This window comes from Denticeps clupeoides, chromosome 4 (assembly GCF_900700375.1).
Source record: "Denticeps clupeoides chromosome 4, fDenClu1.1, whole genome shotgun sequence".
In the NCBI taxonomy this organism is placed as follows: Eukaryota; Metazoa; Chordata; class Actinopteri; order Clupeiformes; family Denticipitidae; genus Denticeps; species Denticeps clupeoides.
This window is the reverse complement of record NC_041710.1, coordinates 5,675,358-5,743,711: the sequence shown is the minus strand read 5'-3', so window position 1 is coordinate 5,743,711 and position 68,354 is coordinate 5,675,358. Positions and strand designations below refer to the sequence as shown.

General features: G+C 43.7%; 8 protein-coding genes across 11 annotated transcripts; 4 read left to right on the top strand and 4 right to left on the bottom strand.

Moving 5' to 3' along the window:
- Positions 1–10,117: 10,117 nt before the first annotated feature.
- On the top strand, positions 10,118–16,007 carry LOC114788649 (EF-hand calcium-binding domain-containing protein 14-like). Its single transcript, XM_028977419.1, has 10 exons — positions 10,118–10,683; positions 10,777–10,925; positions 11,327–11,472; positions 11,550–11,648; positions 11,803–11,907; positions 12,197–12,283; positions 13,223–13,411; positions 13,570–13,624; positions 13,718–13,846; positions 14,973–16,007. Exons 1-10 carry the CDS (start codon positions 10,508–10,510, stop codon positions 15,140–15,142), a joined length of 1,305 nt encoding a protein of 434 aa, XP_028833252.1. The 5' UTR covers positions 10,118–10,507; the 3' UTR covers positions 15,143–16,007.
- A 2,391-nt stretch (positions 16,008–18,398) lies between these two features.
- LOC114788990 (zinc finger protein 830-like) lies at positions 18,399–19,539 on the bottom strand. Its single transcript, XM_028978015.1, has one exon. The coding sequence runs from the start codon at positions 19,507–19,509 to the stop codon at positions 18,619–18,621; it is 891 nt and encodes a 296-aa protein (XP_028833848.1). The 5' UTR covers positions 19,510–19,539; the 3' UTR covers positions 18,399–18,618.
- A 3,279-nt stretch (positions 19,540–22,818) lies between these two features.
- On the top strand, positions 22,819–36,769 carry LOC114788185 (ankyrin repeat domain-containing protein 13C-like). 2 transcript variants are annotated; one of them, XM_028976480.1, is made up of 13 exons: positions 22,819–23,819; positions 23,968–24,009; positions 25,767–25,871; positions 28,247–28,332; positions 31,039–31,084; positions 31,473–31,539; positions 31,636–31,780; positions 32,581–32,712; positions 33,772–33,933; positions 34,087–34,166; positions 35,170–35,268; positions 35,445–35,545; positions 35,623–36,769. In XM_028976480.1, exons 1-13 carry the CDS (start codon positions 23,471–23,473, stop codon positions 35,751–35,753), a joined length of 1,545 nt encoding a protein of 514 aa, XP_028832313.1. In that variant the 5' UTR covers positions 22,819–23,470; the 3' UTR covers positions 35,754–36,769. The 2 variants fall into 2 exon arrangements, with proteins under 2 accessions (XP_028832313.1, XP_028832315.1); XM_028976482.1 differs by lacking the exon at positions 25,767–25,871 and having other exon boundaries at positions 22,824–23,819.
- Positions 36,770–38,125: 1,356 nt separating this feature from the next.
- On the bottom strand, positions 38,126–44,139 carry LOC114788186 (serine/arginine-rich splicing factor 11-like). Its single transcript, XM_028976483.1, has 12 exons — positions 44,018–44,139; positions 43,348–43,481; positions 41,523–41,632; positions 41,206–41,295; positions 41,075–41,124; positions 40,713–40,843; positions 40,021–40,093; positions 39,821–39,940; positions 39,476–39,562; positions 39,188–39,259; positions 38,924–39,095; positions 38,126–38,844 (listed from the first exon to the last, which is right to left on the bottom strand). The coding sequence occupies exons 1-12, from the start codon at positions 44,137–44,139 to the stop codon at positions 38,650–38,652; spliced, it is 1,356 nt and encodes a 451-aa protein (XP_028832316.1). The 3' UTR covers positions 38,126–38,649.
- A 2,842-nt stretch (positions 44,140–46,981) lies between these two features.
- LOC114788156 (alanine aminotransferase 2-like) lies at positions 46,982–54,752 on the top strand. 2 transcript variants are annotated; one of them, XR_003749517.1, is made up of 12 exons: positions 46,982–47,293; positions 47,411–47,500; positions 47,677–47,785; positions 47,981–48,114; positions 48,449–48,692; positions 48,846–48,925; positions 49,071–49,207; positions 49,637–49,811; positions 50,010–50,165; positions 50,303–50,415; positions 52,537–52,719; positions 54,721–54,752. XR_003749517.1 is itself a non-coding variant. In XM_028976417.1 (11 exons), exons 1-11 carry the CDS (start codon positions 47,189–47,191, stop codon positions 52,628–52,630), a joined length of 1,437 nt encoding a protein of 478 aa, XP_028832250.1. In that variant the 5' UTR covers positions 46,982–47,188; the 3' UTR covers positions 52,631–54,013. The 2 variants fall into 2 exon arrangements, 1 of the variants encoding a protein (XP_028832250.1); XM_028976417.1 differs by lacking the exon at positions 54,721–54,752 and having other exon boundaries at positions 52,537–54,013.
- A 1,842-nt stretch (positions 54,753–56,594) lies between these two features.
- On the bottom strand, positions 56,595–59,313 carry LOC114788382 (pleckstrin homology domain-containing family J member 1). Its single transcript, XM_028976913.1, has 6 exons — positions 58,986–59,313; positions 58,844–58,911; positions 58,092–58,158; positions 57,645–57,735; positions 57,491–57,554; positions 56,595–57,347 (listed from the first exon to the last, which is right to left on the bottom strand). The coding sequence occupies exons 1-6, from the start codon at positions 59,077–59,079 to the stop codon at positions 57,276–57,278; spliced, it is 456 nt and encodes a 151-aa protein (XP_028832746.1). The 5' UTR covers positions 59,080–59,313; the 3' UTR covers positions 56,595–57,275.
- LOC114788380 (splicing factor 3A subunit 2-like) lies at positions 58,906–62,023 on the top strand. 2 transcript variants are annotated; one of them, XM_028976912.1, is made up of 8 exons: positions 58,906–59,411; positions 59,751–60,066; positions 60,601–60,647; positions 60,739–60,848; positions 60,930–60,979; positions 61,127–61,267; positions 61,341–61,409; positions 61,512–62,023. In XM_028976912.1, exons 2-8 carry the CDS (start codon positions 59,869–59,871, stop codon positions 61,803–61,805), a joined length of 909 nt encoding a protein of 302 aa, XP_028832745.1. In that variant the 5' UTR covers positions 58,906–59,411; positions 59,751–59,868; the 3' UTR covers positions 61,806–62,023. The 2 variants fall into 2 exon arrangements, with proteins under 2 accessions (XP_028832745.1, XP_028832744.1); XM_028976911.1 differs by having other exon boundaries at positions 58,908–59,411; positions 59,819–60,066.
- Positions 62,024–62,220: 197 nt separating this feature from the next.
- Positions 62,221–65,600, bottom strand: LOC114788992 (uncharacterized). Its single transcript, XM_028978018.1, has 7 exons — positions 65,478–65,600; positions 64,753–64,856; positions 64,452–64,483; positions 63,842–63,905; positions 63,380–63,514; positions 63,109–63,212; positions 62,221–62,964 (listed from the first exon to the last, which is right to left on the bottom strand). The coding sequence occupies exons 2-7, from the start codon at positions 64,847–64,849 to the stop codon at positions 62,587–62,589; spliced, it is 810 nt and encodes a 269-aa protein (XP_028833851.1). The 5' UTR covers positions 64,850–64,856; positions 65,478–65,600; the 3' UTR covers positions 62,221–62,586.
- Positions 65,601–68,354: the final 2,754 nt, after the last annotated feature.

Genomic DNA, 68,354 nt, shown 5'->3' with positions numbered 1-68,354 from the left:
TGAAATAATGCAGCATTCTGAAATGTGATTAATATTGTTGGGTCATTCTTTTGGATAGTCATGCAATTTAAATGTGTAAAAATGTTTATTTTCTTTCAATAACTATTTTCCAAGATTTCTGTACACTATAGGTTCCTACAATTAAAATTACATATATACTTTTTTTTTAAATGCCAGGTTATTGTAAAAAATATTATTTCTGAAATATTTTCAATGTGATTTATAATCTCTGCAATTCAATTGAAAAAGAAACAATTAAAGGGAAAAATGCAAAAAATTAAATACAATAAACAGGCTGCATATGTGTGCACATATTTAAACTAATAGTTAACTGAAAATACTTTTTTATTTAAATACAGCATTCAGTCCTCTGGATATGAGCATGGCATGCCTTGACTTGCCAATTGTGGCCACTTTTCCTTGTAAAAGCAAGTCTTTCAGATTGTAAGGGCATCTTTTGTGCACAGACCTGTTCAGATCACCCCACAGATGGGTACGATGTTCTGCTTTTTGTGACAAAAATACCTTTTAGAATTGTGACCAAAAAATTTAACCATTGGCTCATCAGGATGTTTTTTGATGTAAGAAAAGACTTGCAACTCTAACCCATAGTCCAGACATATGGAGTATTTGTGAGATTTTTGTCACAAACAGAAACTCCTGCAGCCCATTCCATGTTTGTGTAGGTCTCCTGGCAGCCTCCCTGTCCAGTTTTAGCGTGCATGGTCTTTTCTCCAGTTTTGAGCTGATGTTCTTGGCACCGCTTTTCTACATTTTCTCCACTTTTGAATGACTTTCTTCACTGTGCTCCATGGTATATAAGTGCTGTGGATTTTCTCTGTACCCTTCTCCTAACTGATTCCAACAATGGGATCCCTTTAATGCTTTGTAAGATCTGTAAAAAACCATGGCAACCATTTTGCAGGCAAATTAGTAAATGTCAGGAAAATCGTTCTAAGACAGCTCAACTTTATTTGGGTGTAATTGGGGTCTCTTTAATTAATGGCAGGCGTGTAGACAAAAATACCGAATCAAGGACAAATGTTGCTTCAGTAAAGTATTAGCATAAGGGTGTACATAGTTATGCTATCAATTTTCCACTAACAGATTTTTTTTTTTTAATTATAGGTTATAGATCACAAGGTGAAAAATATTTCTTGTGGTCTCATCACCTGGCAACAACCTGGCATTTTAACAAAAGTGTACACTCTTTTTCTTCTTTATACATGATGTGTATGTGTTACATTGAAAACCTACACACACGAATTATTTTTGTTAAGTATATGTTTAAATATACACATCATTGCATATTGTGCTAGAATAAAAACACATGTTGTTTTATGGAATTCCAACTGATACACGTTTGAAGGGTGGCCTTCTCAGTGAAACTGTAATGCTCAGATTAGATTATGAAAACGTCAAATCTTACTCTGCACAATATTTAGCTGATGTAAACCTTGACCTGATTTTCTCAGTATGGTATGTTTGGTGGAGAGTGGAATTTTATTCTATGCAAAATGGAGGCTGGTAGCCGTCAGAAAAGTGATGGAACACTGACCCCTAGCGTCCGAATTTACAACTTTTCCACAAAGTCCATACATTGAGGGCAGGAGATTTTACTAGGATTTCATTTTGCTGAGAGGATAGGAATCCTGATTTGTTCAAGATGGACACTTTTTAAAGACACACCAAGTGGCTTATTATAAAAACAGTACAGAGAGCAACTCGAACTGGCATTCTGTTCCGACTGACATTTGGACTAAGGTTGCATATTCCAAAACCCTAAAACAGACATAATGCACACACAAAAAAATATATATATTGTAAATAGCCACAGTCTCCCAATTGATTGCATAATGCATTTAATAAATCATTCATGAAAGGGATTGTTAAAGTTTTTTTCATTGAGATACATGATGTGTCCTCTGCATTCAACCCATCATCATAGTGAGCAGTGGGTAGCCATGGAAGTCGCCCAGGGAGCAGTGTGTTGGGACGGTACCTTGATCAAGGGGACCTCAATGGCACCTTGAAGATTTGGGATTTAAACCTGCGTACACAAAGACGCTGAAGTTAGCTCATTATTCACAGCTCCTTATTCGAATTAAATACTTCAGGCTGCAGTACTAGTTATTTTACATTGAACTGTCCATATTCATCATAAATCTACGTGCACATGAGGAAAGCTCCCATGTCAATTTTACAGGTGAAAAATGTTTTGGTCCAGGAAGGTTTTAGTTGATATTTTTACACATACTCTTTTACACTTAACAAGTGAGTTTCAGTGGCCCAAAGCTTTTAAACTGTAGATCATTTTTGTAAATGCCCTGCTGCCCTCCCATGTGCAATTTTCAGTGAAAACAGAGTTGGGCCAGACAGGTAAAACTTGATACCATTTCTAATAGTTCAGGATGTTGAGTGGGCACAGAGATCATCACCATGTACCGATGCGGGTATTGCAGCCCGCTGAGCAGTATTTAAGGTAGAACAGACAATTTGAATAAGGAGCTAACTTCAGTGTCCTGTTTTACTTTTTGAGCTGGTCATTAGATGCCACTCCAGCCAGTCAGAGAATCTCCTGCTGCTACCCGAAGCAGCAGGGGCACCTCGAAAATGAGGGCGCCCTTACTCCCCGAAAACGGGGAATAATGAAACGGTCAGCGCTGCTTTCATGCGTCTTTGTACTTTGATTATTCACTAGCACTGTCTGTGACATTCAGCTACAGTGAATTAAAATTACAACATCCCATTTACACTCCCAGACCATTTCCCAGTGTTTTCCTGTGATTTCTCACTCATATTTCAGTGAGAAAGCTGGATGGTAACTATGGAAAATGTGAAAATTACAGCGAGATTGAAAGAATCACTGAACGAGAGCAGAATCAGTGTGGATGAAGCTAAAAGGAACCCTGCTGAGCAGAACGTGTAAAAACAAGTATTTTAATCTAATCAAATTCACTGACAAAGCCCCCCCACATGTTGCAGAATGGACGAGTCAGGCTGTTAGTGTGTCACCCTCTTATTCTTAACCTAGAATAAAACATATCCGACAATTTAGATGAAACATCTCTGACGCTTTGAACTGAAAAGTCCTGCTGTGGGGCTTTTCCAGGATCCAGAAGCTTTGTGTTGTTTCCCACCCTTCAGAAGCCTTAACTGTCAAAGGCAGCACTTGGGGGATGTGGGTAAGATATTGTTGCCATAGCGCCTTGACATATTTTTGGTGGTTAGCAGATAAAGTTGACTTTTCTAACAGACACATCTGGGCCACAGCCAGGGGCAGGACCCATGGGCAATGGCACATGTCCAGTTCAGGAAAAAGAAAATGTACTCGAATGTTTTTTTCCTCTTTATTTTATTAATGTCTTATTTTTTCGCCCTCTGAGAAAAAGAGACACTCTGGGGTACTTATTGACTAAGCCATGGTGGAATGAGACCATTAAGAGGACACACATAACCACATCTAATTAGACTCAGTGGGGTAAACTATTTTATGTTACTTTCTAAACTGAGAAGGGTGTTTTATAAAAAGCAAACGTTTACTTCTCAGCTGGTAAATAGGACCTTGTGTGTGGCATCCCCATGCTCTATCCGCCTTGTTGTGGGTTTCCTCCGGGTTCTCCGGTTTTCTCCCACATCCCAAGGCATGTACACTAGGTGGATCGAGGACTCTAAATTGCTCTATGGTTCAGTTCTGATGCTCACATCTCCATTGTAGGCACTTTTGTTTTTTGGATATTGGTGAGCATGGGCATCCTGGCTGGACTGGAGCAACAAATGTAAACTGTGTGCTCTTCAATTGGATCCCAGCCATGGCATCATATCATGAGTGGTTTTCCTGTGTGCAGGATGCTCTCCACAGCACCAGTGTAGAAAGTCTTTAGGATGTCTAGTGATGCCTTGAACTTTCTCTGCTGTCTCCGGTGGTACAGGCGCTGTTTTGGGTGGTAATAGCCTAGTGGGTAACACACTCGCCTATGAACCAGAAGACCCGGGTTCGAATCCCGCTTACTACCATTGTGTTCCTGAGCAAGACACTTAACCCTAAATTGCTCCAGGGAGACTGTCCCTGTAACTACTGATTGTAAGTCGCTCTGGATAAGGGCGTCTGATAAATGCCATAAATGTAAATGTAAATGTTTTGCCCTTTTGGTCTGAACGTGGATGTGTTCAGACCACGTCACGTCAGATACTTTTTTAAGTATCGGGTCCTCCACCCTCCACTGCTCACTCTCATGTTGCCGTCTCCTGCTGAAATCATGATGGTGTTTAAGCAGCAAATGACCACACAGTTGTGGGCGGAGAGGGAGTACAGCAAAGGACTAAGTGTGCACCCTTGTGGAGCTCCTGTGTTTTGTTTTGTTTTTTGTGAAGTGATTATCATTGTGAAACACTGCAGCACAGCACACGGTGACACAACAAAATGTGTCCTCTTCTTTTAACCATCATCTTTGGTGAGCAGTCATGACAGACATGACAGGAGCCCTGAGGAGCAGTGTGTGGGGACGGTGCTTTACTCAGTGGCAGGATTCAAACCGGCAACCTTCTGATTACAGGGCCACTTCCTTAACTGCTAGACCACCATCGTGTTAAGTGTGATGCTGCTCCCCAACCCTCACCACCTGTGGTGTTATATTTTTTGTTGTCATGTTCATGGTCTGTGTACAGTATAATGTGTCTGACCATATCTCTGGCTGCTTGACAGTTATACCATTTCTAATAGTTCATATAAAGTCCTCAGCCTGAGCTGGAACCAGATCCTGAAGTGGGTCAGGAGGTGGAGCCTGAAGATCTTGTCAAGTCTTATCAGGTGCACCCGAGTTCCAAGAGACAAGTTGCCAGTACCTGATCAGAGTGACGGTGAGAACGATTGCTCCGCGAATGGCCCCAAGAGGACCAACATGAGTGGGCAAAGGGACAAGAGCCGAAAAGACCCCTCCAGGAGAATCTATGGTTTCCTAAGACTTAAGAATTGAGGAGCATTGACATAAAAAGAAAACAAAAAGCCATATGGTATGCTAGTAACCTCTCTCTGAACTTTCATAGCGCTTTTATGTAATGCAAAGTTACAAAGGGTGGAAGACATTATCGCAATGGGAAAATTAATTCAATAATTAATCTGTTTTTTTATGAGAATGTATTTGCAACCTTCTGTTTCCTTACCCATCTGGGCCAACCTCTGTGGAGAGGAGCTGAAACTTTGCATAAAAAAAAATTCTAGACATGCATAATCAAACTCAGAGTCATACATTAACACAGTGGTTATCAAGTTCAAAAGTGCTTTCCATATTTGGATCCACATACATTTGCGAACGCACATTTTCTGCAATGACGCGTATCAAGTCACATTTCTGTGCGCGTCTTACAGACTACAACTTACAGTCACAACTTCGTTGTAATGTTACTCCTTTTGAGCCGAATTTCACCAAATTGGTCAGCTCCCGACAACTCTCTAATGATAATAATACATCTAATTGTAATAATTTTAGATGCAAAATATCTGGTTATTGAGCGTTGATGACGTCATATGTAAATAATATGCGGCCCGTGAGACTTGAACTTGGACATAGTGCGGCCCACTGCAAAAAAAGGATGAGAATCACTGCATTAACACATACATAATACGGAGGTAGAGCAGACACTCACGTGTCTACCGTGGCATCAGGCGTTCAGCAGGAGATCCAAGATTCGAATCACGAGGAACGTTTCTGAGGTAGAGGAGACAAGAGGAACACATCAGATCCATCTCTGTGTGATTTCTCCATCAGTTGCTTGGCACTGCGAACTGCTCTTTCTGCTAGCCCATTGGACTGTGGGTATTCAGGGCTGCTTGTGATATGAACAAAGTCCCACTGCATGGCAAAGTTCTTAAACTGCTGACTTTTGTATTGCGTGGCATTGTCAGAGAAAAGCATGTGCGGTGTTCCGTGAACTGAAAAATGCCTCTTCAGCTTGGATATTACAGCTGATGTTGTAATATTAGGGAGAAGTTCAATTTCAACCCAGAATATGATGTACTCACAGCGCAAAAAACTTGACGGATGACAGTTTTTTGACCTTTTATAATGATCCCTTGCTCCTCCCATCTGAGCTTATCTCTCTATGGGAAGAATGGGACAACAGCAGAGTGAAGCTGGTGTAAAAAGAGGAGTATCATAAACACTCTCTACGCCAAGCACTGTATTAAAACATTCCAATCTGATGTAACATGGGATGCCACAATAGAGGTTAAAAGAATGAACAGTGGATTACTATTACAGTTACATGTAAATATGGTATGTAAAAAGGTACCAATGTTACAGAAAAACCAAAATAAAAAGGAGAGAAATCCTTGAACCAAGCTTCAGAAAGCTCACCAGATCCAGGAGGAAATTCGAATCACGAGGAAAAGAGAGGTAAAGAGAAAGGCCCAGAAACTGGAGGGAACATCCCCCAGTTCCCGATGGAAAGGAAAAAGAAGTGCCCAGTGTCCACAAGAGAAAATTATTCTATACATTTGACTCCCAGGAAGTTGTCATGGACCAATCAGAATTTGTTGTTTCCGCCCTGTTGCTCTTGCCGTCTCCTGCTTGGGGTGTCGCCTCAGTCCAACAACGATACAAGTGGAGAAACGCGAACGAATGGCTGGCCTTTCAAACCTCTTGCTCGGGGGAAGGTCGTTTGACAAAGATACGGAGAACAAAGAGGCGATGAAGCTCAACGCAAGACATAACTGCAGAACATCATGGACCTGCGACTTCCCATCCTGTTTTGGGCCATCCTCTACTAATGACTCCAGTGAGGGTTCATTGCACTTCGTCATCAGCAGCGTGCCGGCTAAGTTGGACTAGACGAGTTGTGGATATGTAACCCACTGCCATGACTTCATAATCATCGTGAACCGCTATGTACTGAGAGACTTTCCCGTCAGGCGCTCTTGAGGGAGTGCCCGCTAAAAACATTTGCTTGCCCTTCCTGTAAACCAAAGTCAGGTCGTAGTTTTGAAGATATAAAAACATCCTCTGGAGACGGGCAGGTGCGAATGCATTTCACAGTGATGGAGTACACCAAGTCCATTTTTTTTTGTGCAAGCAAACACGACTGATAAAAGCTCACACCGCGTTTCAGTTTCCGTAAAGGCACGAGAAACGAATGCTACTGGTCTGCAGCCATGCAAACATGCTGCACAGGTGAGTGTGACAGGCGCCTTGACATTGTAGTACGCATGTACTGGAGGCTTGGCGGGATTTGAGGTGGTTAAATGCCTCCTGGTGTTGCTGGAACCAGCACCATTCTGTAGCCTTGTGGGTCAGTTTTCTCAGTGGTGTTGCAGCGTCATTAAAGTTTAGAATGTATTTAGCGAGGTAGTTCGCCATGCCAAGAAAACGCTGTAGTGACGGAACTAGAGAAGGCTAAAGTGTTGGAGGGGTCGGCTTTTAGACCTTCACTTGTGAAGACGTGGCCTACACAGGAGGCTTGTTTTAGGCAAAATGTACACTTTTCAGGATTTAATCTGAGATTGACCTCTATGGCTTCGCTAACTGAATTGAGAAATGCATTCTGAGAAATCTGTAGTGCTGAATCCAGACTGGATCTGCCAGAAAGAATTATTGGCATCAAGAACAGAACACACCACTGCTCCTGACATCTGTGCTGCTACTCCTTTAACACATGGGGTGTGCATGGGGTGTTCAGGCCATTTAGGATTGTACACTGTGTGTACACTGTGATTGAGTGTCATGGAATATGTGACTAGAGGTTCTCCAAGACCGTTGCTGAACACATCTTTGTATTGTGTGAAGATTAGTGCATTAAAATCTTTGTTGCGTTCCATCCATCAGGGCTCAAACTGATGATTCCCATAACCACGCATGCACGGAGCCCAAGTAAAAAATTGTGTCACATTGTTCCTTTAAACAGCATTGCAATGTTGCTTTGTTTCAATCTTGGCGCCTCCATAAGCAAAAATGTTCACAGCATTCGTCTCTTGCATGAGCTGTTTGTCCTCAACCAACTGTTTGAAAGTGTCATATGAAAGGGTGGTAGTAGCCTTGTGGGTAACACACTCACCTATGAAGCAGAAGACCCAGGTTCAAACCCCACTTGCTACCATTGTGTCCCTGAGCAAGACACTTAACCCTAAGTTGCTCCAGGGGGGGACAGTCCCTGTAACTGCTGATTGTAAGTCGCTCTGGATAAGGGCGTCTGATAAATGCTGTAAATGTAAATATAGGTACATTCCACTTTGCTCCAGTGTCTACTTTCAGCTCAACAAATTTGTTATGCATAATGTGACAAATCTGTCTTTTCTATTACTGAACTGACACATAAAATGTGTCATTGTCCAGAGCTGTGGACTGATCCACTGTCACTTCATGCACATGCTGTTTGAATGCCTTCTTTTGTGAACATTGCACGCCTTTTGGTTTTGTTTCATTTTCTTGCAACTGTGACACTGCTGCCCATATGCAGGAAACTTGTCTCGTTTCACTGCATGACTGCCCCCGCAGTTGTTGGACTATGTTAAAGTTTTTGTATTGATAAAAATTGTGTTTGTTGCCTGGAACAGGCCTTACTGCGTCAACATATGTGGTTTGCGTGGCCAGAACTGAGATAGCCTTAGCAAGCTCTAGTTCACTGTCCCTCAATAGAAATGTTCTTAAAGAATCACTGCAAATGGCGCACACAATATGGTCGCAAATAAGCTTGTCTGTTAAATCACCAAATTGACAAGTTTTAGCTTCAATCCCTAAGTCACTGATGAAATATTCTGGAGTGAAAGTTGTGTTGTTCCATTATTTTGTTGTCTTGTGGGTTGCACATGTCCATGAATTTCTTTTTCATACAATCCAGGTCCCCTTTGGACCACGCTGGGGTGAGAATTAATACATTTTCCCCAGGTGCATGTACCTCAGGCGCATAAACTAATGAACGCTCCCGTTCTATGGCTTCAGATCTATAAATGTTGAAGACAATGTAAGCCTTCATTTTTGCAGGTTTATCTGAATGAGCGAATGTCAAACTCCCAGGTGAAAACACGACAGTTCTCATAGACATTTTCATCGAAAATGAGAGGTTTGGGTCTGCAAAATACATCCACCATTCAACCCAGTAGAGAGAAAAAAACACTCCATCAGAATTCCTCTTCTGACACCATGTGGTTTTATCTTCTTGTGCCCCTATTCAAGTAACTTCTAGTGTATATGTCTATGGAAGGCCCCATTCAACGCGACATCTAGTGTATATATAAAACTATGGACGCCCCTATTCAACGTGACATCTAGTGTATATATAAAGCACTATGGACGACCCTATTGAACATGTCATCTGGTGTGTATATATATCTATGGGCGCCCCTATTCAACGTGGTGCCACTAAGCAAAGCACCATCCACACACACTGCTCCCCGGGCGCCTGTCATGTCTGCCCACTGCTCACTCAGGGTGATGGGTTAAATGCAGAGGACAAATTTCACTGTGTGCACCATGTGCTGTTCTGCTGTGTATCAATCACATCACTAAATTCAACGCGACATCTAGTGTGTATATATCTATGAACGCCCCATTCAACGCGACATCTAGTGTATATATATCTATGGACGCCTTTGTTCAACGCGACATCTAGTGTATATATATCTATGGACGCCTTTGTTCAACGCGACATCTAGTGTATATATATCTATGGACGCCTTTGTTCAACGCGACATCTAGTGTATATATATCTATGGACGCCTTTGTTCAACGCGACATCTAGTGTATATATATCTATGGGTTCAGGGTAGATGTTGAATTGGTTGTTAATCTGCAGTTTTCTGGCCAAGCTGTTCATGGTGATTTCCCCTTAATAAACTTTATTGAACACAGAAACATAACGAAAAAGCCGAATGTTTTGATATGACAGGATGAGTTCTTATAGCATCGGCTCCAGCCCAGGCAGCTAAATAATCCACTTAGAACAAAAAGAAATAAAGCATATGATAAAGCGAAATTCAGAAAAGGAGAATAAAAATTAGATTTGGTTTATCAAGCACGTTTAGATCCGTAGGGTCCTCTGGGTAAGAAACGGTGCTCTGCAGAGACGCCGGCGCAGCTCCGCGGTGGAGCCCCCTGGCGGCGGGCAGCAGTCCGCGCCGCGAAATGAGGTCAGAGGCGGCGGCGCTCCGCCTGTTGGCCCGTCGGTCGCGGAGCCGAACGGGGAGTTGGGTTCGTGTCTCATCCCTTTATCGTCCCGTCGTGAAATGCACTCGCGAGTCGGTTCGCCCGTGAACCGGTGAATCGCGCCACGGGAAGGGGAGACGCCATCTTTCTTTTTTTTTTTTTTTACCGCTGCGATGCATTTTGTCTGAGCGCCGCCGGTTGGCGTGACGCGCTGGGCTGTAGGTGGTCGGAGAGTCGGCGTTCTGCGCGTCAGATTATCTCCCGTGCGGCGGTTCATGTGCGTCGGCTGAGCCGTGACCGCTCCGGGCAGAAGGCTGGATCTAGTGGGCTTCAACGCGAGTCCGGCCGGGGGGCTGGTCCCTCAGAAGAAGATGAAGAAGAGGAAGGAGCTGAACGCCCTCATCGGACTCGGCGACAGCAAGAGGAAGAAAACGAAGAAGGGCTCCGGCCACCGGCTCCTCCGAACCGAACCCCCGGACTCCGAGTCCGAGTCGAGCTCGGACGACGACGAGTTCGGCCGCCTGGGCGGCGTCGCCGTCCTGGGGAAGTGAGTGTGTGTTCGTGTCGTCCCTCGTGCTTATCACCGTTGTGCTTTATTACGTGTTTTTTTATTATTAATATTAATTTTCCTGCGTAAAAGGAGAGGCTACGCGCAGTGCTGCGGCGTCTGCTACCCGCTGTGCGTCTTCGTCGTGCTGGCGGCCTGCGTCGTGGCCTGCGCCGGGCTCATATGGATGCAGATCGCGCTGAAGGAAGACCTGGACAACCTGAAGGAGAAGCTTCACATAAGTACGATCGTTGTGTGTGTGTGTGTGTGTGTGTGTGTGTGTGTGTGTGTGTTGTGGGACTCAAGGTGAGAGGTCTGGGCCCACTGATCCCTCACATCACCGATATTGGATATGTAATCCCTTAAATTATTAACAATGCGGCTCACGCTTGTGTTACATTTACAGCATTTATCAGACGCCCTTATCCAGGGCGACTTACAATCAGTAGTTACAGGGACAGTCCCCCCCCGGAGACACTCAGGGTTAAGTGTCTTGCTCAGGGACACAATGGTAGTAAGTGGGATTTAAACCTGGGTCTTCTGGCTACTGCCACCGTGTTACGTTCTACTTCTGCGTTTGTTCATCTGTCCTTTCCAGAGGGGTGGTTATTATACTTTTTTTTTTTTTTTTTTTTTACTTCAGTGGAAACCGGTCAGCAAGCGTCATCACACGAGATTCCCAAACTGAGCGAGGACCTCAAGTCCAAGCAGAGGCGACTGGAAGACGTTGAAAGCGGAGAGAGGGGTCTCGGCAGGCTGTGGGCCAATGTCACGGAGATTAACAGGAAGGTACGGCTGACCGACGTGCCGAGGTCCCCTCCCGCTGGATGTGGTTCTGACAGACGTTCTTCTTCACGATCTCGTAGATCAGCTTGCTGGACTCTGCCGTCAGCCAGTTGAAAGCCAACATCAAGTCCGCGGCAGATCTCATCAATCTGCCCAGTACGGTTGAAGAACTGCAAAAGGTAGAATTACATTGTAAATATCATACATATTTGGACATGGAGGCTCACAGTAAGGTCGGTTTGTGAAAGGCGATAAAACCGCTCGGGGATCTTCATCCGTCCTATACGTTTCCTGAGTGATGCGGTAACGGACCGCTTTCCTTTCGCCTCACAGAGCGTTGCCACAATTGGGAGCACGCTGACCAGCGTGCAGCACGATGTCAAGACAATTCAGACCCTTGTGGAGGAACAGCAGAAAGACTCAGTCGGTCAAAAGAAGGTACGTCACCGCGGGGACCCGGCTCCTTTAACGCAGGCATCCGGGAGTCAGGTCTAGCGTGTCAGTATGGAGGCCAGTGCGGCCCTGGCCGGTTCCCCGATCAACTTTGAGGACCTGGCTGGGTAAGATTACGCCTATTCAGGAGATTATTGGTGTGCCGGTGGCACCCCAAAAAGTGACGAATCTGAAACCTTGAAGTTTGTCATGGTTCCGCTTTATCCCAGACAAGCATAATAACTCACATGCTTTCATTTCCCACATTTAATTTCTCTTATTGTTATTTTTTTAGGTAAAGGATGCTGAGGAGTTCACCAGCAAGATGAACTCGCCTGAAGATAAAGGAGCCAATGACAGCTCATGCGCCGCTCTGAAACAGGTGAGCAAACTCGAGCGCCACATATTAAACAACGGAACCGAGGGGAACTGACGGCCACGTAAAGATGGCGCCAAGTTATGGGGCCACTGTGTGTGTGTGTTTTTTTTTTTTTTTTTTTTTTGCACTTCTGGACTTCAGGCCAAAAGTGAATATGGGCGGAGTGACGCTGTAAAATGAAACTTAACGGTTTATTTAACTTATGGCTGTAAATATGTACACACACACACATCTCATGTAATTAAGAAGTCGGATGTTTTGCGGTTGTACGCGTGCCCTGGTTTGCGTTTTCCTCGTGGGATGAACCGCCCCTCTGCTACGTTCCCTCCACTGGCTCCCAGTAGCTGCATGCATCAGCTTCAAAATACTGATGCTGGCCTACAAAGCCAAACATGGAGTAGCACCATCCTACCTCACAGCCCTTATTACACCTCGCACTGCACCTCGTATACTCCGAGCCTCCAGTACTGCTCGCCTGGTCCCTCCATCCCTGAAGGTAAAAGGAAGACGTTCATCTAGACTCTTCTCCATCTTGGCCCCTCGGTGGTGGAATGAACTTCCCCTCGAGGTCAGAACAGCTCAGTCATTGAGTATTTTCAAATGGCAGCTCAAGACCTTCCTCTTTAGAGAATATCTAGATTAACTTGTAACCTTTTTATTGTCTTACTTATGTATAGAAACTACAACAGAGTGAATAAAATTGTATTTATAGTTGGGGGTCCTAGTGAATCAGAATTGATCATCGATGGTAACATGGAAGCACGTTGTAAGTCGCTCTGGATAAGGGCGTCTGCCAAATGCCATAATTGTAAATGTAATTGGAATTATTGATAAATTAGTTAAATCGGGTGTAGTGTCATGAAAGTTTACCAGCAATATTGTGAAGTATGTGAATCAAAACCTTTTATTTGCTACAAATGAAAAGGAATCCTCTGTTTCCAGGACATGACGCACCTACAGGACACCCTGAGTGAGGTTAACGCCTCTCAGGCGCTCCACCAGTCCTGGGCTGGAGTGCAGATCTACAAGCTGAGGTCTTCTCTCTCCAACCTGACCGTCAGGGTGTCCTCCTTAGAGCAGCGCTCTCCCCACATGGAACCAAACCAAGCGGCCCAGCAGACTCCAGATAAGGTTAGAGCTTGGATTTTCATTATTGTAATGAATTGGGTTGCTGCGTTATGCAAGCCCGCCCGCCCACACACACACACACACACACACACACAGACACAGGTTTCCTAGTTTTTAATCTGTGTTTCCAGTATATTAGCTTCAACTGTGTTTGTGTTTAGGACTCTGCATCCGAGGACCAAAGTCAGAATCCTGAAGTGGCCCAGGACACTGCTGGTATGAGGAAGAACACAGTTCAAGGGTATTTTTGAAAGGGCAGCACCTGTACTTCCAGTTAAGTAACCCTCTGTTATCTGTCTGCCCTTGTAGGAAAACCGCCCCAGTCGTCAAGCTCAAACCCGACCAGAAGGCCCAGATTTCTGCTTCAGAGGCATTCAAAGAGGCACGCGTCAGAAACACAGGCGCCCGTGTCATTTCCGGGAATAAACTCTGCACAAGGTTGGTCTCCTTGTGTTCGAGGAATGTTTCTCAAAACAGGTGCAGTTCAGGGGTTTTGCCAGTTAGGTGAAATGGCCCTGACCTCAGCCTGGTCGAGGGTTGTCCCTGCCTTGCAACACATTAGTTCTGGGACAGATTCCAGTGTTTATACCACCATGGAATCACATGGAATTTCTGTCAACTGTGTGCCGAAAAAACGTTACTGTTTTCTATGGCGGTGGTGACACAACGTAATGTGTCCCCTGCTTTTAACCATCACCCTTGGTGAGCAGCGGGCAGCCATGACAGGCGCCCGGAGAGCAGTGCGTGGGGACGGTGCTTTGCTCAGTGGCACCTGGGCAACCTTCTGATTACTTAGCCTGCCCCTGTCTGTGTCCCAGACAAGCCAGGATCCCTGCAACCCCAATTCCTTCCTGCATACACACATTAAAAGAATAAAATGATTAATCACAAACTTTTATTTGCAAAAAATAAATAAATAATAAACAGCATTTGTAGGTTTTTGTTCTTATTCTCCTTGTTTTACACTGCAGGGTATATAGAGTCTATATTAGACCCGAGCCGACTGTTGAACTGTGTGGTGCATTTAAATAAATTACAGTCACATGCCATTTCCATACGGCCTTGACCCTGAGAGCACGTGGAATGTTCAGCTTTTTAAAAACACGTTACGAGTGCTAGCCTAAGGGGAAAGGAAACTAGTGTAGTTCACACTTCACTGCAAAAAGTAAAAACAGATTAAATACACGATGCTGTGATCGGTCTGTCATGTTTTGTCCAAAGTATATCATGCCTTAATCCAAAGTACAGCGCCATCTGTAGGAGTGGAGGCTGTAGTGCACACTGACCTCACAAACGAAAACATTTGTCAGCACCACCCGGTGGACTAACTTTGATGTCCCTGTATCGATACACTATTACCACGTAAAATATCATGGTTATATTGCTGTATCGATATTTTTCTACCACCCCTATTAGACAAGTTACATAATCTGTGACATTTAAATGTTTTTGTTTTTTTCCCCTCCCTGCTGGACCTGATTGCCTGTAAAGACTGTTCAGTCATGTCAGCAGGGAATACCATTCATTCTTCTCTCTCATTCCACACATCTTTTCCTATTTCCAGACCTTGAAGGCCTTTTCCAGGGTGCAGGACTGAGCCGCAGTTCTCCAGGCATGTCCTATGAGGACCTGCGACAGCTGTTTGGGCCGGACGTCCAGAAGCTGGAGCGCTTCGACCGGAACAGAGACCTGCGTTTCTCTCTGGCCGAGCTCGGAGAAGCTTTGGCTTTTTGAAAGGCAGATGAAGACAGAGTACATAGGGCCCTCAGGTGTTGTGTTGGCATGATGCCCTGTGTGATTTTCGCTGCACTCTTCCTCTGTTTTTATGATTATCGCAGCTATTGGCAGCTGGACTGTGGTGCACAGACTGTGGTCAGTGGGCAGACACAAGGTCCTCAACTTTACTGTGTACATTTGATGGCGAATTTGATGTTAGGTTTACAGATTTTACAGACGAACGTTTTAAAATCTCAAGCTAAAATTGCTTCTTTTGTTAATGAAATTTAAGAGTAATTGTTACAATGTAGACATGATTTTTTTTTATGTATTAACGAATGCACTCACAAAGCAGGGTATAAATAGCATTTCCCAACAGTCGTGCTTTGCATCTGTCTTGGTTAATAAATAAGCATATCCTTCGAGCAGTATACTTCCGTCGAGAACCACGCCACCTTTCCTGGGCTTTGCTCCTGCTGTCGGGTTGGCAGGTCGCTGCAATTTGAAGGGCTACAGAATCAAAGCCTCTGAGGCAATAACGGAGTCACCGCCAGCCTGCGCCCGCTGTTGTTGCCGCTGCAGGACCAGATCACGTGTGACGCGCGCTGGCGTGACCGTGCGTCCACACCCGTGCCGCTGTGTGCGCACCTTCACGAAGAGAATGTTTTAACGGCCTGGAGCTGTACTTCACCTCCCACTTCTCCTAAGTGTAAATATGTAGTAGCGATAGGATCAAGTGTTGAAATACTTTTGTGTAACTCAATGAAGTGTTTTTTTTTTTTTTTTTTTGGTTTGGCTCCTACGTAAAAATACTTGTACATTTAACTCATGGAGTTGCACGTTGCTTATAATGTAAGATGAATAAATGTCTAATTTATAATAACTGGAGTGTTTTGAGGTAGACTGACTTATTTTGACAAAACTGCTAATTTTCCCCTCTGACCACAGAAGACGTGGAGTAGCGTGTGGTATATCCAGCCAACTGTATGGTTTTGTGTATCCAAGCAGAGAACAATTTGCAGTTGTGCAGATGTCGGAGGGTAATATACGATGCTCAAAGCAATAAAGGGAACACTTTAAACAGCACGATGTTACTCCACGTCAGTCACGCTCCTGTGAATTCAAACTGTCCGCTTAGGAAGCAAGACAATCAATGGGCAGAAACCCAGCAGCAAGACTTCTACCTCCGCCTGAAGCAAAGTGATTGTCATCGTGAAACACTGCAGAACAGCACACGGTGAAACAAGGAAATGTGTCCCCTGCTTTTTACCATCATCCTTGATGAGCAGTGGGAAGCCATGACATTCTGATTACGGGGCCCTGCCAGATTCCTGCAAAATGACCTCCAGCAGGCCACAAATGTGCATGTGTCTGCTCAAATGGTCAGACAATCCATGAGGGGGGTTTGAGGGCCCGATGTCCACAGGTGGGGGTTGTGCTTACAGCCCAACACTGTGCAGCACGTTTGGCATTTACCAGAGAACACCAAGATTGCCAAATTCCTGGACTACCTCACTAACCGACCACAGTATGTGAGAACTCAGGGCTGTGTGTCAGACTCGGTTGTCTGCAGTACGGGGGCCCCGCAGGGAACGGTTCTGGCGCCATTCCTCTTCACAATCTATACCGCAGACTTCTCACACAACTTCCTGCAGAAGTTCTCTGACGACTCTGCAATAGTCGGCCTCATCACTGATGGGGACGACAGGGAGTACATAGAACTGACAAGGGACTTTGTGGACTGGTGCCAGCAGAACTACCTCCAGATCAACACTGGAAAAACCAATAGAGCTGGTGGTAGACTTCCGCAGGCACAAACATCCTCCACTGCAACCACTGGACATCCAGGGTATGGCCATTGAGGCAGTGGAGAGCTACAAGTACCTTGGTGTTCACCTGAACAATAAACTGGACTGGACTCATAACACTAATGCACTTTATAAAAAAGGGCAGAGCAGGCTGTACCTGCTGCGGAGGCTCAGGTCTTTTGGAGTACAGGGGCCACTCCTAAAGACTTTTTGTAGTGGCATCAGCCATCTTTCACGGTGTGGTCTGCTGGGGTAGCAGCATCTCTGCTGGGGACAGGAAGAGGCTGAACAGCTCTGTTCTAGGATGCCCTCTGGACCCAGTGGAGGTGGTGAGTGACAGGAGAATGGTGGCTAAGCTGTCATCACTGTTGGACAACATCTCTGACAGCACTGAGCAGCTCCTTCAGTGGCAGGCTACTGCACCCACGATGTGGGAAGGAGAGGTTCAGAAGGTCTTTTCTTCCAACCGCTGTCAGACTCTATAACAAAGACCTAACAGCTGACCACACACACACAGACAAACACACACACTTTGGCACATTCTGTTAAATTGTTAACCTGTTTAAATTGTAAATTTGTACATATATACAGATACATATTTATGTTGTTTTTTTGTGATGCTATTACCTCTATTTTTGCTGCTATTACCTTCTGCTTCTGTCCACTTTCTGCCGTGAAAAGTGCAATTTCCCACTTGTGGGACTAATAAAGGTGGGACTAATAAAGGGTCAGTAATGGTGTGGGGTGGCATTTCTTTGGGGGGGCCGCACAGCCCCCCACCCGCTTGCCAGAGGTAGCCTGACTGCCATTAGGTTCCGAGATGAGACCCTCAGACCCTTTGTGAGACCATATGCTGGTGCGGTTGGCCCTGGGTTCCTCCTAATGCCAGACGATGCTAGACCTCAAGTGGCTGAAGGCATTGATGCTATGGACTGGCCCGCCCGTTCTCCAGACCTGAATCCAACTGAGCACGTCTGGGACATCATGTCAAAGTTTGATTGTGCTTTAATCTTGACCGTGACTCTAAATCCAGTCCTCCATGGGTCGATATATTTGATTTCCATCAATAATTTTTGTGATTTTGTTGTCAGCACATTCAACTATGTAAAGAACAAAGTATTAAATAAGAAAATCTTATTAAAATTAATTCAGATCTAGGATGCCTTTCCCCCCCTTTTTTAGCAGTGTACTTTTTAAGGCATTATGAACAGTGTTTCTGGCCTTGAAGTGGACCGACAACAGGAACAGAAACACATCTCAATGTGCCAAGATGCGACAGTCAAATCACAGGATGTTCAATGTAATGCAAATGAAATTGTGCATTTTATTTATAAAAAAAAAAGGGAAATGCCATCCTGCTATTTTTGGTTAAGCAACACGTATTAGTAACGTGATGATCTGGTGGATCGTTCAGTTTAGTCAGGACCTACAGTAAGTTAACCCATGTATTAACAGTCAAAGTCATGTTATATTTATATATTTTATCTGGAAAATTACAAAATCATTTTGAGTTCTTTGTTTTTCATTACACAAGCAAATACTGCAACATACTCTGCACCCAGTCTGGACCTCACGTACATGTCGACAAGATGTAAGATTTAATACCGAACATTTAAATCAAATCTGCACATGAGAAAAAAAAAAAACAATGTAAACGGTGAATGTTTTACAGGAAAGAGACGTTGTTCAGGCCAGAGCTCCTTTCGCTCTCCAGTCCCGGGACAGCAGATGGAGTAATTCCTCTTCCTCCTCCTCGTCCTCCTCGGCGGGGTCCGCCCCAGTCTCCTCCGCGACCCTCGCCGCCGGCCTCGCCCTGGCCTCCCGCTTGTCCCGCAGCGTCTCCACGCGCCTGTAACACTCGATCTGCTGGTCGATCTCGTCGATCTGGCGCTCCAGCCGGCCCTCCTCGTCGTCCTCCGCCACGATCGCGTCCGAGGCGCTGTTCACCTGGCGCATCTCCTTCTGGAACTCCTCCCACTCCTTGTCCATCAGGTCTTTGGGCGTGTCCACGTTGCGCACCTTGGCGTCCCGCACCGGGTCGTCGAAGAAGCCCTCGGGCAGAGCCTCCGCGGTGTTCTCCTTCTTCTGCTCCGGCTCCTGCTCCTCCTCGCCGGCCTTGGACACCGAGCCCGAGTGCGACACGCTGGGGGGGACGCCGCTGTCAAAAAAGTCCGCGGGGAGCGCAGGGGCGGGGCCATCGCCACCGCCGCCATCATCATCGTCGTCATCGTCGTCGTCGTACATGCCACCCAGGACGCCCGCGGCTTTCGCTTTCTTCCTCTCGGGCCCGGCGACGCTCGGGGCCGTCTTCGCGGCCGGCCGCCCCTCGCCCTTCACCTCCGCCACCTTGTCCTTGTGCTGCTTGCCGAGGACGTGCGTCTGCCACAGCAGCTCCGACTTGACGGGCACGCCGCACAGCACGCAGCTCAGCTGCCCGGCGCCGCTGTACTTGGCGAAGGGCGACTCGACGCGCTTCTTGCTGCGCTCCGCGCCCCGCTGCCGCTCCCGCATCAGGCGCCGCAGCTCCTCCTGGTTCACCACCTTCTTACCCTTCGCTTCTTTGCGCTTTGTTGCCATCTTCGACTGCGGCGCCGCTCAGGGCTCTGCGGGCGCAGGAAAATGACGTCACTTCCACGCTGAAGCGTCCTGGCTTTTCTGTGTGCTCTTACTATTCACAATATTCATTTTGGATGTACAAAACACATTTCCCGATATCCATATTGACATTCTGAATGCCCAACATACATCACTATTAAAAAATACCTTTAAGGATATCCGCAATTTGTATTCTGACAAGTATAAACCATATTTCTGGAATCTTCAATTAGTAAATTTGTATTGTAAATTTCCCACTTGTGGGACTAATAAAGGATCGTCTTATTTCTTATATTATTTATAGTTAGACACAATGCAATTGCAGGGATACACAAATATAGTTTAGATATCTAATCACACCGCAATCATATTTTAATATATTTTATAATATTTTATTATATCCATAATAGCGTTTAACCTAGTCAGAATGCCAAAAGAAAGGTAAACCTTTACTCTGACTAGTTATAATTGCATTTTGAACATTCAGGATACAGATAATAATAAATTACATATAAGATATGTTGAAATACAGCAGTTATTTTGAGATTTCCTGGGTAGACTAAAAGTGTATCTGATTATGGTCATGTTTCCCATCCATGTCCATTAGGCTTTCCATTTCAGATATCTAGAATGAGTATTTTACATATCTGCAGAAATGACATTACATTTCCCATTCATGCCTATACATGAAGTGAAGTGATTGTCATTGTGAAACACTGCAGAGGACACATCTAGTTGTGTGCACCGTGTGCTGTGCTACAGTTTTTCACAATGACAATCATTTCACTTTCATATATGTCACCTCTATTCCAGTGAAGTGGCCTCGGTTTCTGCATGAATCCATTCAACTGGGCCCAGCTTCCATGTTGACAGTGTGTTTGAATCGCTCAACTCAGGACCCTGCAGCAGTACTGCATTGCCACACAGTAGCCATTTTGTGTCCTGTGAATTGATCCGTGCCTAGAAATGGTGTGCCAGCTTTTACTATAAACAGTTTTGCTGGCGGGGCAATTTTTTTCCAGATAACCAGAACGAAACGGTTCCTAGGAGAAATGACATTGTGTTTTCCATTCATGTCCATTAGGCTTTCCATTTCAGATATCCAGAATGAATATTCTACATATCTGCAGAAATGACATCATGACAATCAGTGACTGATCCTGTAGGACAGGTATGTGATGAATTATCTCACAAATGTGTCAGTGTCCAATACTTGGTCAGATAACCAAGAGACAGACATTGTGCTGATCATTGTGCCCTATATAGGAAAGGGCAGTGCAGGCTGTACCTGCTGCGGAGGCTCAGGTCTTTCGGGGTGGAGGGTCCAGGAAAGGAAGAGACTGAACAGGCTGATCGTCTGGATCCAGTGGAGGTGTTGAGTGACAGGAGTATGGTGACCAAGCTATCAATCCCCGCTGGACAACATCTCCCACCCCATGCAGGGGACCCTGACAGTACTGAGCAGCTCCTTCAGTGGCAGGCTGCGGCACCCAAAATGTGGGATGGAGAGACTCAGAAGGACTTTCCTACCAACCACTGTCAGGCTTGTCAAAAGATGGCCACACAAACACACACATCCAGTACACCATCTCCACCTCTCTTAAGTGCAATATCTACCCACTCTGTACATACAGTACAGGCCAAACGTTTGGACACACCTTCTCATTCAATGTGTTTTCTTTATTTTACATCAGTAGATTCTCACTGAAGACATCAAAATTATGAATGAACACATGTGGAGTTATGTACTTAACAAAAAGTGGAGACCTGACCTCCACAGTCACCGGACCTGAACCCAATCGAGATGGTTTGGGGTGAGCTGGACCACAGAGTGAAGGCAAAGGGATCAACAAGTGCTGAACACCTCTGGGAACTCCTTCAAGACTGTGGGAGAACCATTTCAGGTGACGACCTCTTGAAGCTCATCGAGAGAATGCCAAGAGTGTGCAAAGCAGTAATCAGAGCAAAGAAACTAGAATATAAAACATGTTTTCAGTTATTTCACCTTTTTTTGTTAAGTACATAACTCCACATGTGTTCATTCATAGTTTTGATGCCTTCAGTGAGAATCTACCAACGTAAATGGTCATGAAAATAAAGAAAACACATTGAATGAGAAGGTGTGTCAAAACCTTTGGCCTGTACTGTATGTAAAATCTTTCAAATATATATTTTATGTGCATACCGACATATTTTTTCACTCTTTTATTTTGCTATTCTAGGACTATTTATTTGCTTATTTGTACAGTGAACTTTTATGTTATACAGTCAACCTAGTGTCTGTGCTATTGTCTTTTGCTGCTCTTATCTTGTACTGTCCACTTCCTGTCGTGACATTGTAAATTTCTCACTTGTGCAACTAATATAAGATAATCTATTATGAGTTTATCAGTTTTTTGGTGATGGCGGTGCATCGAGAGCTCTGACTGCTTGTGGGAAGAAGCTCTTGCCGTGTCTGCCAGTTCCAGTTCTGATTCTGCGGAACCATCTGCCAGGCAGTAGGAGGAGGAACAGGGCATGTGAGGGGTGGTGAGAGTCCTTCATTATATTCAAAACTCGACGGATGTGGTGTTTCTCGTAGAGCTGGGAGATGGGTGGAAGTGATGCGCTCTGCTGTCCTCATTATCCGCTTTTTGCAATTGCTTTTGCTTTTGCTGTTTGCTTTTTGCAATCACTATCAATTTTGCAATTGTCAATTAAATATTCAATCTGAGCATGTAATTTGAAATTACATTTTGCAATTGGCAGTTCAATGTGCAAAGCGCTGATGCAATTCTTAATTAATTTCAAAGTATTTAAAATACAAAACAGAATTACAATTCACTGAATCGCATTTCATAATACAATTTGCAAAGCAAAATGTCAGAGCGCTCATCAAGGCGGGCCTTCAGTAACAACGTCACTTCCTTGTTCACGGCCTCGCCAGAATCCGTTCATCCGCGTTATATGTTTAGTTAGAGCAGTGACAGTGTCACCGGCCGGTCTGGAGGTTGACTTGAGGACTTGTTGACTTGTCGTTGGAAAGTCGCAGGTTCGAATCCACCCGCCGTCGCTGTGGTACAACACACTTGGTGAAATGCAAAGCTGTACTTCACAGTGTGGCAAATGATAATTACGGAACACTCTACCGGTAGACCGACATCTTTTAATACACTTGGCAAATGCTGATGCCGAAGGATATTTGGAGGGAAGTGATGCTGCACAGCGCCTCGGTCGGACGAATTCATGTTTTTTTTTTCCAGATGTTCACCCCACATGCGGCTCATAGATGTTTAACGTCTGTTTCCTGAACCTTCGAAGCGCTGCACATTAGGGATGTGTGGATCGATCACTATCATTTGCAGCATTTACATTTGCAGCAAGCAAGTACACCACGTAGGTATAAGTACAAGTGGGTATAACTATCGACACCAAGTGGGTATAAGTATTGGATCAGTAACAGCACCATTTTACGTGCTAGTAGAAACACTCGGTGACGTCACAGAAAGGGGCGGCCCCAGCCACACCTTACCCGTAAAATGTCATGGCGCGTCAGGACACACTTTTTAGTTTAACTTTCCAATCACATTTAGTTATTGTATAAGGTGTGAGTATCGGATCCGCGTCGCCGACGCCAACACGAGATTTACTTGTTACCGCGCATCAGCGCTGCCAGGTTTCAAACGGGACTTGCTGAGGCGCTGCGCCGTTCTCGCGAGACTTGCGGGCGACAGCAGATGGAGCGCGAACGGGGCGTCGGGTGTAGCCGCCCCGCTGTAGCGGCCGAGGTGCTCGCTGGTTGCGCGTCCTGCGGCGGACGGCGGAAGACGTGGCCGGAGACAGACATGTAGCCTCCGTTCCCGCTCTCTTGACCTGCGGTTGGTCGAGTGCTGTTATCGTCCTGCGACATCCGCTCCGTTTCTAGGTTATCCAGCTGTCCGGCTTCACCGGCCCAGGAGACGCGATGACCGGGGAGAAGATCCGGACGCTGCGCAAGGAGCATAAGGGCAGCAAGAGCGAAAACATCCTGAAAGCGTACCAGGACCGAACCAGTGTCCCCGAGACGGCGACGTCGCCCTCCTCCGTGGACACGGAGAGGACGAACATCGCCAACCGGACCTTCCACAAACCGGAGGAGCATCCGGCGAACGGGAACGCGGCGGCGGTCACCGTCGTCGACGACAACAGCAACCCCGTCGCGCTCGGCCCGGGGGGCTCGCATTTCCCGGTGCACGAGTGCGTGTTCGAGGGCGACGTGCGCCGCTTGTCGTCCCTGATCCGGACCCACAGCATCACGCAGAAAGATGTCCACGGTGGGCGCCCCGACCACGCACGTTGCACTCGTTTATTTCGCTGCGTTTGCCCCAAAGCGTCCAAGATGTCGAACAGGCTTCGTGTGCTCCAGGTTCACACTCGGAGTTCCCGTCTTGACCCCCTTTTTTCTCTCTCCCCTTTCCACAGGGAACACGCCTCTCCATCTTGCTGTGATGCTGGGCCACAAAGGTGAGTGTCTCGCTGGGTAAACAGGGAGCTGGTGAAACCCTTTAATGTTTACGGCGTTTACCAGGCGCCCTTGTCCAGAGCGAGTTACGACCAGTAGTTACAGGGACAGCCCCCATCTCGGGGTTCAGTGTCTTACCCACTAGGCTACTAACACTCTATATATACGGCACCATCTCCACACACTGCTCCCCGGGCGCCTGTCATGGCTGCCCACTGCTCACCAAGGGTGATGGTTAAAAGCAGAGGACACATTTCACTGTGTGCACGTGTGCTGTGCTGCTGTGTATCACAATGACAATCACTTCGCTTGTAAAGTGTAAAAAAAATCACTGTTCATCTAAGCTGCGAAACCCCTAATGCAAACATTGATCAAAAATGTATTTACCTAAAACATCAATCGTAGAAATTCCTTATTTTCTTGGGGGGGAAAAAATGGCATGATGTGTGTATAAAAAGGACTCTGTTCTCCATCTGTAGACTTTTGCTTGCAGGAGATCAGTCGTTGGGAGAGGCCGACGCCCAGTTCAACACCAACATTATTATCACTTTCACTATAATTATTATCGGATTTGTTTAACACTTTTTTTTTTTTTTTTTTAAGTTAGTCGCTCCCCGAGCAATTTCAGAATTACCTGTTGGGAAACATTTAGTTAGTCTCCCTACTGCCTTAAAGACTTGCACAGTATGCAAGCCGTGGACGAAATGACGGCGTGCTCGTAGGATGGTTGAACTGCAGGTAAATGTGAGGCCCGGCGCAGCTGGCGGCTCGGAGGGATTTTTGGCTTAGTCTCCCGTCGCATGGCGTCGCGCTGGAACGCTCCAGCTCGAGCAGTGACCCGGAGTAAACCCCGCGGCCGTCACATCTGCTCACTTGACCGCAAATCCGCCGTTAAACCGCCTTCCGTTCTATAGCCGGTGGGCCGTCGCAGGTTTCCCCAGTGCCTACGGCAAACGCTCTGGGCATTCGATCGAACGGATTTTTCTTTTGCCATTTTTTTCCCCTCCATGTTTAAACATGAATGAAGTCTTGATGAGCAACATGAAAGTCATGTGTTCATCACTTATTCATTACAACATGGGACGTCAGCGCTGTACCGGTACGGAAATAAACCGCTCCAGTTGCAGGCTGAATTCGGGCTAAATCGGGGAAAAAAAAAAAAAAAGATTGTTCTTTGTTTTGGGTCCTCGTGTTGGACCCCATGATTCAAGCTCTTTCCTTTATGCGGCCGTTTGGTTGCGAATGCTCTGCTCCCGCAGGGACAAATCACAACATGGCCTAGATTTTTATTCTTTTTTTCATACCAAACACTCATTTAAAAAAAAAAAAAAAAAAAGAGCAATGAGATCCCCGCTTCTGTAATTGCAGGGTTCATGGAATTCATGGAATTTGAACGTATAATGAAGTACAGATTTTCCCGTAAGACTGGGTGAGAACGCAGTATAATATCTGTCTTAGTATCTAATAGTAGGTCCAAATTCCAGACCTCTGCAGCCGCGTGTCTCCTTTTAAAAGCCACGAACGTTACAGCCGATGAGCTCCGCCGGAACCTGGTTCAGCCCGTCTCACGCGGGCTCGGACCTGCCTGAACTTGGATGAGGAAACATCGATGTTTAAATGAAGCTTTTCGGGGAAGAAATGTCATAGAACGTGTACGGTTCTTTTGTAAATATGTGTAAAAAAACAAAAAAAACCCCTGTAATTTCGTGTGCTGGGTGGTAAAGTTGGGGTACTGACCGCGTCCCTGCTTGCTTGGCAGAGTGTGCCCACCTGCTCCTGGCCCACAGCGCTCCAGTGAAGGTGAAGAACGCCCAGGGATGGAGTCCCCTGGCCGAGGCCATCAGCTACGGCGACAGGCAGATGAGTAAGAGAACAGAGAGCAGACCATTAGTTGCCGGACGAAAAAACTAAACGCACTTCTGAACTGAGATTCCCAGTTTTTACTACGTTCTTTAGGATAGTTCGTAATAGCAATGTTTGTTCTGCATCTCGAAAGATGAACTGTATGAAACCATATGTGTGTAAAATGCAGCATAGGTGTGCATCCTCCTTTTTGATCCCATCCATCCTTGTGGGGGCGGGGATTTAGTCCATGCATGTTGACCAGCTGTGTACGTTGTGTGTGTGTGTGTGTGTGTGTGTGTGTAAGAGAGATAGAGACCAAAGCTTCTTGTTTTAGCACGGCCGCTAATGAATTGTGCTCCAGGTCGGCCCGCTTGTTTCCGTGAGTGATATTGATCGTCCCGTTGCCGAGGTCGTCTTTGGTGAGACGTGAACGGCTGTAAATCGCGGCGAGCGTGATCGTCGGCGTCAAGAGAAGCCATTACGTTTTGTAGCTTAACCACGCTGCGCAGCCTGTTCGAGCTGCACGGAGCCGCATATTAAAACCGCACTTCTGCGCGCGGCGTTTTAATCGCTGCACATATGGGGCCAAGCGATCTCCTCGAGTAATTATGTCATCAGACCTTTAGCTGGAAGGGGAGACGCCATTTGGCCCACGTGGTATTATTATGGGCTGTCTCACTCATTCACAAACTCACAATGACATGGCCTCTGCTTCTTTTTGTACGTGTGTGTGTGTGTGTGTGTGTGTGTGTGTGTGTACAGCCCTACTTTAATTCGCTTGTTTTTTATTAATGTACACCGTGACATCAGTGGTAAGGAAGCGGACTCGTAACCAATGGGTTTGAACCCCGATCCGCCAAGGTGCCGCTGATGTCCCCTTGATCAAGGCACCGTCCCTACACACTGCCCACTGCTCACCAAGGGTGGTGGTTAAATGCAGAGGACACATTTCGTTGTGTCACCGTGTGCTGAGCCGTGGTGTGTATCACAGTGACAAAACATCTGATTTTACCTGATGTTGTCATCCATGCAGACTTCTAAACCTGCACCAGGGTTAATAAATGACATCTGCAGTGAACGCCTGAGTTATTCAAGAAATGGTGTCCTGCAATCCTGTTAATGGTTTGATACGAGCTCTACAGCTTAGCAAGGCACAATTCAACAGTATTCATCAGATGCCCTTATCCAGAGCAACGTACAGTCAGTAGTTGCAGGGACAGTCCCCCTGGAGACGTTCAGGGACACAATAGTAGAAAGTGGGGTTTGAACCTGGGACATTGTGGTCGTCTGGTTCACAGGCGAGTGTCTTACCCACTAGGCTATTTTGTACAGTTGCTAAAAGGGGATATTTTTCTGGTGCTTGGGAGTTTCTCTAATGTGAAGTACACAGATTGGCCCATCAGGATGCTGAAATGACCAATTCTAGCATTTGTCTCGGTAGTTCGTGTGGTCTTATAGAAGAGGGCCTTTGTGATGTGCACCAATGAAACCCAAAATTCAGTGGCATCAGACTGCAGCAAGACAACTGCTCCTAATCTGTGGGCCAGTTCGAGAATAAATTCTGACCTTAATCCAGTAGAAATGTAGTGGAAATACCATAATAATACCACGTGGGCCAAATGGCATCTCCAAGAAGTGCTTCAAAGTTGTCACTATCAAAGCGAGCAGCACAACAAATCATCACTCTGAAATATACAGTTTCGAAAGGGAAGTAAAGTTAATGTTTGAATGTAAAATGAATATTTTAATTGCCACAGTCTGTGTCTTTGCTTTTATATCTGCGTTCATTAATTATCTATTAGGTCAGGGGTTTGAAATTCTTGGCTCTTTCATCCTTACACTGCAGCTCCCTGTGTGTGTGTGTATGTGTGTGTGTTATCCGTTTTTTCTTTTTAATTTTACTTCTCTTTATATAAAAAAAAAAAAATATATATATATATGTGTGTGTGTGTGTGTGTGTGTTATTATCCATGTTTTCTTTTTAATTTTACTTCTCTTTATATATATATATATATATATATATATGTGTGTGTGTGTGTGTATGATGTTCACGATATTATTATTGAGTACCATCATTAGTATCGTGACAAGCCTAGTTTAACTACATAAGTGAAACAAAGCTGTAAATGTGCGCTGTTCTCCCGGCAGCTCTTTGATCCGCACTCTGACAACATCTGTGCAGGACGGGAGAACTGAAGCGCTTATGTAATGTCCATAGTGGTGCTGCTGTGTGTGTGTGTGTGTGTGTGTGTGTGTGTGTGTGTGTGTGTGTGTGTGTGTGTGTGTGTGTGTGTGTGTGTGTGTGTGTGTGTGTGAATTTCAGTGTATGAGTCTATACCTTTGTGTGTGTGTGTGTGTGTGTATGTTGCTGAGTCGTTTCTCTGCACTCCTCAGTCACAGCTCTGCTGAGGAAGCTGAAGCAGCAGTCCAGAGAGAGTGTGGAGGACAAGAGACCACGACTGCTTCGAGCATTGCGGGAGGTGAGCTATGTGCAGATCACAGCTCACTATCTTCTCTCTCTTACACACACACACACACACACAGTTGTCACAGTGACACTGAAGAACAATGATAACGATAATGCTGAATCACTCAGTATGTTGCAGGAAAGATGTCTACCCAGAATAGGAATCAGCAGTAACATGATTTTCATGATATGTAGGGGATTATTTCATATTTAATGTGATTCTTGTATCATGAATCAATAAATATTCAAAAAAAAGTTTTGAAAGTCAATGATCTTCTAGCAGATTCTCTGCTGTGTCAAACAAAACTGTTATTGCTCAGGGATGCAAAATCAATTAAATCATTTAAAAACATTAAATGTATACTTATTTCAGTGTAGTAAAGTTAAGGATGTAAAGTGCTCGTAAAGTGATCGGATGAATTGTAAAGTTCCTCTTTGCCATGAAAATGAACTTTATACACCAAAAAATCATTTCCACTACATTTCAGGATCGGCTAATTTCAGTGATCCTCTTGTTAACACAAGTGAGGGTGATGATGGGCCCAAGGCTGGAGATCATTCTGTCATGCTGATTGATTTAGAACAGCATGGATGCTTTGAATTGAATGCATTAAAAGGAGGGTGATGCTTGAAGTAATCGTTCTTCCTCTGTTAAGCATGGTTGGCTGCAAAGTACCTGCAAAATGAAGTCATCATTGTGTTGCATAAAAATGGGCAGGCAAGGATATCGCTGCTTATAAGATGGCACCTAAATCATCAACCATTTATGCAACCATGCAGAGCCTGCTCAGGAATGGCAGCAGGCAGGTGTGAGTGCATCTGCACGCAGTGAGGCGAAGACTTTTGGAGGATGGCCTGGTGTCAAGAAGGGCAGCAAAAAAGCCACTTCTCTCCAAGAAAAACACAACAGACAGACTGATATTCTGCAAAAAGTACAGGGATCAGACTGTTGAGGACTGGGGTAAAGTCATTTTCTCTGATGAAGCCCATTTCTGATTGTTTGGTGCATCTGAAAAAATGATTGTCCAGAGAAGAAGAGGTGAGCGCCACCATCAGTCCGTTCTTGTGCCAACAGTCATGCATCCTGAGACCATTCATGTGTGGGGCTGCTTCTCATTGTAAAAACAATGAAGACCATGTGGTGTGGAGAGAAGAGAATAGAGTGTGTAGAAAAAACTCTTTCTCCCTCCACACAAAGCACTGTATTCAACCACTCCAATTTGATGTTACCTGGCAGAAAGAGGCATGGCACAATAGAGGTTAAAAATGAACAGTTTCTAATTTATTAACACGGTAAATAATTATTGTAGTTACATGTGAATATTGAATGTAAAAAGGTACCAAGGTTACAGAGAAAATAAACATGAGAAGAAAGAGTAAAGAGGGAGAAGAGAAAGAGAGGGGGAGAGAAAGTCTCAGAAGCCTTCCGGCTTCCGATGGAAAACCCCCTGAGCAAGATAGCTCAGAGGTGCCTTTTTCCACATGTGAGCAGACTTTTATACCCCTGGCCTACAGGAAGTTGTCACTGACCAATCAGAACCTGTTGTTTCTGATGTCACGCCCCCGGTGCCTCCCATTTGGGGAAGACAAAGAGGGTGGGCGGTCCTGAAGGCTGATACTTCACACGTTGCTGTCGGACAAAAGGCATGTAAAAACCGGGGTGTCGAATCTTCACCCACAACCGTCGACACAGGAATGTAACACCTCCCCCTGCAGACATCTGTTATGCAAGGCAAAAGCAGGCTCCCGTGATGTCCATTCTTACATCATCATCCACTAACAATTTTGCCTCAGAACACAGCCATGAATGAAGAATGGTACCAAAACTTCCTTTGACAGCAACTTCTCCAAACCGTCCAAGAACAGTGTGGAGAAGAACATGGACGTTGCATCTGATTCACTGATGTCCACCGATGTGTTGGAATCCAGCTACACATATATTAAATTTTTACTTTTGTTTCACCTATATAGTTTTTGCATTTATTTTTATTTTAAATTTGTGTCATAAAACTCTATTTTAGTTGCAGTTTGAGGGGATTGATTTTGCACACTTTGTGAGAACACATGAACTTGAACCTATCAAAATGTACTGTGAATCATTACATCCCTAAATCAAATAATTCAGTTCATTGGAATAAATAACTAATCAGGTAATCAGTCATGTGACCTGCCTTGGTTCCTGGCCTATAGTTGTCTGGACACACTCTGTCTCGAAGAGAGCTGATCGTAACTGTTCATTCCAAGACCGTGCTTCCAAAGATGTGAAATCATTTTCTTCTGTATTATCAGTATTGTCTCCTCTGAAGATATATATGTACAGAACTTTTGAAGTGAACATGGAGCGATTGTCATTGTGATACACTGCAGCACAGCACAAGGTGACACATCGAAATGTGTCCTGTGCTTTTAACCATCACCCTTGGTGAGCAGTGGGCAGCCGTGACAGGCGTCCGGGGAGCAGTGTGTGGGGACGGTACTTTGCTCAGTGGCACCTTGGCGGCTCAGGATTAGAAACCTTCAGATCCACTTCCTTACCCGCTAGGCCACCACTGCCCTGTTGGGACTAACATAACTGAATCAATTTCAGTCAGTACACTCTATGCCAAATACCAGTGTTTCAACACACTGCTGTCTTACACCAACCGACTGTAACACCATTAACCTAGCCTAAAATATTACCTGGCAAGTGATAATGGTGATTTATCTTCTTTTCTTCCAGCTTGGGGACTTTTACCTGGAGCTACACTGGGACTTCCAGAGCTGGGGTTAGTCATCAACCCTCTACATCACACATGTTAGGGGGACATAGATGGACACATGGACTGGTAGTCTGAGTGCCGGCTGAGGGGCTTCTCTTTTAAAACATTTAAATCCATGTGAAATGAATTAACAATATGTTAAAGTGAGAGGACAGTAGCTTTGCAATGTTATGTTAAAAGTTGCATCATGGGAGAGGTGAATCTGGCTCATAGTGAGGCACAGAGGAGGATGTAACGTTTTGCCCTCATATCTGAAAGTGAGTGGAACATGAGTAAATGTTGGATGTGAGGAAGAGGTGAGCTCTGATTTCGTACGATTTTTAAGGACTAATGTAAAATGTTAGAATATTTCAAATATTCTGATATATATCAAATAATTTTTTTTATCACACAGTACCGCTGCTTTCTCGCATTTTGCCATCTGATGCCTGCAAGATCTATAAACAAGGAATCAACATTCGGTAGGTGATGTCCTTCATCTACCTATGCTAATGAAAGAATGTGTCTGCCCTACTCGTTTCATCATGAAAGGAGTTCTTCTTCCTCCCTTTACCCAGTCTGGACACCACCCTGGTTGACTTCAGTGACATGAAGTGTCAGCGGGGTGACCTCAGCTTCATTTTCAATGGTGCAGCCACGCCCTCTGAGGCATTTGTGGTCCTTGACAATGAGCAGAAGGTGTACCAGCGTATTCACCATGAGGTGAGTCGGTCCAGCTGCTGTGTCGGGGATACAGGGAGTACTGATCCTTAGAGTACTGAGTACTGCAGATCCTTAAAAAAGTCCAAATTTTTTCCTAAATGAAGGCCTCAAATATCATGACTTAATGACTAGTAATCCTTAAATCCAGAGTTTAAAGAGGTCCTAAAAAAGCTGCAAACCCAATAAATCAAATGAAACAAGCTTTCAATCTGTCAGTATTCCGCCAGTCTCTGCGCACTGGGGACTTCCGGGGCCGGTCCTAGCCTGTTTGGTGCCCTGTGCGAGGCCAAAAAAAGTCATTTTGATTTTAAAAATCACAAAATAAAATCTTGGAATCCTGGATGGACGGCTTGATAAAATATGAACAAGCATCGCATTGTCTATAATATATATATAATCACTCACATCATACAAATACCTGGTATTTCACGACCTTATGAGTGTGACAGAAAGTCCACTTTCAGTAGAATTGCTGACCTAGCGGGTAAGGAACCAGACCAGTAATTGGAAGGTTGCCGGGTCGAGTCCTGAGCTACCAAGGTGCCACTGAGGTCCCCACACACTGCTCCCCAGGACACATTTTGTTGTGTGCACCGTGACAATCACGTATCTGTAAAAAGTTTATCACGCAACTACCTGCAGCAGTGCTTACTCATGTTTCTATGGACGCGTTACCCTTCCAAAAAGAGTTACATTTAAATTTACATGCTGAAATTATATACTGCAGTATATACCGTCTATGGTTCAATTTATATCGTGATATTGCCTAATTTACCGTTTTAATTGTTGTGTGTTTGTAGGAGTCAGAGATTGAGACGGAGGAGGAAGTGGACATCCTGATGAGCAGTGACATCTACTCTGCCACCCTCTCCACAAAGTCCATTACATTCTCACGCAGCCAGAGTGGCTGGCTCTTCAGGGAAGACCGAACGGTCAGCAAATGAACATTTTTTACTTTTCATAGCTACTCTCAGACATAATATTTTGCCAAGAACCAGGCAGGTTTCATTACAGATTCACCGTGTTCTTGATAACAATACTGAACAGAGCAAAAAAAAAACATTAACCAGTCCGAATGCCATGAATAAGAATCATTAATAGAATACTATTCCAAGCCATAAAATTGAATGCCGTGGACAGGCATTAAATTCAGCTATTATTTTCACCTCTGAAGGGGAGGAGCTTCCTTCTGAACCTGATTGATGTGGAGTCGCAATGAGTCTTGCTGGTCTTTTCTGGTTCACCAGCCACCCCGATCTCGGAATTCTGTAATATTGTGGCAATATTAAATTAAAACGCTACAAACGCGGTACAATCCCATCGCACACTATCAACAGTGCCTTGTAACCCAGGGACCATGTCTCCTGCCTGCCACTGCTCTTCCTGGTTCAGCAGAAGCTCAAACACTCCTATCGTCCTCTCTTTATCTTCATATATTAACACATTGCAGACCTTTGTATTGTTTACAATGAAAATCTTTTGGTAGGTAAAGATATTTAACAGCATTTCCGAACTTAAATTTCTGGTTTGCTGTCTCGAACCTGGAAATTTGAGTCACGTAGAACAACATATCATATCCGCAGACTGCAACCCCTTTGATGTAGTGAAATGTAGTGAAAGTTTTTGAAAGTATCGCCCTGATACTGGTATCGTTTTTATATTACAAATCAATGTATACAAAAATGGCATGTTAGAAAAGATTACACAGATCATCAAGATATAAGCATCTATAAAAACTTAATATTACAAGTGTGAAAGGCAACTACATGATAATAGCTATTTCAGATGGTAAATTTGTATTCATTTTATCTTTTCAGTGTCTTTAGCACCGTAGCCATATTTCAGTAGAGTCTTGTAATAAGAGTACGGTGCTGATTATGTTTGAGTAATACACTATATTGGCCAAAGTATTGGGCCGCCTGCCTTTATACGCACATGAAACGGTAATTATTGATTTCTGTAGTAATAAGGTTTTGGGGGGTTTTGAGCAGGAGCAGGTGGGCAGCTTCCTGGCAGATTTCTACACGGTGAATGGGCTGGTCCTGGAGTCTCGGAAACGGCGGGAGCACCTCAGCGAGGAGGACATCCTCAGGAACAAAGCCATAATGGAGAGCCTGAGCAAGGGGGGGAACATTGCTGAGCAGAACTTTGAGGTGGGCTTCATTAAAGTATTGAATGGGGCAGGTTTTGAATAAGAGAAAAAGTGGTTGTAGGGGGCTTTAGGTTTGGTAGTTGCTGTATATGTGGAGTTTGGGTGGGCGTCAAGCTGTAGTGGTAGACAACTGAAAGTCTGTGTCTTTCTGCAGCCTGTCAAAAGGCAGTCCCTCGCTGCACCTGATGCCAACAAAGTCTCATGGGAGGAGTACATCACCGCAGAACACGGAAAGTAAGCCGCAGATAACCATAATGATAACCATAAGGCCCCAAAGGATGTGTGTAGTGGGTCAAGCTGCAATGAAGAATTCTGTATTTTATCAGACACTCCTTATCCATTATCTTGGGTACACAATGGTAGTACGTGGGGTTTTTGACCATTTTTGTGGTCATTTGTTGCACAGGTGAGCGTGTTACTGACATCCTACCTAACCTAATACAACTTGAATAAACTTTGGCAGTGGACAGATCGATGCAAATGAGACCACCACCGCTTTCACACCGTGTGTGAGCTTGCATATATCTGTGGTGGTTGTAGCCTAGTGGGTAACACACTCGCCTATGAACCAGAAGACCCAGGTTCAAACCCCACTTACTACCATTGTGTCCCTGAGCAAGACACTTAACCCTGAGTGTCTCCAGGGGGGGACTGTCCCTGTAACTACTGATTGTAAGTCGCTCTGGATAAGGGCGTCTGATAAATGCTGTAAATGTATATCTATACCAGGGGTCGGCAACCTTTAACACAGAAAGAGCCGTTTGGACCCGGTTTCCACAAAAGAAAAAGCACCGGGAGCTGCAAATGTAAAATGAATATAGCACTGTGTACGTTATTTTTTCCTTCATGCTAGGTATAGAAAAACAGGGTGGTGTTTTGCTTGTAAAGAATGCGCATTTTTTGCATTTTTTTTAATGCCGTTTTCTTACTAGCACAAATATGCGCGACAAAAGTTTAATCGTCCAGACAACTCTTAAAAACCTGACCGGACAGGGACAGGTCTTAAACACCATTTATTAAAAAAAACAAAAAACTTTTTTTTTTTTTTTTTACCCCAAGAGGCTTCAGATTTTGAAACCCAGTGTAAGGATGAAAGGTTGCCGACCCCTGACCTGTATTGACCTGTAAGTCAAGCCCTGAGCTACTGAATGCGCATGTCAGTGCGGCGAGTGGAGAGTTTTTGTGAAGCTTGTAGCTCTGTGAGGGTAACTTTCTGACTGACGTCTGCGGCCCGCAGGCCACCCCACCTCGGCCGCGAACTGTTGTGTAAGGAGAGCAAGAAGAACTTCAAGGCCACCGTTGCCATGAGCCAAGACTTCCCCCTGGCCATTGCGTCGTAAGTGTGTTTTATTCATTTACTTATTTCCTCTGTACGTTTTTCAGGATGGGGATTCTCTCACACTGTTCTGAAGTACCATACTCAGAAAAGTCACCTGAACAACTTGCCGTTACTGATCGTCTTATGGATGGAGATGCGGGATTCTCTTGTTGATGCTTTGCCTTTACTTGCAGGTTGTTAAATGTGTTGGAGGTAATCGCCCCGTTTAAACACTTCAACAAACTCCGAGAATTTGTCCAAATGAAGCTTCCTCCAGGCTTCCCAGTCAAGCTGGGTAAGCGGCAGTTTCGCAGTTGTTAACGTGGTGGGACCTGCATGCTCTGGATTGATTGTTCCTGTCTGCTCCTGTAGATATTCCTGTGTTTCCCACCATCACCGCTACCGTGACCTTTCAGGAGTTCCGCTACGATGAGTTTCAGGAGTCTCTGTTCTCCATACCGGCCGACTACAAGGAAGACCCCAGTCGATTTCCTGACCTCTAACAGTGTTCTTATCCTGTATCTACCGTTGTTCTCTAGTCATTGGTGGATTTATGAACACACTCCGCAATGTGTTAATACTGGGAAATGTCAGTAGGTTTTTTTTCCCATTTATGAAATGATCCGCGGTGTTAGATTGTGTTGACTCCATCATCACTATACTCACACGGCGCAAATAAATATGATTATTCCCCCCACTGCACTGCCCCATTTTAGCCGGCATCATAAAGTTCCTCCGTTGGTTTCTTGAACACTGAATTTATTGTCCTGTGAAGGGAAGGAATAATTATACGGACAAATGTAGTCTTTTCACTTTTTAAGTGATGTACTCCCAAACGCACAAGGAGCATCAGAGGGCATTTTACCGACTGGCATCTGTTCCCGTTTTCTCCACCGTTCTCCTGCGTGTTTTTAATCTCGTTGTCTTTGGTTTGTGACATTGTCTCAGGCGTATATATTGGAAGACATGTTGAAATACGGACACCAGTCCCTTTTATAGCGGAGCTTTAATGTTTAAGCAACTTCAGCAGAATCCCCTTTCGTCTCTCTTTATTACGAGCCGCTCATATTTCTCATTTGAAGTATATGAGCAGCACTGTACCAAAAGGGGTCCTGTGTAGCATTTTGAGGACCTCATGCAAGTACCCCCTCAGGCTTTACAAATACACCAGCACTACACCCATTCTTTATAGCATTGAGTTCCCAGTATTATGAATATTAAGAATAATTGTAGGAATGTCCACGTATGTTTATGAACCAATTTAAAACTTCACATTGATTAGTTTCAGTCAAATTTCCAATTCCATATGGTGGGTTACTGCAGAACGGTCTAGTTTTTATGGTAGTCTACTCCAGTTGCACATTCATCAAGGTGAGATCTTATCAATATTTTTTTCCCTTTGACAAACTGTATGATTTACATCTAGATATAAACATATACCTCCACAGAATGTACAGTTGCCTCACATACTGCACTATTTTCATACAACCAGTCTGAAATAAAATCCTTCAACATCTTCCACACGTGTGCTGTAGACCTTTCTGTATGTGCCCTGTTTCACTAAAGGGTGTTCGGTTTCACGACTAATACCAATACAGTCGATCAAAGCGGAGTTGCTTTAACCCCAAGTTAATCGGGGTACACCAGGAAACATGATGCCCTGTTTGGTGGGGTGCAGATTATGCGAGTCACCATGGAGACGGAGGGAAAGTGTATTTCACTATGCTTGAGGTAGAAATTACAATGGAAGCATATGCCAATTACAAACAAAAAAGTCAATGCGTGAGTGTTACATAAGAATTGATAATATATTGTGTGTGTTGTGTGCAACATCCTGATACGGATGCAGAATTCCTCTTGGATGAACGTTGTGGGTCTCTGGCCGGGGAGGCGAGTACAGTAGACTGTAAAGTTCCTGACTGCTGGCAAAATTATATAGAAAAGGTCCCGTTTGCAAAATAATAAAATGAAATGGGCTCCAACATGTACTGGCTGTGGAAGGAAGGGGCCCGGCGTGTCGGACACTTTCCGATAGAGGCGGAGAAAGTTGAGGTTCGAGTAAACCTGCTGGGGGGGGGTGTCATGGTAACTCACACAGAATCCATCTAAATTGGCTTTGAGAAACCGATAATCCAGAGTTTTCGTTAACTCAGGTAAGGGGCTTATGGAATCAGTTTAATTTTTCCCTAAATTCCTTTTTTTTCCATTTTAATTCTTCAGAATTGATTTTTTTCTGCTATAAACATATTACAAAAACTAAGTGATTATGGAGTGGGTAAAAATAAAAAGGCAACATGCCAAATCACTGTTTAACAACTCTTTGCTTTCGTAAACCATTTGCATGTAAATAATTCGTGCATTCCATGCAAAGAACTATTTCACAACATTCTTAATTGTGTAAAATAAAAGTGCATCACATTGGACCTAAACATAAAAACATTTTAAATAAATAATTATACTCTGGGGCGACTTGGAATACAGGAAGAAAAAAGTTGTGCCCACTTGCACAATGAACTGGAACCATGATAATAAAACCCCGTTTTGAACTGATTTGTTGCTTCTTTTCTCTGTTTCAGATCTTAGTTATTGACTAAGTGGTCATCACATGTTCTTACATAAGAGTTTTTCTTACAAATTTGGCAGACAGCCTCATCGCAGATTTTATTATTATTATTATTTTTTTTTAAGCGATTGTGAGACGCTGCGGCACAGTACACGGTGACAACGAAAAGTGTCCTCTGCTTTTATTTGTTGGATTCCACGATTCAGTATAGGGCTCTACTCGGGGTATTCTCAGAGAGTTCTCACTAAACCCGTTTTTTTTAAACAGGACCCTGGAGTCCAGATCCCCAAATGATCCTAGGCTCATACCAAATGCCATTTTCAACCAAACAAATTGGTTTATTTGTAATATTAAAAATGCACTGATAAAATGCAAACTGAAAACTTAACATCAAGATGAGTTCTACTGAAACAATGGGTCAGAACATCAAAATGAATGAACAAAATTCCTAACAGCACTACTAGACGTAACGACGGGGGATAAAAAAAAAAAAAAGATTCGGTCAGAAGGGGCAGGAATACAAAGTCTTCAGGTGAAGCTGCGATCCTACCATTGCCCAGGTGGGGTACAGCCAAAAAAAAACAAAAAAAAAACCTAAATATCTGAAATCCAGTTTACATCGATACAAAAAAGGTACATATTATATCAAAGAGATGTGATCAAAGTGAACATCAATATCATATATTACAGAATAATCCGGCAAGTAAATATCTAGTCAGAAACTGAAACTACGGCTCGCAAAAAAAACAACAAAAAAAAAAAAAAACAGGCAGATGAAGTTAAAAGTACAGTCTGTTTAAGAGGCTGTGGCAGAGGAACTACAAAACGACGCAACATCAGTCGCTCACGTCCATGTCATCTTCTTGATGGTCTCCATTGACCTTGGTGTCCTTCGGAGTCAGCCCCACCCCGTTTCCCTCAGCATGGTGGTCATGGCCTGGTGAGTGTGCAGAGTCATCGGACTCCTTCTGCGCCTCTCTCTCTTTTTCGCTGTCGTAGCCCTGCTCCTCCTCATCATAGTCTCGAGTGACCTACAAGAACACGGGTACGGTCCGTATAATAGCTATCGTTTGACATGGGGTAGGTAAATTTAACCAAATGAGAATTTACCTTAACATCTCCTTTCTCACTGTCCGACTTTCTGTCTCGGTCTCTCTCCTTGTCTTTAGTTCTCTTCTTCTTGCTGCCAGAACCTTCTCGTTCATCGCGGCTACGATCCTTTTCTCCCTTCCGGTCACGGTCTCGCTCTTTCCCCCGGTCCTTCTTCTTCTCCTTCTTGTGCCTATGGAGAGGTGGAAAATTACACTGCATTAACCAGTCTGTGGCCAAATCTCAATGGAATTTAAGGTTTGAGTGCCAACTGGAGCTGCTGACCTTCTAGGGGAAGGAGTCCGGGACACCTTTTTCTTGGGAGTCCAACTCTTGCTGCGACTTCGCCTCCTCTTCCTGTCAACACATACAACCAAAGTTTACTTTGAGCCACCCTGTCCAGCACAAATATGAGCCACTGATAGGGCAACATAAGCAATATTGATAACAAGGTACCATCAAATACAAGCTTGAAACACAACCGTCATCTCAGCAATGATCTACAGTATGACAGCACTGACAGGGCTGTGTGAGTGAAGTGGGAAATTTCGTCAGGGGAGACCTGGAACTCACCGACTGGAGCTGCGGGACCTCCTGGCTGTGCTGTAGCTCTTAGGAGGGGTTCTGGAGCGCTTCTTCTTCTCCTCCTTCCGTCGGTCCCTGTAGACAAAACAGAAAAATAAAGAGCATGTTATTTAAAACCATTTTTTCCTACCAGTGCGTTGCACCCCCAGACACATTTAAATGGATTTTTTTTAATGTTTTTATTAAACTAAACATGCCACTAGTTGTTTGGAATGTCCCATCAAGACCAAAATGTTATATTTAAATGCATTTTTTTTAATGATTAAAAAATAAAAATTAAAAATTTTTTATATAGCGAAAAAACGATCCCAGAAAAATAAGCATCAGCTGTACCTGGTCCGACTATTGGAACGCTTGCTTCTGTCTCGGGAACGAGAGCGCCTCCTGCGGGGACTCTTGGAGCGACGGCGACTCCGAGAGCGAGAACGCCGCCGTGACCGGCTCCTTGATCGCCTAGGACGGGTCAGTGACAGAGTTAATCCATGGTACACACACCAAATGTGGAAAAAAAAACCCGCTGAATGGGTGCATACCTGTGCCTGGAGCGAGAGCGGGAATGTCTCCTTCTAGATCTGGAGCGGGAGCGCTTGCGCTTGTCCTTTTTATCTATAACAAGACATCATAATGACAAATGAGAAACACTGACATTAAATTTCACAGCCTCTTGAGATCATATTCATGCTTCTCTTAGACTTGGCAACTTCAGAGACACATTCTTGGGAGAGATGCTTTAGGTAAACACCCTGACAATGTCAGCAGATAGAGGTGGGCAAAGGTTTTTATTTTTTATTTAAATATTTCTTACATATTGTCCATTACTTTTTTTTAAACTTATGACAACCCTGAAAAGCTTAACTTTTCACTCCAAGTTCAGGAAAAAAATAAACAAATAAATAACACACACACACACACACACACACACACATATATACACACACACACACAAACATATATATATATATATAAATAAAATAAAAAAAAGAAGGCATTGATATATGTATGTATATATATCAATGCCTTCTTTAAGATACAGGGCTTCAGTAATGCTCATGGTTGTTTACTTTTCCCTCTAAAATGAGATTGAGCCAATTGGACTGGAGCAAAATAAAGTTAACAAAAAGTGGTCTTCAGCTAAGCTTGAGTTGAGGAGCGGACATTCTCAGTAAACTCAAAGGAACAAGAAATTAATAACAGACCAGAATTGAAGCACTCCACAAACACTTACCAGGTTCAATGGCTGCAGAGATGAGGGACTGGGCCTCTCGCACCCGTTTCATGGCCTCCTCAATCTCCTTACTAGAGGCATCAGCCTTCATTACTGGGTTCAGGGCCATTCCAGCAGCCATGGGATTCATTCTACAAATTGAATGGTCAGAAACATTACTTACAACGAAGTTAAATGTGGCATAGAACACATTGGGTCCGGTAACTTCATAGTGTTCTTAAAAACCAGTGAAAATTGGTAAAGTTGATCTAGCCACGGCTGTGTAACAACCTGTAACCATTAAGTTAATAAATGCTTCTTGATACATCTGCTTTGCCTAAAATTCTAATATCTTCTACAGATTGATTACGATAAAGACGTACTTTGGATCCACAGAAGTCATGAACTTCAGCAGCTGGTCTGCCGCCAGAGACTAAGAGAGAAAAATAAAAAGCAAAATATTAAAAGACAATTTACTAGTCACATGGACAAATCTACTTTGAGGGCCACCCACCTGATTCATATTAGATCCTGGTAAGCCAAAAGCAGCGAGACCTGGGTCCATGCCGGCTGTTCCGAGGGACGCTAAAGGAACATTTCCCATCTGTAAAACACACCAAGATGACCAAGATCAATGCAAAGACGAGGTCATGGAAATAAGGTATATTAAGTTTCAGGTGTCTACAATAAAAATTACAATTGTGAGAGCTTGTCAAAAATTAGTCCCATGTTAAGAGAAAAAAAGTGTGTTATCAGAAAAAGGTGTGACAAAGGGGCGGAGTCACGTTTTGCCTGGTGTGATAATAATGAAAAAGCGATGGTGGGTCTTACAGATGCCAGTGGGTTGGGCGTGGGGAGCAGTCCTCCTCCAGGAAGAATTCCTGCTACAGCATTGGCTGGTGCCAGAAGGGACAAAGCCTTGGCCTCATCAGGAATCACTCCTACGAAGAAAAAGACAGCATTACAACCGAAAACAGGAGGGCATACCCACACACACACACACAATGTGAGACAATGTAAAACAGCAGCTTTATTCAAAACAAGCCACATTTACCGCTCAGTACTGCGCCTTTGTCTCTGTCACTGACAGAATTATTTTAACGGCTAAGACTGCTACGTCTGCAGCGTTATTAAATGACTCACAAATACACACTATTGCAGTTAAAGACTGCCAAGATGTTATCACCTGAACGTGTTTTTTAAGTCATGAACCAAACGTTAGCGAGCACAGTCGGCTCTCCACAGCGGTGTGCCCTTTGATATTGATGTTTTATGAACAACGACTCACGGTGGCTGCATCGCTAAAAAAAGCACACAGAAAAAGAAAAAAATTCGAGATACAGAGGGGGAAAAAATAAATAAAAATTGAGGCGAGCAACAATCAATCATGTCACATTTCTCCAATTCTGTAACTCAATCATTATCTGTACATGCATTTATTTCTGAGCCATTGTTGATTTTAAACACAAATTCCCCAGCACAGGAGGCGGGGGGGTTAATAAAGCAGTAACTGACTACATATGAAAATGTGTAAGCAGGAGCCCAGATAACTGAAAGCCCACAGCCAGTAATAGAGAGTATCTGTCCATCGAACAGGGGAAAAAATAAAAAATAAAGAACAGAACATTTGCCTGTACGCTAAAAAAAAAATCGTATGCAGTGATACAACACAAGGACAACAGAGAGAACAAACAGGCACACGAGAAAGACCACTGCTGCAGGAGGTTAAACTGTAGGCTGGCTTTGTCAGCTGGGGTCTGGTAAACAGGACTGTAAAACACAACAACAACAGAACAGAAACACCACCATTAAAGAGAGAGCAGGGCATAGTGCGCGGTTAACATGCGGAAAGAAATTTTCCGCACGGTATTATTATTTTTAAAAATCTGCTTTGGGACCAGTGTTTTTTTTCCCCCCTCATATTTGAATTAAAAAGTGTTGATAGTGTTCATTACGACAGTCAGAAACTTCAGACTCATTCTGACTTCTTACCGTACGCTCCTAAAAGATACAAAAAAAACAACAAAAAAACATTACATTGTGGGTTTAGACGTCCAGAATACAGGAATTACTCGAGTTCTTTTCACTAAACTATGCTTGTTCATTTAAAACAGACAATGCATCTAAAAGAGAAGGCATGTGAAAAAGAACAGAATAAGATGAAGTTGGAGAGAGAAGAGAAAGTAGTGCAAGAAAAAGGTGAGAATAAAAGAGAAAAGAGGGTTCTTGAATGCTGGCCTTTTGTAATTGTCTACCCCCTGTTGGCAGGAAGAAGACACTTTCAGCCATCAGGGAGCGGGCTCTGCTTTTGCCTTCTCCACTACGGAAATCACACAGACAAATAACAGAAAGAGTTTAATAGAGGACAACATTCTGACCACGGGGAGGGGGGGGAATTGTGGTTATAATGAAATCATCTGCCTGCGTGAGCTCGGTCATGGCCAGTCTCCATCAGCCGACCCCTGATATACTTCTCACAGCTTCACGCAGACTAACTGTGTACCAAAAGGTCTAAAGTCTATCTGGCCATTTTGGCGGCCCAGCACCTGCCTTAACACCACCCTGTCCCAAAGCAATCCTGAAAAGGACACGTCAAAGCCATTTAAGGACAACAAATAAAAGATTAAAAAAACGGACGAGGTCATAGCACACCAACCTTCAGCATACGGGACTACTATTAGCGCCCGGTCCACAAAGACCGTGTTGGTCAGATGCTGAGAGACTCCCACCGACTCGGTCTCCCGGAACTTAACAAAACACACGCGGGACGTCACCGGCATCGTGGAATCGCTGGGAAAACAAGAACAGGGTTAAAACACACATCCAGCTCATTCAAGGGTGGTATGTAGCCTAGTGGGTAACACACTAGCCTGTGAACCAGAAGACCCAGGTTCAAACCCCACTTACTACCATTGTGTCCCTGAGTAAGACACTTAACCCTGAGTGTCTCCAGGGGGAACTGTCCCTGTAACTACTGATTGTAAGTCGCTCTGGATAATAAATGCTGTAAATGTTCATCCTACACAGGGCTTCCAACTTCATTCGTGTGCGTGTAACCTCGGAATTTAAACGCCAGATTAAAAATACGGCCTTTTGTGCGATTGTTTGGCCGATATGACCCAGGTTGAAGAGGACGGAAGGTCCCTCCCGCAGGGGCTTTAAGCCGTCAGCGGCGGGGAACAGGTTCCTTCCTTCGCCCTCCATTTTACCCGCTAGCCGTGACGCTAAGCTAAACCGCCCCGTTAACGACGCGCCGCGATCCTGCAACGCCTCGGCCCGTTTACACGCCGTCCGCCCCCAAAAAAAACACGCAACCCCAAACTTACTCTGGCGGGAACAACTTCATCTCCTCCACGGTTCCGAGGAACCCGAAGAGGGTGCGCATCTGCTCGGACGTGCTGCCCGGCGACACGTTGGTCACCTGAATCACGTTCGTGCCGGAGGTCATCTTTACCCAGAACAAAAAAACGGAGGTCTTCCTCCACACACACTCACACGCGGGGGGAAAAAAAACCCGAATCGTCTAGGCTAACGTCGGTCAATTTCACACACGTTCACATCCAGACAGAGCAGCAGGCCCGTCCGCCATCACGCGGTTGTTCTGCCGCTGGGTTTCGCGCATGCGCAGCACGCTACGCGCGTCCCGCCTCTGCAGCGCCCTCTGCCTGTGGGTGGTGTCTGAAAAGCCCGCAGCCAATAATAGCGAGTAACAGGAAATGTTTTTTTTTTTTTTTTTAAAGAACATAGAATACTTGCCTGCATGATAAAAAAAAAATTTGCATGCAGTGATACAACACAAAGACAACAGAGAGGAAAAACAGGCACACGAGAAAGACCACTGCTGCAGGAGGTTAAACTGTAGGCTGGCTTTGTCAGCTAGGGTCTGGTAAACAGGACTGTAAAACACGACAACAACAGAACAGAAACACCACCATAAAACAGGACAGGGCATTGCGTGGTTAACTTTTTTTAAAATTGCCTTGGGATCAGTGTTTTTTTTTTTTCATTTTTGAATTAAATAGTGTTCGTAGTGTTAATTATGACAGTCAGAGAGTTCAGACTCATTCTGACTTCTTGCTCTGCTGCGCCTGTACTTTGACTGTAAATGCCCACGAACGCTGTGGAAGTGTGCTCATGGCACTTTTTAAGGGTAATAAAACACCCAAACACCTACAGCATTGCAACTGCAATTCATGCACACTTTGTACAGTACAGGCCAAAAGTCTGGACACACCTTCTCATTCAATGTGTTTTCTTTATTTTCATGACCATTTACGTTGGTAGATTCTCACTGAAGGCATCAAAACTATGAATGAACACATGTGGAGTTATGTACTTAACAAAAAGTGGAGACCTGACCTCCACAGTCACCGGACCTGAACCCAATCCAGATGGTTTGGAGTGAGCTGGACCGCAGAGTGAAGGCAAAGGGGTCAACAAGTGCTAAACACCTCTGGGAACTCCTTCAAGACTGTTGGAAAACCATTTCAGGTGACAACCTCTTGAAGCTCATCGAGAGAATGCCAAGAGTGTGTAAAGCAGTAATCAGAGCAAAGGGCGGCAATTTTGAAGAAACTAGAATATAAAACATGTTTTCAGATATTTCACCTTTTTTTAAGTACATAACTCCATAACTCCGTTTTCTGGTGGTTGTGGCTGTGGTGACCTTCTGGTTTGTTTCATGCTAAGTCCTTGTTTAGCAGTTGTCAGGAACTGAAATATGTGTGGTTGTAGTGGTATATTGGTGCTACAGTGGCCCGGTACCCTAACTAGGACAGCCTAACTAAGGTGAATTTAACACTGTCTGTGCTTAACAGGGGACTGTGTGATAAAGTGGACTTAATAATTGACACAGTGTCTGGGACTTTAATAGAAGGCCAGAGAAAACAGATGTGTTTTCAGTTTAGATTTTAACACTGAGACTGAGTCCCGAACACGGAGCTTTATATGAGCTTTATAGGTCAAAAGTATGATTTTGTAGTCAATCCTAAATTTGATGGGTAACAAGTGCAGTGATTGTAAGACTGGGGTGATGTGGTCAAATTTCCTCATTCTAGTTAGAACTCTGGCTGCAGCATTCTGAACTAGCTGGAGTTTACTCATGCACCTACTAGAGCATCCAGACAGTAATGCACTGCAGTTATCTAACCCTGATGTGATAAAGGCATGGACCAACTTTTATAGTAAATATTTCTAAGGTGAAAGAATGCTATCCTAATGATATTATCTATATGCGAATCAAATGAGAGACCTGCATCAATGAGAACACCTAGATCCTTTACTTCAGTACTTGGTGAGATAGAAAGGCTATCCAGGGTTATGATGTAGTCAGCCAGCTTATGTCTGGCTTCTTCAGACCCAATTACAAGAGCTTCCGTCTTATCAGGGTTTAACTGGAGAAAGTTGGTGAGCTTCCACTGTCTAATGTCCTTCAGACAATTCTCTATTCTGTTCAGCTGCTGCCTCTCATCTTGATTGCTGATTGATACAACTGTGCGTTGTCAGCGTAGCAATGAAAGATAATACCGTGTTTACGAATGACGTCACCTAAAGGTAACATGTATAAGGAAAATAGTAACAGACCTAGGACAGAACCTGGTGGAACACCAAACACTACTTTTACTATGTGAAGAAGAATCACCATTGATGTCCACAAACTGATACCGATCAGATATAATCTGAACCATAAAAGGGCTGTTCCTTTAATCTCAACAACATTCTTTAACCTGTCAAGGAGAATAGCGTGATCAATAGTGTCAAACGCTGCACTCAGGTCAAGCAGGACAAGCAGCGAGATGCGTCCCTGATCAGAGGTGTTAGGTGATATATGTTGAATTTTTTGTATACGTATACTGTTAATTTTTTGGTATTTCAAATGGTGATTAAACATGCGGTGACACAAGATAACACCAGATATCGCACCATGTGTGAGAAAACATTGACCAAAATGTGATTGAGAACATCGCACGAGTAGCACAAAGTCCACGGGTTGTGTTACTGTTTGCACTAAAGTTTAATTTCTTGCATAAGCTCCAGATGGTGAATGATTGCCATATCAGCATATTCTCTGTTATGTATTAAACATATAGATCCACTTGTGAAGCAGTACAAGAACGAAAAAAGTAGTTTTTTAATTTTCATCTCACTATTTTACAATGTTTTTAATTCTCTTACAGGAGCAGTAACATCGGGCATCTTGTCTTGCTTGTCCACTGTTTGCACAAATGGCTGTTTAATTTTACACGTAATCAGGCATCTTCTGCCAAATAAAACAAAGCAGGAGATCCTTCAGACATGAGACTCAGCAAGAACTTTCACCTGACCGGGGCGTCTCACTCACCGCACAAAAACAGACAGAAACGTGTCACAGCAAGGGACAAGGCGAGGCAAGGGACAAGTTTAATTCTCTTCCCAGCCTGTATACATGAAGGTCAACATACTTTAAAAGGAAGCATAGAAGACTGAAAAACGAGAATAACAGGAGGATAAAGAATAAGATGTCTGTTCTGAGAGCAATCAGCCCAGATTTGAGCAGAATCCGGCTGGTAGATCAGGACTGTCTGTCAAAGCGAGCTGCTCAGATCAGGGAAGCGTTGCTGCAGGTAAGATGAATGACAATCAGATAATGCCAATGAAATTCCTGTATCAACGCCATATTGCATTTCAACAATAAACTGATCATGTATAAACCTAATATGCTTTTTCACGGAATGGTTCAGGGACTGGAGAGACCTTTTAAGCATTTGATTGACATCTCTTTGGGTGATGCCCACAGAGGAGGACTGCAGCCTATCACTTTTGTACGACAGGTAAAACACGCTGTCAAGCTTTTAACCTGCACTCCCTGTTCCTTCATTGGACTGATAAAATATTAATAAACTTCTCTGAGAATATCTGTTTTATACTTTTGTTTAACTGCTTTTGCGGTATATCTCATAATTTACACAGTTTTGCGGGGTACTCAAAGTTATTCTATGTGCTTTAGGTCATCTCAGCCTGTCTGTACCCCTCACTGCTTGACAGTGGGAGGCTGCCAATTGATGTAAAAAGCAGAGCCAGGAACCTGCTGAAACAATGTGAGGGCGAAAGTGTGGGTGAGCCATTTCAATTCCCAACTTATAACAGTCCAGGCTCTACGGTCTGGACTTGATTCTGAGCGTCAGATTATTATAGAGTTCTGATTTTTAAAAGATTATTAAAGATTTCTGATAATTCTTTTTCCAGGTCTGTAGAAACCATGAATGAAAAGTTGAATAAAAGTCTCTGTCTCTGTGTATGTGCTTATTTAGGATCCTACACAGCTACATGTGGCCTTCCTAAAATTCAGCACAGTTTGTCAGAATTCATCTCCAGACGAGACAGGGGTGTGCCCTCCTCCCCTGAGAACATTTTCATCACCTCTGGCTCCCAGCAAGCTCTTATGGTGAGACATGAGCTGCATTTCTGAACATTTCAGAAATAAACATAGTGAGCAGTATAATAATCATGACTACACGGTAAATGAATCATATATTGGTAGGTATCCAATGTCTAGACTCCAGCCGTCTAAGGCTTGTTTTTGCCTTGTTGTGGGTTCAGTTAGTAATCAAGTTTTCTGTTCTTTATATGTATTTGTTTTTACACACAAGTGTGCAGGTTATAACAGAATTGTCTGTTATTCTAAAAATTTTGACCAAATTCCATTACTGTACAGAAAGACAGAACAGAGTATAAGCATGACTCTGCTTGATGAACTAAAGTCGTGCTGCTTATTCCAGCTGGTTCTGCGACTATTTGTGCACGGCAAGGGCTCTTTGCAAACGGGTATTATGACACCAGTTCCCTCCTCCCCCTTATTCAACATGGCACTGAGTTCACTGGGTGGTGCAATGGTGCCCTATCACCTCTGTGAGGAGGAGGGATGGACTCTGCGGTTGGACGAGATGCGCAGAGCCCTCGCCACTGCCAGGCGGCACTGCAACCCCATGGGCCTTTATGTCATCAATCCAGGAAATCCAGTCGGTAACTACAATTTAGACACAGATCTTGACAAACCTTCTTTACAAATGAAGCGGATGACACAATTCTTTCACAAGGACTCACAGCTTAGTCTGAATATTACTAACTTCCATCTCATTTCTGGTTTATTTATTTGTTCGTCTGCTCTCCCACAAGGTCAAGTCCAGAGCCAGAAGTCTATTGAGGATGTGATCAGGTTCGCTGCAGAGGAAAAACTCTTCCTGCTTGCTGATGAGGTGCTTGTCTTCCCATCTTCTGTATCTCTGTAACTAGAACCTGGGTTCATGCTGAGATCACATCCGTCAGATGAGAGATTAACAAGCTCTCAGTGTGAATGCAATAACAGGAGGCCGCAATAAACACAGGTTTATTCTTCCATAGGTTTACCAGGACAGTGTGCATGACCCAACTGCTGAGTTTGTGTCGTATAAAAGGGTGCTGCATGAGATGGGACCTCCGTACAGCAACACAGTGGAACTAGCCTCCTTCAATTCGGCCTCTAAAGGATTCATGGGAGAGTGAGTCTTGTTGCATTGGTCCAATAATTTTCCTGGAATTTCATTTCGTCAACGGGAAAAGACACAGAAACACACGCATACTGTACATACTATAAAAACTGCATACAGCCAGTATGAATATGAATGTGGCCAAACAAAAGAGAGCATCTTTTCTAATACCAAATGTTCCCAAACAACAACAACATTTATTTTGTATATATCCATAATCACATACAGTATGTCTCAATGGGCTTTGACAGGCCCTACAGTTGACCCTTCTGCACACAAGGAAAACCATTTAGCCTAATGTCATGAAAACTACATTTACTAGATGATAAGCACATAGATGCACATCTAGAAGAGTGTGACAAATTTCCTGTACAAATTTGATTCTGTAAACGGAGAGAGGGAAAAATGCAGAACTGACTCCAGCTGCTCTGTTCTGCTCAGGTGTGGATTGCGAGGTGGTTATGTGGAGTTTGTGAACCTGGACTCTGCTGTCATGGGCCACGTCTACACACTGTTCTCAACAGAGGCCTGTACTGCGGTGATGGGGCAGATTGCTCTGGACATCATGGCAAACCCCCCACGTTCTGGAGATGCCTCTTATACAGCTTTCTTTGAGGCAGGTGTAACTGCTACACCATAATTCAGTTTTCAGTATTCGCACTAAATGCAAACATTAATATTCAGTATAAAATGATTTTTAGCAGGCTTTCATATTTTAGTTGTGAAACCCCTTGATCATGGAGACCACAACACACCACCATCTTCTCCTGTTCAGAGACTCAGATATATCTTCCTATGGAACATTTTCATATAGGAAGTCCAGAACAGACGAAACACACTGAATAATAATGCAAAGAGGGTCCAGGAAACACTAAACTCTCTGGATGGGATGAGCTGCCAACCAATCAGAGGAGGGATATATGCCTTCCCACAGTTGCACCTACCTGCAAGGGCTGTTGCGAAGGCAGAGGTAAGAGATAAAAAAAAGCTACACATCTATCACAGTAACAGAGAAGCAGAATCATTGGACCAATGTTAAATAAACAGGAGACCAGAGATTAGAGGAGGTAAAGTTTGAGAGTTAAAAATGCTCTTCTCTCCTCACAGGAAGCTGGTGTAGCTCCTGATCTGCTCTACTGCATGCTATTACTGGAGGAGATGGGCCTGTGTGTGGGGCCGGGCAGTGAGCACCTCCAGAGAAAGGATACACATCACCTACGGTACATTACACACCTGCCAGACGAGCCCATAGTCCAGCCTAGAGCCAACAGCTATTAATCGGCCAGACTATATATACAATACATAATGTTTTGGCCGATTATGGTGGGATCTAGAAACATAGGTATTGAGATAGTATGCCAGCCTTTTTTTATTATTAGCTTGAAGACGGATTAAAGAGACTAGATGTGTTGAGTAGTTTGACTGTGGGTTTTAGAAAATAGCATGCAAGCATGGCTGCTGGTTAATCTTGTTATTGTTAATAGCTGCTAAACTTAAATTTTATTTAGATTTGATGGTTTTCCTGCAACCAATGAGCATTTGGCCTTTTTTTTTCTTCTGTTTTTGTGTTTGACAAAAACAGCCCCTGATGAAAGTCTTGTCGCTTGTGTACAAACTGACCTCAAGTGCCGCTGAAATATATTTCTAATCAAGATATTTTACAAGAGATGGATCATTTTATTCCCAACAGATTTTGTAATAATGTTTCAGTGCAAAACAAAACTGTCGTTGGTAAAGCCCGTTGAGTCCAGTTTTTCCAAATTAGGTCTCAGGTGTGTATAAAAAGACCCTCTGTTCACTAGACCTTCACATCAACTGCAACTAGAGCTCCACAACATTTTTTTCATGCCTATTAAGAAATCCTTGCTGAGAAAAATCCATCATTTACAGCATTTATCAGACGCCCTTATCCAGAGCGACTTACAAGCAGTAGTTACAGGGACAGTCCCCCTGGAGCAACTTAAGGTTAAGTGTCTTACTCAGGGACACAATGGTAGTAAGTGGGATTTGAACCTGGGTCTTCTGGTTCGTAGGCGAGTGTGTTACCCACTAGGCTACTACCACCCTGGTACAAGACCTGGTCCACGAGACCTGGTCAACTGAAGTCCCTGTGTCAACCAGAACAGTTTGTCGGATATTGTCTCGAAATGGCCTCCATGATCGAATCACTGCCCACAAGCCAGCACTAAACAAAAGACAATTGAAAAACCTTTTTTGCCAAGGCCCACAGCCTGCTAAAAGGATGGATGCTGGAAAAGTGGTAGATGGTGGATTTTTCAGATGAATCTTCTGTTGAATTACACCACAGTCGCCGCAAATATTGCAAGAGACCTACTGGAGAACCGCATGGAACCAAGATTCACCCAGAAAAGAGTGAAGTTTGGTCTGGGGTTACATCCAGTATGGGGGTGTGCGAAAGATCTGCAGGGTGGAAGGCAACATCAGTAGTCTGAAATACCAAGAAATCTTAGTTACCTTTTATATTCCCAACCATAAAAGAGGCCAAATTCTGCAGCAGGATGGTGCTCCATCACATACGTCCATCTCCACATCAAAGTTCCTCAAGGCGAAGAAGATCAAGATGCTCCAGGATTGGCTAGCCCAGTCACCAGACATGAACATCATTGAGCATGTGTGGGGTAGGATGAAAGAGGAAGCATGGAAGATGGAACCAAAGAATATTGATGAACTCTGGGAGGCATGCAAGACTGCTTTCTTTGCTATTCCTGATGACCTCATCAATAAATTGTACGAATCCGTGCCAAACCACATTGATGTAGTCCTTCAAGCTCATGGAAGTCATATAAGATATTAAATTTGGGTCTCACAGCACCACTACTTTATTTAAATTGCTGACATATTTTTGTATTTACAGTAAATTTGTTCAATTTCTGTATAGGTGACAAAACTTTTCTCTTGCAAAAATTTGACCTTTCTGTCTTGATTAAATGATAAATCTTTTTTTCAGTGAAACTAATTAATTTCAATGCATTAAACATCATTTGGTAGGGATTTAGCTTTTAGCTCATATTAGCTATTTCTAACACCAATTGATTAATTAAAAGTCAGGTTAATAGTAGGTGTTTCTACAAAATAGATAAGCGACAAGACTTTTGTCAGGGACTGTATATGAATATAATCTCTATACCTGGAGGAATGTTCCGATATGCCTTATGAAATCCTGCAGGAAAGTGCTGAGGTGGTTATTGGAAGTATAATTGTAGCATACAATTCTGAAATCCCATTGCTTCTGATTAGGGTCTGTAATTAATTCACAATAGTCAAACCTCATTGGTTGCATTTTCTCTTTTTTTTTGTTGTCATTTTTTTCCTTCAATAAGGCTTTGTATTGCCACCCCAGAGGACACCCTGCAGGAAGTGCTGGAGAGACTGAGCACGTTCCACCTCCACTTCATGAGGCTGTTCTCCGGTTGACCTCACTGTGACCTGCTGCACTTGAGCCAAATATTTCCCAGACTTCACTGCCCATTAAAAGCCAAGTAACATTTCAACAATTACATATGGTATATCTTCACATCTTCATAATTCACGAATCACATGATAAATAAACATCTGTTTTTCTTAGGACCTTTGGTGTCATTCATTTTAATATTATATTGTATCACTGCAACTCAGTGACCTACAAATTCAATAATGATAACTCATCAACATGTAAGGTAGTTGATTGGTCGATTATGACCACTTATAAACTATGTGTTTTTTATTAGCGGTTATGTTGTGAGATGATGTGGCTCTAGTGCCTCTGGATTTTTTCATGCTCTACCTGTTCATTTCCACAATCAAAAAGCATGCATGCTAGGTAAATTGGTGACTCCACAGATGTGAGTGTGTGAATGAATGGAGTGTGTCTTATTATTGATTGAATCAAATAATGATTTATATTTTAATTGTAATAGCTGTCATATTGTAAGACTCTTGCCAAGATTCACAGCCCTAATTTGTCCATTCTCCTGCTGTTGCCAGGATTGGGGAGTGGCGAGTTACGTATAACATTGTTATGTAATTTAATTACGAATAGACTGCAATTGTAACCTGTTATGTTAGTGTAGGAAAAGCTGTAATTAAATCTTCCCAACACTGTGTGCAGCCCTAGGCGGCTGCTTCATTTGCTTATGCCTTGGGCTGCTCTGCCTGGACGTAAATGTGGCTTGAGAGTATTGAAAAAGCAGAGATTGCATTCACAAGCAACTCCATGTTCAGTGGTCAACTTCCCCTAAAACACTGCGTGTAAGGTTGGGTTTGTGTTGAATAGACAGTTATACTGGAGCAGTTACACTTAAAATGGTCAATGGCAAGATAGCGTTGTGGCCTCACACAGTGTGAGTATTTGTGAAAGAATTTTGCATGATCTCCCCTATATAATATATTGTAATATGCATGTGGATGATGGATCAGACTGAGTGCACCTCAGCTCTATGGACAACTATGGTGTATTTTCTCTGCTTTGTAAATGAGCAGCTTGAACAAGTATTTTTTGAATGACAAATGAAATAATAGTATCTTGACTGAATAGTATCTTGAATAGTATTCATAAATGACAAAAAAAAGCCACCCACAGATTCTTCTTTTATGTGATCATTTAGTCATCAGTTTAATTCTCAGCTGAGGTCGACCATTAACATTGTAGCGCCTGTTAAATGTAACACCCAAACAGAAAACACCAGAGAAGTGTGTGGAAAAAAATATTGTTCTCTGGCGCCCTCTGGCAGCCATTCATTGCAAAAACCCAACAGAACATTTCCACCTGTAATGAAAAAATCGATTAGGAAAATAAAGTATTCATTTTGTTTAGAGCAACAGTGTTCTGCTACAGCTTTTTTTGGTAGATGGAGACACACAGAATTTTTGGTAAATGGAGACACGCTATTCAATAAGAAATTATAAGTAACAGATGATTAATGGTTTCTTGATTCAGTTTGTTTATCTGTTTGTTTATTTCTCTTTTTTGAAACTGCTTTTTGAAATTGATTTTTAAATACCATTATTCAATATCCAAATTCATCAATGAAACATGAGAATGAAATGAAAATAACATGTTTTGTAATCCTAAACAGAGTTTCTAAGTTTCTATTTGCGATTTAGTTATATAATTTGAATGTACCACACGACAAGAAGCAACTGGAAAAACTGCACATTGTATGCCAGTCTTAAGTGGTATGGGATTTCAGCGGTGGCAGCTTGTGGTTTAAACTTTCCTTTGGTTCGCTGTGTGTGTGTGTGTCGATGGGAAAGGTCACGACTTGGTCCTCTGGAGTGGTTTCTGACTTTTCCGGCCATGACCTTTAAACAGATGGAATCTGCTCTTGTTGAGCAACGGAAAATGCTCCAGTTTCAAGTGGCTTTTTACTGTTCAGCAGCATTTGGGGAAGTAAAGTCTGAAACCGCCACTAACCAGAGCATGTAGAGCCACATTTAGTGAAAGTGAAGTCATTTTCATTGTGATACACTGCAGCACAGCATATGGTGCACACAATGAAATGTGTCCTCTGCTTTTAACCCATCAGTGAGAAGCGGGCAGCCATGACAGGCACCCGTGGAGCAGTGTGTGGGGACGGTGCTTTGCTCAGAGGCACCTTGGCAGATCGGGACTCGAACCAACAACCTTCTGATTATGGGTCCGGGTCCTTCACCACTGCCCCACTAAAAAAATGATGTGCATCTTAGGTCCCTATGCAGCACCTATGCAGGATAGTAAAAAAAATAAAAAGGCTGGCAATAACAGTCTTCTCATGTGATTTATTTTTACTGCATGTTGCCGCACGTTCTTCCAATTCCAGACCTCTTCACTGTTCTTGTCTGCCACTACCCTTTTGTTTTTTATTATCTTTTTCCCTTTTAATTTTACAACTTGTGAATCTATCTATGCAGTCAAACAACAGAGTGGTTCAGGATGCGTTTCACTGACCAATTAAAATGAAAGTGCATATATGCAGGGCTCCTCGTCATCTTCTGGCTGCGGAATTCTCCAGGAAGTCCAGAGAGTGTGTTGTAGGCGTGGGCTCAGCTCAGATAAGATGCATTACTGAATGTTAATTTGATGAGTTCTGTGGCACAGTTTCAGTAGGTTTATTTCTGGTCCTGCCTGAGGCCAGGGATTTAAACACACCCTTCAAACAGTTAACGTGAATGTGTGTATTTTTTTTTTTTTTTACCGTTTTAGTCCTGCAACCAGTTTTGTCACATCTCAACATGAAAAAAACAAGTCATACATGTCTTTTGTCTGAGTTTTTCCCAGGTATGGAACACAGTTCATTGTGCTTGTCACTCAAGGAAATATAATGTTTTCATATGAATCCGGAACCTTCTGCATTTTGGAATGGCTCCTGAAATATGATCTGATGAGTCTGGTTATATGATACATGCAGACATAATTATTTAACAAAGCATTTCACCATATCATGACTAAAGCAACCGCACTGGAGGTAAATGAACTTTTCATCCAGCAAGTAGAAACCTCATATCATGCCAGAATCTTAAAGTTTCCCAGTTTCTATTTATTGTAGACCAGAATACGTTTTAGGAGCAAATTGTACAGATTATCCCAACATTCCTTGCGAGATATTTATAAGCCAGTGTCGTGAAGTCCTAAGTGCTTGTCGACTTTGTTGAGCGGCCATGGTTATCCATTTAAATGAGGCCACACGTGTAAATAATTCAGTTTGGTGTTTGTTACACTAGTGGCTGGGACGATCTTTGAAACACAGTTTTTCATACATTCACATCGCTCTGTTAACTACATTGGGGCTTAAGAAGTGGCAAGTGTCCCGGTCCAGTGTAAATGTTTAAACTCACAGTTTCTGTTGCCACGGATACCGCTCTAATTGCCTTTTTAAATATCTTTTAATAAATAGCCCAATGGTTTACTTTTGGACAGTATGCAACAAAGGAATAGGAATGCTGCCAAGACTAATTCTGTTACAGGGGTCAAATATGATCTTAAAAGTCATATCTAACTAAGACCTACATATAAAGTAGTAGTATAGTATTCATACACCACAAAGACTCACACACTGTGACCTCTAAACAGGTAAGTTAAGGAGTGAAAAGGAACACTCAAGGATTAAAGGGCTTGTAGTGTAAAGCTGTGAAAGGCCATGGTGGAATATATTTATAGTCATTTGACATTTTATCCCTGCCGATGGAGAGTGAACATTTATTGAACACGTGGCTCATTTTATAACACAAGCCCTACATATTACAGGACTCAATTCTCCTATTAATAATAAAGACAAGCAAAAAAAAAAAAAAAAAAAAAAAAAAAAACACAATAAAGTAAAAAAATAAAAAATAAATAAAAATAAAAAGAAGACAAGGTATTAGACATATGATTGTAAAACTATATATATATATATATATATTTAAAAAAAAAAAAAAAAAAAAACTACTACAAAATAGTTTCATTTCCAAATGCCGGAAAAACAGCAGGCCATCATCTCATTAAAACCCAGTCAAGTGAAGACAATCTTGAGTGTCAGAAAACTGAAAGATTTTGTAGCTGTGATCACGGACCGCTTCACACCCTTTAAATCAAGCACAAGGTCTGTAGCGTTAGGGTCGATGGACAAGGTGTATTATCAGTGCTATTTCTTACAAGAGGTTCACTCAGCACAGATTCAGTGGGAGACAATTGGGCAATGATTTACTCAAGGTTAACTGGCAAAAAAAAAAATTATTAAAAGAGCAACGTTACGTGTCTAAAACATTGATGCTTTAAAGCCAGTGAAGCCATTAAGGAGGCACAGACATACAAAAAAAAAAAAAAATGCTAAAGTAAATTCAGTGTAAGTGATTATGGTAAAGGTAGCTGCTTTAGGACTTAATATAGTGGATTTAAATGAGAAGCTCAGTCTTTTTCAAATGAGAAAAAATAAAAAATAAAAAATATGCTTTGAAATGCCCGATATAACTGTGAAGGCAACAACCTGAATCTTGGACCATTCATACAACCGGCAAGTTATGGTTAATGTTTGAATGCAGCGAGGGTGTGGAAATGAGAAGTCGTCCAACTAGGTTTAGTTCCGACAGTTTACATCTGCAGTCATATCTTTCAGAGGACACGCTACAGAGGTGGATGCCCATTGTTGACCTGGAATCGAGCTTCGTCCGATATTCCATACTGCTCCAGAGGATCCTGAAAGCAAAGCAAAACACAACAATCAGACAAAGCGGCAGGACGGTCCACTTTTAGAGAGCCGCAGGTGTCTTTATTTGTGCTTATCTGAGAATAAACTACGGACATCGTACAAGGATATACAGACTATAAAATACATTTACCTTGCCAGTGAGCCGATGGATTTCAGTGCGGTAGAAGATCAGGTTTTTGCGCATGAATTCATAACTGCAACGGGGGAGGTAGGGAACATGAGGACAAGGAACAAATCCAAGAGGATCGAACAAGCGTGACAGTTGTCAGATCAAATGCCCACACCTGGCTTTAACGATGGAGTCTATCCATTCCAGGCACTGCTCCTGGGAATCACATTCAAACAGGTACTTTCGCTCCGCCTCGTCAAGGAACACTGGAATTGGGACAGAAGTCAGTGTGGGAACCCACCCGAACCCCAATTCTGTGAAGGGAGTCTTCAGTCTCTGAGGGTCACAATCACAGAGCACTTTCTCCTGGGCCAACCGCACCGCTGCTAACTTCTATTTAGTTACTGTTAGAGTTAATGAAAGGATTCCTCTGCATTTTACCCATCATCCTTGGTGAGCAGTGGGCAGCCATGACAGGCAGCCAGGGAGCAGTGTGTGGGCACCTCAGCATATCGGGATTCAAACCGGCAGCCTTCTGATTTTCGTAACCACTGCCCCAGAGTTACGAATTTTAAAATTTGGCCACGTGTTACACAACAATGACCTTCACAGATGAACTCACCGATGGAAAAGGCCTGGTCATCTTCCCTCTCAACACGACACTGTTCCAACAGCAGAGCGCCAATGGGCTACACACACATTGGCAAAATGATCATGAACACAAACACACAGAATTTTTAAAAATTTATTTATTATATGTACAGAACTGTGCAAAAGCCTTAGGCAGCAATTCAAACCAGTGAAAAAACAAAACCACCCGTGTCACATACTGATCAAATATTGATTTGCCTAAATTGTTTACTGCAGAATTTCCTTCGTCACGGTACAATGCATGTGTGTGTGTAGAGAAAGAGACTCTGTGCAGAAATACAATATTGCTCTCCATCTGTGGACTTATATGGAGCACGGCCAAGCCCCTGTAGTCTAGGGTGGTAGAAGCCTAGTGGGTAACACACTCGCCTATGAACCAGAAGACCCAGGTTCAAACCCGACTTACTATCATTGTGTCCCTGGGCAAGACACTTAACCCTGAGTGTCTCCAGGGGGGGACTGTCCCTGTAACTACTGATTGTAAGTTGCTCTGGATAAGGGCGTCTGGTAAATGCTGTAAATGTAAACACCAACGTGGAATTACTGCCACTTTCACCTCTAAATCATTGTTTCTGCATTTCACACTAGTGATCAGCCGTGAGCTACTCCATCTGCTGCCTAAAACCTTTTGCACAGTTTCTGCGTGTTACGACCCACACGGCAAGTGGCGATGAGAAAAGTGATGTTTTTTAGAAATGATTGTGATTTTTATTTTTTTTTTACCTCGTCTTCGTCAGTGCGAAAGTAGAAGAGGAAATTGACAACCAGCTTCACTAGTCTCTTTTTCACAACTGCGCACAGACAAGTTCGTGTTACACGACAGCGGCGGACCAGGGCAACGCGCGGAGGAGAAACGCTCACCCACCGTCGCCTTTCTTCGGCCCCCTCATCCCGAGCTCGGCCGCCTTCTCCGAGGGCTGGCGGCTCAGGAACGCCAGCTCCTTCTCGTTGAACCGCATCGCTCGGGACGTCAGCTGCGGCCGCGCCCGCCGTCCATGCCGCCGACGGAGGGGGTCGGCGTGCCCAGGCGAGCTCACCTTGGGCGGGAAGGAAGAGTCCGCTTCGCCGCGGGGCGGCCTCCGTTCGCCAAAGCGAGTCGGTTCGTTGCGGCTTCGGTCTCTCGACGGAGGCCGTGTACGCTGCTCACAGCCACGCTGCGCCACGAACAAGTTACAGGGTGTCAATAAAGTTTCAATTCGTTCAAAAACACGGCAGTGGGGAGGAGGAAACGGAAGCGGATTTGTGCGCCTGCGCGTTAGGTCGGCGGCGGAAAGCGTGAGAGAAACGTTCGGTTGGTTGTGTTCGTTCTATTTCACATTTGCTCGATTCTTATTTTTCCTCCTGTTCGTGTTTATATTGCGACGCGTTTCGTCGCGATTCGCGGCGCTGTCCCGCCAATTAAACGTGCGGCGTGGTTCGTTGTTCGTTTAGCTCCGCCGTCCGCGCACGTTAGCTGCTTGGCTAACGAGCTAAACGGAATTGTTAGCGGCTGCAGTTTTTATGTGGATTATGATAAGGGTTCGATAATAAAGTCTTGACCTCACGAGGCCGACGTGGAATTAAGTCTGTACATTATGCATGCTTGTTTTTTTTTTTTAACTGAAGCTGTGTTTCAATATTGGCACTGCAGGTAAAGCCAGCTCAGCATCACATCATCATTCGGGCGGCTGAACCATCCTTGTCTCTGTATCCCCTCAGCACACGGCGCTGTTCCCCTGGGGCCGTGAGCCTGTTGCAGCTCTGCGAAGATGGATTTCCAACACCGGGCTGGAGGGAAGACGGGGAGCGGCGGCGTGGCCTCCGCGTCGGAAAGCAACCGGGACCGCAGAGAGCGGCTGCGGCAGCTGGCGCTGGAGACCATCGACATCAACAAGGACCCGTATTTCATGAAGAACCACCTTGGCTCTTACGAGTGCAAGTTGTGTTTGACTCTTCATAACAATGAGGTAGATCTCGATTGGCCTTTATATGGCGGTTTTTACAATGTTCATTTGTCACAAGGCTCTTTACATGTAGAACAGTGCTCAAAGTCCCAGGTGAGCGAGCCAGAGGCAACATAGGCAAAAAAAAAATTGAGAGGAACCTAGAGTAAGGGGAACCCATCCTCCCCTGGTCAGCACTGGATTACATGTTAAATCAAGTACATCCAGGAAATTATGGCATATGAAGGTTATTGCAGTCCACTTTGATGTAGCATCCAGGTAGTGTGTTAGTCCCAGCGTGTAATTATCGGGATCCGGACATTCCAATGTTCATTATTTTATCAAACCTCAAGGGGTGGGTGGTAATAGCCTAGTGAATAACATACCTGCCTATGAACCAGAAGACCCAGGTTTAATCCCTGAGGAAGACACTTAACCCTGAGTGTCTCCAGGATGACTGTCCCTACTAACTACTGAATATTAGTCAGTCTGGAAAAGCGTGTCTGCGAAATGCTGTAGATGTTTTTTCATTAACTTAATATGTTCTCTGTGTCTTAGGGAAGCTACTTGGCCCACACACAAGGCAAGAAACATCAGACAAACTTGTAAGTTTTCTCCTGTGGGTCACATCATAGGGGAGTCTCTGGTTTGCTGTGCTCACAAATGCTGATTAGCGCTTGGTATTTTCGACTTAAGGGCAAGAAGAGCTGCCAAAGAAGCAAAGGAAGCTCCTGCTCAGCCGGCCCCTGAAAAGGTCAAGGTTGAGGTGAAGAAGTTTGTTAAAATTGGCCGCCCTGGATACAAAGGTAGCTACAACTGGCCACATTTTCCAACACGATTTGACACGGCACACCTTGTCTTGAGAATAATTAGTTTTCTCCCCTCAGTCACGAAACAGAGAGACCCTGAAAGTGGACAACAGAGTCTTCTGTTTCAGGTGTGCAAACCACAAATCTTTTTTTTTTTGTTGTTATTTTTCATTTAATCATCTAATAACTTTAGCATCTCTTCCTGTTATTGATATTGGTGCATGTTCCCTTTGCTGAAGTGGACACTGCTCACTTTTTCTTCTCGCCTGCCTTAGATCGATTATCCAGAGGTAGCAGAGGGCATTGGTCCCCGGCATCGCTTCATGTCTGCGTACGAGCAGCGCATCGAGCCCCCGGACCGCCGCTGGCAGTACCTGCTGCTGGCAGCCGAACCGTACGAGACCATTGCTTTCAAGGTGGGTGATGCTGCCACGCTTTGCAGCAGCAGGTTTTCTAGTCATGCTTTTCTAATTGCACGCTAAACCACAGGTGCCTAGCAGAGAGATTGACAAAGCAGAGAGCAAGTTTTGGACCCACTGGAACAGGGAAACCAAGCAGGTGAGCGAATTTGTGTTCTCACATTGCTTCTTGAATTGTACATCTTAGTTTGCTGCATTTACTTAATTTGGGAAAAAAAAAAATGTTTTTTTTGTTCATCAGTTTTTCCTTCAGTTCCACTTTAAAATGGAGAAGCTTCTGGTTCCACCAAGTGCCGCGGTTCCCTCGGTGGGGGTGAAACGGCCGCCTCCTCTTATGAATGCAGTGGGGTCCCATCCATCGTCGGACTCCATGCCACCACCTCCCGGTGGCATGCACATGCCCCCTCTACCTCCCGGCGCTCCCGGCCCTCCACAGATGCCCCCTCAGATGCCGCCACCTGGATCCCTCCCTCCCATGATGAGACCACCCTTACCTGCTGATGGGGGCATGCCTCCCCCTCTGCCGAGCAGTTAATGGTCTCAGAACTGTTTCAATGGCCTTCCTGGCAAGTTCATCACCTTTATGTAAACAATGGACATTTTTAATGTGGTTTAATTTTTAGAGCTGTCGTTAATTAGATTTCTAAATTTGTCACCTTCTACTGGATTTGGACATTTTGTAAAAATATTTTCCCCTCTTTACAGAGAGGTAAATTGCTTTTCTTTTTCATATTAAAATTAAGAAACATTGAAGTCTTCTTTGGTTTTTGATAGCAAGCTCTCTATCTCTCTATCTATCTATCTAAAATAAATAAATAAGAAAGTTAGAACGCTATATCCGAAAAGCCCTTGGTCGATTAGGACAAAATAAAAACCGCATCTGTGAAATGGGAAAGGCAGAAATAACCCATGACCAGTGGCTCATAAAATGAAAACTTCCTGTCCGTGAAAACGGGCACACCTGTATTTAATTAAAGAGCTGATGGTTTGATAGCATTATACAGGGTCGGACGGATTTAAGTTTTTCTTGTTTTATGAACTTGTGTACATTCAATATTTGTTTGAGACATTTCATTTTGTTGAATGCAAAAAAAAAAGCATGAAAGCAACAAATTACAATAATTACAATGACACAGGAGGGTTCTGCACACAAGAGAGCTGCGCCTCTGGAGTAATTACAGCTATTAATCAAGTCGCCATTTGCAAATGACTACTCATCAGCGCTCAGGGAATGGCGCTGAGCTCTGGGCCTGTAACTCTGGAGCCGGAGTCTCAGTTTATCACGTTCCTGGCACGGTGTTTCCACCTTGGGCTCCTCATGGGTGAGGTGCTGGTTTGCCTTTTGGACGCGGCTGTGTTTCTTGTGTCTTGGTGGATGTCTTTGTCTCTTTCTTCTTCAGCTTCTCCCGCTCTTCCGTATCTTGCTCTACCCCTTCGTTTCCCTCCTCCTCTGTCCTTCTCTTTTCCTTTACCTTCTCCACCTCTTCTTCTCTCATGCGTTTCTCTCTCCTGTTTCGCATCGTTCCTGCTCTAACCTTCAGCAGATTCCTCTCAGGTTGCTTTCTGTGTCTTAAACCACGTGGGCTGCTCTGTCGCGTCTCTTGCTTTGTTCGCCTTTTACGGCCCTGTGGTTTTTCATCTTCATCATCATCAGATATCCACCAGAGAAATGTCTCCCAGAGAGAGCTCTCAGTCTAAAGGGAGTGTGAAAAATAAAAAATCAGCTCTCCCTATGAAGCCCATGCCTTCATCGGCATAGAAAGGGCTTCTCTGAAAAATGGTATTTGTAGCTGGTGTGCGTGTGTGTGTGTGTGTGTGTGTGTGTGGTGTCCTCGTACCTCTGGCTCAGAGCTGTGCTTCTTCAGAGCAGTGTATTGCAAGCTCAGCCCACCCTCCATCTGCTCCATGTCACCACCCACAGCTCTGCGTCCCCTCAGCACCTCTGTGACAGTACATAAACACAGCATCCAGTCTCAAGTTGCTTGGAGTTGAGTGGAAAAAGTTTTGGTCTTCAGAATTGTTTTTTTTTTTCACAGCATGCTCCTTTGGGGTACTATTAGAACCTGGCATTAAAACTTTACTGTTTACATCTAAAAAATTATTACTTGCCATGGAGACTCTGGAGGCCCGAGCTGATGACCAAGATAGTGATGGCTATAAAGAGGCAGCGGTTCAGAGTCACTCCCTCCCAAGGTGCTTCTATCTGGGTCAGATTCTGAAGGGAAAATGCCCGATGAATCGTACCTAAAACGAAGCACAAATGTACACGTCAGAATAAAGAAATAATTGATCCTGAAGTCTGAATTATATACAGTCAGCACGTGGCCTGTTTTTTTTTCCGCTTCTACAATATGATATGCATTCAATTGCATGATTTAAATTCAAAGACAGACATAGCTGTGGTTTCAGCATTGAATCTTAAACAGATCAGAATCTTAAACAAAGACAATTGAATTTCATATGTGAACCATACTTACTTCAGACTAAAGGCCGGACAGAATAAATAAAATGTTGTACAATTTATATAAATGGCAAACAATGTAAAAAGCAGATGTGAATATATGGACGCACTGGCAGTGGACGGGTGCACTTCCCTTTGAAGGGCCTTTGGGACTTGCTGGGAAGTTGGCGGGTCCTGCGGACAGTAGAAATACTTATTACGGGCGATATGGTGTAATTCACGTGAACTCTGTTGTAGCGAGTATTTCATAAACAGCACCAGAGATGGCACTTGGGGTAATCGGGTGCGCCCCCCTGACCTGAGTCTCAATGTGAATAATCCATAAATAATACTGATGTGTTTGATGTGCTCAGCTGATGTATTCCTTCTATTACATACAATCTCAGTATGATGGGGTTTAAAATATATTATGTAAAAAGTGTTAAATTAATCTTGAAATGCAAATCTTTGAGACCCACATTGAGCTGCATAACAGTCATTTGAAAAATGCAAATTCGATTATTTTTTTAAATTATTTCAACTGGGTTTCAGACTTGATACCCTAGGTATACATTCATTACCATCTTATCTCATTAGTTCAGGATTACAGGATCAAGAACTCTACAAACGAAGCAGCAGATTAATTAAGGCCCTACCCATCTTGAAAAGCATTCCCAATGATACCGTAGAAACTTTGATCAGACTTTTATTTGACCCCATGGGAATTTAATGTGTACTTACTTCTCGCATCGATCTTCTCTGGGCATACATCTCTGGAAAGAACAAAAGAGCGTTAGATCTGCCCCTCGGCCTGCACCAGCAGGCATGTACGCAGACTGCTCAGACATGGCTCCTGACAGGGGCGGTCTCATGTTCCTCTGTAAGGACTATGCAATGGCATGCAACCAATGCCAGCATGGACCGTTCAGATGTAAAATTAGACCCACGGCGCTTTTAAATCCTGCAATAGTGCTGCTGGTGTCATTGCAGGAGACAATGAAATCTGCCTCAGATTCGTAGACAATTGTTTCTTAATGGTTACCTGGCCTCCTTGTCTGCCTGACAGGTTTGGGAGGTGGTGCTTCCCTCAGTGGGGCGCCAAGTTCTTCCTCAAAGGTCTCGAAAGAGCTCTCATCCATCACCCCCCTTACCAAAAAGAGCAAAAAAGTTCATACGAATGACATATCTTTCCCTTTTAATGTCACCGTCCTGTACAATGCAAGAGAGCGTTCTTAGCGTGGAAACCCGTGCCACGTAAATTAGATCAATAAGTTAACGCTGAGTCATCAGCTCACACATTTTACTTCATTACCGGCACCAGTAACGAGAATCGGCTATTTAGGAAGCGCGCCAGACCAAAATAAACCAACGGCGGGTGACCTTGCTGTGATTTCAGTCACAGGACAACACAGCTGCTCCTCTTCGCAATGTTTCATTATCAGGCAGCCATTAAACACTAGTGATTGATGTACGAGCATAGCGGTGTGCATAAAAATCCCTTCTCACATCGGATATTCTAATGGACAACCCTGACCTTGACTTTGGAAATGTCCGCGATACCGCTTCATTAAGCTGCAGTGGGACATACTGCGTCAGAATACAAATGTGGTCAGAACGTTCCCTGACTAAAGCCCATAACCTCAATGGCGGCCCAGAAATAGCATCTCACAGCAAAGAGGGCAACCGATGGAATCCTGGAGACGTCAAGACGTGGTGCGTTCTCATCATCACTCCGCTCACAACTCGCAAGCTTTTACCTGAACTTACCTGGCTCAACATGAGGAGTCCTTCGGCGGCGGTGAGGACGGAGGGCACTGGCCCGGGGCTGTGTCTGGTGCTGAGGGGGCTGGCAGAGAACAGCCTCCACTGTCCCCTGACAGCCAAGCACAGGTGCACCGGGGCGAAGAAAAAAACCCCAAAAACATACCGAGGTTGGCCTGCAAAGCATTTGGTTTGTTTCAACGGGGCTGCCTGTCATAAAACTTTTTAAGACAGTTCTGAACAAACCTCTGGGGTCGGTTTGACACATGGTAACAGTGCTCAATGGTAGACTATGCACAATAACATTTACATTTACAGCATTTATCAGACGCCCTTATCCAGAGCGACTTACAATCAGTAGTTACAGGGACAGTCCCCCTGGAGCAACTCAGGGTTAAGTGTCTTGCTCAGGGACACAATGGTAGTAAGTGGGATTCGAACCCAGGTCTTCTGGTTCATAGGCGAGTGTGTTACCCACTAGGATACTACCACCCAATAACAATAATACCAAATCGCATTAGTTTATCGAACTGCACGTTGTGCTTCTTTAACTGTTCAACCACACCGGATTAAAGTTTTACAGTCCCATATATATTTTTTCAACCACAGTACAGGATAGAGGGAAAATAAATAATAGGGATTATGGGTCAAGGGAATATTGTTGTTTCATTCTTTTGTCATGCAATTTAAATTTGTAAAAATTTCAATAAATATTTTTCAAGATTTCTGTAATATAGTTCACTGCAATAAAAATATTATCAAAACAGATGTATGTGCCTACATATAACAAATGTATGTACCTACACAAGATTATATTAAGTTATATGAAACAATGTGTTAGCAGTGATAATAAATGAAGAAATACTGCAAAAATTCATGTGTCCAATAAACAATATGTAAATATAAAGAAATAAACAAATGAAACATGAATATAAATGTAATAAGTAGCAGTAGAGTGTGTTGTAGATGATGGATGCAGTGAATAATGATTCTGACGTGCATATTCCAGTAAACCATCCCTATTGGAAGCCGATGACTCCTGAAGATGGATCCTGAAGTGTCACAGAATGTCGTGGTGTGGGCGTAGATGTTCTGGTATAATTTTCCACTGGGGAACAGGGTGAAGAGGGTGACTGTCGTCCATGATGATGGACTCAGCCCTCCTCCAACAGTGGGTGGTGAAGCTAGAATAGCAAATAGGTTGAATTAGTACCAAAACCAGAAATGTACAAGACCAGTGAGCCTCAAGTATCAGATTGTTCACGTTGAGCTTTATCGTCATTGCAGCAACATACAGGTTAGACAGTACACAGTGAAACGAAACAACGTTCCTACGGAACCTGGTGCCACATGTAACATTTAAACAAAGAGACAATTCTCTACGTGATGAATGGGACATTTTGCTAACACAACAACAACAACAACATTTATTTCTTGTATAGCCCAAAATCACATACAGTATGTCTCAATGGGCTTTGACAGGCCCCACACTTGACCCTTCTGCACACAAGGAAAAACTCCACACAAAAAAAACTCTAGTAGAGAGAAAAAAAAGAAAGGAAGAAACGTTGGGAAGGAGTGATACAGAGAGGGACCCCCTTCCAGGGTAGAGTGAGCCTGCAAATGGTGTCAGTGCAGGGTTGGGGGTTATATAATAATAAGTCCTACAGTTGTAGGGTTGGAGGAGTCCAGGATGTAGTCAGTGTCATGGTCTAGATTATGTGTCCACAATGATGTTACTGGTCCATTTGAAGATCTCTGAAGCTGTAGTTGTAACGGTGGTGGTGACACAAGTTACTTAATCCCCATAACTAGTTTATCCGAACTATGAACAAGTGTGACACGTAAGTAGTACTTGTCGTGCCTTATTACTGAGTAGTTCAATAGAAAGTTATGACAAAAGCCATAAAAACTAGTCTCACTTGTCAAAACTTCCACAATAAAATTCTGTGAACCAAGCATTCAGTCAAAACTATTGCACCAAATATTTTAATGTTTAATGGTTGTCAAAACTGTGCAACACTTCAATAAAATAATGTTTATGCAATACCAAGATGGTGTGATGCATGGGACATGATGTCACTGGTCTAGAAGCTACAGTGTAAGATATGATAGCCAGTACTAAGAGGCAAAATGTGGTGCATTGTATAAATATTTTAATTAAGCCTGACGCACTATTCAATATATATATAAATATATAAACTCAACTTTGAATGTCTGGGTTGTAATAATCATTAGCCTTGAATTTCAGTGAAATTAGTAAAAGTTTTACATTGCTGAGGTAACCATGTTTAAAATGTCTAGCCAAACCAGTAAAATGAATAATGAAGGTGCCAAGTTAAAACAGAGCAAATAGCACTTGGGCAGCAGCCTACATAAAACGTACTACCTACCCACTGCACCCTGACCAGGGATGTCAGATAAAGGAAGTGACATTAAAAAATGATGCCTTTTTTTCAGGAATCTCATGGGTTGTGAGCCATGGGATTGAGACAAAGAAGGGGAGTTTTTATGAACACCTTGCAACCCTCAAATACCACCTGCTGCTACTCTGCAAATGTTATTCCACTGAAAAATTAATAAATGCCATACATAGTTCCCTTTGAACTGAACTTTTTGCTCCCTTTGGTTTGGAACTTAATATTTCATCCAGTTTCACAGAACAACTGAAGCTGAAAGCATTTTGAAGCGATCCAGATAACAGTTCACCTGAACCTAACAGAGTCCGCATGAAGAGTCTTTTGTTAAGAACGAGGATGGTTAATATGGCTAAATTCAGCATGCAGCTTCTCAGACGCACTTCAGCGATGTGTGCGTGTGGCCCAGTGCCATGTATTACAGGCAATTCACCACTAGAGGACGCAATGGTGCTGCATTAGCACC

Excerpts from the sequence above, each read along its gene's own strand:
- LOC114788156 (XM_028976417.1), top strand. The coding sequence starts at position 47,189 with ATGTCTGTTCTGAGAGCAATCAGCCCAGATTTGAGCAGAATCCGGCTG. Across the intron at positions 47,294-47,410 it reads TCAGGGAAGCGTTGCTGCAG|GGACTGGAGAGACCTTTTAA; the intron begins GTAAGATGAATG and ends GGAATGGTTCAG. Across the intron at positions 50,166-50,302 it reads GGGCTGTTGCGAAGGCAGAG|GAAGCTGGTGTAGCTCCTGA; the intron begins GTAAGAGATAAA and ends CTCTCCTCACAG.
- LOC114788185 (XM_028976480.1), top strand. The coding sequence starts at position 23,471 with ATGACCGGGGAGAAGATCCGGACGCTGCGCAAGGAGCATAAGGGCAGC. Across the intron at positions 23,820-23,967 it reads CACGCAGAAAGATGTCCACG|GGAACACGCCTCTCCATCTT; the intron begins GTGGGCGCCCCG and ends CCCTTTCCACAG. Across the intron at positions 35,269-35,444 it reads TTCCCCCTGGCCATTGCGTC|GTTGTTAAATGTGTTGGAGG; the intron begins GTAAGTGTGTTT and ends CTTTACTTGCAG.
- LOC114788990 (XM_028978015.1), bottom strand. The coding sequence starts at position 19,509 with ATGGCAACAAAGCGCAAAGAAGCGAAGGGTAAGAAGGTGGTGAACCAG.
- LOC114788186 (XM_028976483.1), bottom strand. The coding sequence starts at position 44,139 with ATGACCTCCGGCACGAACGTGATTCAGGTGACCAACGTGTCGCCGGGC. Across the intron at positions 41,125-41,205 it reads CAGGATCTAATATGAATCAG|TCTCTGGCGGCAGACCAGCT; the intron begins GTGGGTGGCCCT and ends TTTCTCTCTTAG. Across the intron at positions 40,094-40,712 it reads CTCTGCAGCCATTGAACCTG|ATAAAAAGGACAAGCGCAAG; the intron begins GTAAGTGTTTGT and ends GTCTTGTTATAG.
- LOC114788382 (XM_028976913.1), bottom strand. The coding sequence starts at position 59,079 with ATGCGGTTCAACGAGAAGGAGCTGGCGTTCCTGAGCCGCCAGCCCTCG. Across the intron at positions 57,736-58,091 it reads TGACCAGGCCTTTTCCATCG|TGTTCCTTGACGAGGCGGAG; the intron begins GTGAGTTCATCT and ends TCCCAATTCCAG. Across the intron at positions 57,348-57,490 it reads TCCATCGGCTCACTGGCAAG|GATCCTCTGGAGCAGTATGG; the intron begins GTAAATGTATTT and ends CTTTGCTTTCAG.
- LOC114788380 (XM_028976912.1), top strand. The coding sequence starts at position 59,869 with ATGGATTTCCAACACCGGGCTGGAGGGAAGACGGGGAGCGGCGGCGTG. Across the intron at positions 60,067-60,600 it reads TGACTCTTCATAACAATGAG|GGAAGCTACTTGGCCCACAC; the intron begins GTAGATCTCGAT and ends TCTGTGTCTTAG. Across the intron at positions 60,980-61,126 it reads AACAGAGTCTTCTGTTTCAG|ATCGATTATCCAGAGGTAGC; the intron begins GTGTGCAAACCA and ends CGCCTGCCTTAG.
- LOC114788992 (XM_028978018.1), bottom strand. The coding sequence starts at position 64,849 with ATGGATGAGAGCTCTTTCGAGACCTTTGAGGAAGAACTTGGCGCCCCA. Across the intron at positions 64,484-64,752 it reads CAGGCAGACAAGGAGGCCAG|AGATGTATGCCCAGAGAAGA; the intron begins GTAACCATTAAG and ends TGTTCTTTCCAG. Across the intron at positions 62,965-63,108 it reads AGCACAGCTCTGAGCCAGAG|ACTGAGAGCTCTCTCTGGGA; the intron begins GTACGAGGACAC and ends CACTCCCTTTAG.
- LOC114788649 (XM_028977419.1), top strand. The coding sequence starts at position 10,508 with ATGAAGAAGAGGAAGGAGCTGAACGCCCTCATCGGACTCGGCGACAGC. Across the intron at positions 10,926-11,326 it reads GAAGGAGAAGCTTCACATAA|TGGAAACCGGTCAGCAAGCG; the intron begins GTACGATCGTTG and ends TTTTTACTTCAG. Across the intron at positions 11,649-11,802 it reads CGGTTGAAGAACTGCAAAAG|AGCGTTGCCACAATTGGGAG; the intron begins GTAGAATTACAT and ends TTCGCCTCACAG.